This window comes from Lactuca saligna, chromosome 9 (assembly GCF_052625555.1).
Source record: "Lactuca saligna cultivar CGN05327 chromosome 9, ASM5262555v1, whole genome shotgun sequence".
NCBI classification, from domain to species: Eukaryota; Viridiplantae; Streptophyta; class Magnoliopsida; order Asterales; family Asteraceae; genus Lactuca; species Lactuca saligna.
Window position 1 is genome coordinate 2,880,537 of NC_136425.1, and position 72,089 is coordinate 2,952,625.

The 72,089-nt window shown below is 35.7% G+C and overlaps 4 protein-coding genes and 1 non-coding gene across 5 annotated transcripts; 2 read left to right on the forward strand and 3 right to left on the reverse strand.

Annotated features, from left to right (window-relative positions):
* Positions 1–18,731: 18,731 nt before the first annotated feature.
* Positions 18,732–18,838, reverse strand: LOC145019139 (small nucleolar RNA R71). Its single transcript, XR_013667457.1, has one exon. It is a non-coding gene; the product is annotated as a small nucleolar RNA R71 (small nucleolar RNA).
* A 945-nt stretch (positions 18,839–19,783) lies between these two features.
* LOC145014825 (uncharacterized) lies at positions 19,784–20,368 on the forward strand. The gene has a single exon (XM_078973260.1). The coding sequence runs from the start codon at positions 19,784–19,786 to the stop codon at positions 20,366–20,368; it is 585 nt and encodes a 194-aa protein (XP_078829386.1).
* A 14,423-nt stretch (positions 20,369–34,791) lies between these two features.
* Positions 34,792–36,388, forward strand: LOC145015920 (stress-related protein-like). The gene is made up of 3 exons (XM_078974392.1): positions 34,792–34,942; positions 35,312–35,542; positions 35,760–36,388. Exons 1-3 carry the CDS (start codon positions 34,904–34,906, stop codon positions 36,219–36,221), a joined length of 732 nt encoding a protein of 243 aa, XP_078830518.1. The 5' UTR covers positions 34,792–34,903; the 3' UTR covers positions 36,222–36,388.
* A 24,111-nt stretch (positions 36,389–60,499) lies between these two features.
* Positions 60,500–64,907, reverse strand: LOC145015091 (translocase of chloroplast 159, chloroplastic-like). The gene has a single exon (XM_078973542.1). It carries the CDS (start codon positions 64,712–64,714, stop codon positions 60,698–60,700), a length of 4,017 nt encoding a protein of 1,338 aa, XP_078829668.1. The 5' UTR covers positions 64,715–64,907; the 3' UTR covers positions 60,500–60,697.
* A 590-nt stretch (positions 64,908–65,497) lies between these two features.
* On the reverse strand, positions 65,498–66,365 carry LOC145014834 (uncharacterized). Its single transcript, XM_078973265.1, has 4 exons — positions 66,284–66,365; positions 66,096–66,180; positions 65,869–66,004; positions 65,498–65,713 (listed from the first exon to the last, which is right to left on the reverse strand). Exons 1-4 carry the CDS (start codon positions 66,363–66,365, stop codon positions 65,498–65,500), a joined length of 519 nt encoding a protein of 172 aa, XP_078829391.1.
* Between the last annotated feature and the right edge of the window lie 5,724 nt (positions 66,366–72,089).

Genomic DNA, 72,089 nt, shown 5'->3' on the forward strand with positions numbered 1-72,089 from the left:
AAGCTACGGGGAGCTGTAGTATTCACCAGTCAGAGGGTGTTGTGATGCTACGGGGAGCCGTAGTACTTACAAGTCAGAGAGAGAGAGAGAGAGAGTCGTGATGCCACGGGGAGCCGTAGTATTCGCCAGTCAGAGAGTGTTGTGATGCTACGAGGAGCCGTAGTACTCACAAGTCTGAGGGAGGGAGTCGTGGTACTACGGGGAGCCATAGTACTCACTAGTTAGTTGGCGTTGTGATACTACGAGGAGTCGTTGTTGGATTAATGTCTAAGTCCATAACTATAATTGGTAAAACTTGACCCGACCCGGCATGGTCCATTTGGGTTGCATACCATCATGCACTTGGATAGACTAAATGAGAGAAATAAGACACTTATGGTTATTAATATATTATAAGTTCTAGTATATTAATAATAAGAATAATGAGATTATTTAATTAGTATTGATCAAGAATTAATCTAGCATTAATTGAGTGATCAAAAGAAGACTAATTAAATATGTGGGTTGATTGTGTAAATCATCCATACTTGTATAGTGGGCTAATGCTCCATGGATTATCTAGTTGGGCCAAAACCCATATGATGCTCCATGGATGCTCCATGGTGTATTTTAACCGATGGATCCAAGGAAATGGAAAGTCATGACAATTAGGGTTTACCCTAATTGTATAACTATATAAGCATCTTATTCTTGAGGAAAAGCGACCACTAGTGAGAGTAAGAAAGGGCTAGCCGATTTTCATGAAGTGTAGAATTCTCTCTAAGTTATTCTAAGTGTTTTGATGATTGTGAACCATTTGAGGTGTCACACTTGGGGCACTAGGCACTCAAGCTTAATGAAGACAAGCTCCATCAAAGAGGTATGTATTCTATCTTGTTATATTGATAGTTTTGTATGCTAGTTTAGGATAATACCTTGGATATTCATATTTGCATGTATAATAGAGAAAACATAGATCCAAGGTATTTAGGGTTGCATGTACACTTAGGAGTGTTAGAATGCTCATAACCCAACAGTGGTATCAGAGCCTAGGCTTGTTTTCTTGTTATACCTGCAATAGAAGCTGAAAAATCGAAATTGGTGCTGTCAGCCCAGCAGACTCGCCGAGTCCATGAAGGGACTCGACGAGTCCATGAAGGGACTCGACGAGTCCAAGGCAAAATGCATCCAACTCGCCGAGTTATGTTCATGCACTCGACGAGTTGGACCCCATACAACATATTTTCGAGGTTTTTGGCTAGAAATGGACTAGGAACATTACCCTAAGTTGTTTTTGAACTTATAAACTTGTTTTTTTAATGTGGTAATGTTCATGCTAATCCATTTTCAAAGATAATTGTCAATAGATTCATGTTTTGTATTAGTTTAAAGATTAATTACATGAAAAAGTTTGATTTGAATTATCTTGTTCTTATGAGTTGCTTAAATTAATAGAAAAGTTAATTGAAATAGTTGTTTTCAATCCATTTTAATCTAAGAGTTGAGTATAAAATGTGTTTGTGTAACTTATCCTCAAGTTACATGAAGAGTCACATTAAAGACTCATAAAACTCATAAAATTGGCAAAGGTTACAAAAAAAGAAGAGTCTAGTTCTAATTAATTGGAGTTATGACTCCATAATTTGTCCTCAAGTTATGGAGGACCAAGAGTCTCTTCATTAAATAAATAAATAAAAAATAAAAAATTGTAACCTTAATTAATTCCATAAGTTATAAAAATAAAGAAAAGTTAATTCTTTTATTAGTTTAAAAGTCTTCCATAAGTTATGGAACTTGAAGAGTTTTTGGATTAAAATTACTTTAAACACATAAGTTATGGAATTAATTAGTTTTGAATAGTTTCAAAACTTGCCCTCAAGTTTTGGAATTTGTAAAGTTTTCTCTTATGAATACTTTAATTCCAAGTTAGCCCTTAGAATTTTAAAAGTTAAAATTCAACCCTTATACTTTATAATATTATAAGTTAATAATATATATATATATATATATATATATATATATATATATATATATATATATATGTATAAGAGTAAAGTCAGTCTTACCGCTAGTACGCCTCATTCACGAAGTCGGTCTATAAGGTGGGTATAAGGTTGTTGCCTATAAAATTGAAACTTAATGGGTGTCCACTCTCACCCACCGCTTGCTTGACTGGTGGAGGGTCGTTAGCCGAACGGGTTTGACAGGACTAGAATTCTCCCTTCATTAAAAGTATTAATGATAAATACTAAGTAACTAAACTCTTAAAAATACCCAATCTTAGTTACTTAGGAAAATGTGAATAAGGTGCTAATCCATGAAATTACACTTTACACTTTGTCTAAGTCGTTAGTGGAGCGTGTGTGGTTAACCGGCACACTAACTTGGACTTAACAAGGTAGGTAAAGGGTGACTTAATATTTATCATAGTATCGATGGAGCGTGTGTGGTTAACCGGCACATCGATTGAGGGGTAATTTATTAAGGGTACCAAGTAATTTGCATGGTAACTTCACACCTTGTTTTGTGATCCTCGGCATCCCAGTCACAAAAACCTGAAGGGCACACTCGAGATTGAAACATGCCATTGAACAGTTCAATGAATCTCAAAAGATCTAGGAGTTTCAAAACCAATTAAAACCTAATAATACATTTCGTTTATCTTGGTGGAAATTGGTGAATCGTCATTCACCTACCTTCAAATTGTTTTTTAGCTTGGATTACGGCATACCTCCTCTACGTTATAAAATAGTTTGTTGGGTCCTAGCCTTAATATTTCATATTGGGTGTCATATTAAGGACTTTAAAATCAACTATCTTGAATATCTCCCAAAAAGATGTCTGGTTTAGACATTTATGATCCTCCCAAATCTCTTGAAACAAGCTTTCCTAAATGAAGATGATGTCCCATGGAAATCATACTTCTGTCACCTCCTCCAATTATTCTCCCTAACCCACAAGTTCTTGAAAAGTTTAAGGTCGCTCAAGCCCTATTGGCAAGGCAAGGTCTAGGTGTGATCACATCTTGGAGATGTAGTCACATATTGACAAGCCGGGAGAGTTGGGTGTCAAAGTCTTGAGAAAGTTGGTGGTTCAATCACTTTCTAAGTCACATAGTGAGTTCTTTTGGAATACCTATGAAACAGACTATGACAAGACCCTTAATGATCTTATCTATTTGCTAAGATCAACTTCCTGAAACTTTATGGACATTGACAATGGTGACACTGGAAATACAGAAAAAAAACATTCTCTTCCCAAGGAAAGGGATTGACCATAGTCAACTAGGTTGACCAAATGGTAAAGAGAAAAAAGGCTAAGTCTGTAATAGTCCTGTGTACCATTATCAAAGGGTCCATATGTTTATATTGCCAAAGTAAGGGTCATTGGTTGCGAAGCTGCCAAATTTACCTAAGGAGGTTAAAGTCAACAAGTTTGACTCTACTTTAGGTAAAGTCCACTATCCAACTCTGTTAAGTTTCTATTATGAGATTCCTGATACATGATGTGACTGGTCACATGGTAATGTTTTAAGAATCAAAGAAAAGTGAAGAAACTTAAAGAAAGAATACGTTGAATCTGATCGCATGGATGGATTTCTATCGCGTCGTTTGAAGATCGGATTCTTGAGCTACTTCTTAGGAGTTATGAGATATTGCTTAGGAATAGATAACAACAAGTTTTCATATGGATTGTAAGGATAAGTTTTTCCGCATAGTTTTTAAATAAAAGAAATTTTTTGATTTTATTTATTTTAAAATATCCTTACAATGACATTTGAGAAAAAATTGTTGCTTATATGATTCCATTAATAGCAAGAGTGGAAATATGAAATTGATTCCTTCATTTGTGGTAATATCTAAATTTACCAAATAAGGAAAGATTCCCATCACCCAAGTCTCAATTGGACCGGAATTTGGAATCGTGCAAGTTGTATAGCATGATGAATGAGAACTTTCAAGTATTGGAAAATTAAGACTAATTACTTGTTCACATGGATGTGTGAGTCAAGTAAAGGACTAAGGGGTCGAGTACACATTCTTATGCATTGGTCAATTCCACCACAAAAGATCAATAAGATTATTCGTCATAATTTACTAAAGTTCAGTAAATATGGTTATACTTACAAGCTTAAGTGTAATTCTGAGACATTGGAAAAAGGTTCCAATGTAAGGCAGAGCGAATAAGAAGAATCAAATTAGGCAGAATGATAGAAGTTTCTCAAATCTGAAAAGATGGGAGAGTACTTTTGTATCAGTTTTTATGATCATCTTAATGATTTAGAGACCTTATCACAATTCATCCTCTAAGTGCTTTCTTATAGCTAAGAAGAGGAACTATGAATTGTTGAAGTGGTTAAATCAAGAAGATGATTCATACTTCGTTCCAAAAACAATTCTTAGAGTCATACTCCAAGATTGTAACTTGAGTGACATGTCTCAAAGAAGGTTTAAAACACTTGTCAAATGTAAGAGTAAAACTTTTCTACTCTTGTACATTTGAAATTGGTAAGTTGTGATGTTTTGGATAAAACAAAGACCAACTTAGGCCAATTGTGTGAAGTGTTTGTCTTGGTTAGAATCCACACTATCTCTTGGATGTTTGACAAGGGAGTCTTATAGGTCAAGAGGACAGTGGGAGTCTTAAAGGTCTTGAAAGTCTCAAGAACTAATCAAGAATAGAACCTGAAGTTCTTCACTAGCACACGACTTGAGGTTTATAACCTCTTGTGTTGACATATTCTGTGCCCATTCCAGTTAAAGTTGGCTTTGCATATGAGTTCTTAGAGTTCTCAATGTGTTGCACAACAACTTGGAAGCAATGGCAGACCCTTGAGCTGCCAGGTGGCAAGAAATTAAGATTGAGTTCAATCCATAAGGTTTGGATTTGTCATTATCCTTGTCTTGTGACTATGGTTTTGACAATTCACATGGATAAGAACTCATACACCATTAAATCTAAGTGTCATAAGGTTTCTCTCCGATTCATGAAAATGATGGTGAGGAAACACTTTCACTAAGTAGATTTTAGCTAGATAGCAATTGTGATATTTGCATTCTCAAAGTCGTTAGTGGAGCGTGTGTGGTTTACCGGCATACTAACCTGGACTTGTGAGAAGTGGCAAAAAGGTCTAACCATTATGATTACAGCATCCCTCTTCATAATTGTTTAGACACACAAGTGTGCTATCTAAGGGAAGGTGTATGATTTTGATAAAGTTCTATCAAAAAAATCCAGTATCAGAAATCTGAACTTTGGTAAGAAAGTCAATAAAGTATTGATTTCTAGAAGTCCAGCTGATTTCTGAGTACATGTCAAAGCTAGTGGGAGCATAAGTGTTATGCTAATAATCATCATGTTAGTGGGAGCATGATAATTATGATAAAGATTGCAAGTTAGCAATGTTAATTATAGAAAACAAAAGGTTTCAATTGGGAAAAAGTTGTTTTGCTATAATTAAGGGAGAGGAAATTATACTTCATCTCAAATCTATAAGCTTAGATCGTGAGGTTTTAATCATTTAGTCAAGGATATATATGAATTCATGTTGGAATGGCTCAACATAAGGAAATTCTGTATATGGGTCCATTATTTGCGTTCTAAAATTCGATTATGATTACGGCATCCCTTTTTATAATCTGAATTATGAGAACTTGGCAAATAGAAATGGAAATGTTATAGCAAAAGACTGGTTTAGTCTTTATGTGAGACATCATGAATCGTGTCCCATATGCTTCGGATATAGGATCGATTACATGTGCTATATTCATCATTTCTAAAATTTTCCAAATGCCTAGGGCATTAAGAAGGGAAAAGGTTTAGAACTGGATATGACTAAAAGGATTAAACAATTGTCGAGGACAATCTAAGGTTTACCAAAGATTGGTTGCTCAAGGACAGTTGGAAGTGTAGTGATAATTCTGGAAGGACCATATTGACATAATCTGTAAGGAGGCAACTCTTGTTCAGAAGTGATAGTCAAAATGGAATCTGGAAATGTTTCAAAGTTAGAATTTTTCCAATCTGTTTAAGATTAGAAAACTTAATGCAAGAAGGATGTTTCTAAGGAGCTGATCTCCTTTGGAATACTCTGTAATGATTGTTGCCAAGTCTTTCTGACTTTGTGCATAATCATTACAAGAGGATCAATGCATATAAGTTTAGAATCTAACAGATTTCAGTAAATGACATGAATTTGGAATTCTTGCATTTGCAGTAAGGATTTGGGAGTGTGGGAAAAGAATCATTGAAGTTATGTTGAATTGATCTAGTTCACAAAGTAAAGATCATAGACAAACATAGTATGCATACTTGGTGTATGGCATGACTAGTGTTTAGAAAAACATAGTGTACATGCTTGGAGCATGGGACAACTATTGTTTTAAATCCAAGAATAATGTTGATAGCTGAAACAGTATACAATGAATAATGTGTAATCATATGGTGATAAATAAAAGGTGTTTTATTTATATTCATAAGTTCTGAGACCATATTGGATTCAATTATTATTGTGTTGCACTTTGCATGTTTTGACTTCCCGAATAAACTAGGTTATTCTTCCGGAATGACTAAGTTATTCAAACCATCCACAGTCGGTCATATGTTGGAAGTAGATATGAATTAAGACTGTCATGGGTTGGCTTGTAGAGGTCTAAGGTGTTGGACAAATGGCTACAACACTCATGAGTGCTCATAAGTTCTGAGTATTGGATTCAACCCGCGCTCATTGGAATCACTTCATGGATTTTATCACGAGTGATCATGAGACGATAATATCTTATATTCTTCAAACCTAGAGATATGAGTTGTTACTATGAGTTGGTTGTACATTGATTGCACGAAACTGCATTTGGTAACTCGGTGCTATAAAACGTGCCTTTGTGTATGATTCAACAAGTAGTAGAACAAGCCATATGAGTCGAAGTTTATCCATTCCTTTTACCTTTGGGATAAAAGCGATATCTGTGGGCCCCTCGATGATTTGATGATGACAAATGGAAGTGCTTGGCCGGGCCAGGACTGATTTGATTTGTTCAATTAGTCAGTCGTCATAAATCGTAAATCGGGAAACAACTAATGGACAGAGAGAATGATTATAATCCATGTCTCAGTCCATATGATATCTAGAATGGAGGAACATATGATCCCTTATCTAATGGACAAGTCATTGACAAGATCAGAGTTTATCTACAAGGTCAGAGTTCGACAGAAGCTTTTGAGAGCTACGATTGCCAGTTGGTTCCTGAAGTCATACGCAATAATAGTTTTAGACTTATCCAAGTGCGAGACTGTTGGATTAATGTCTAAGTCCATAACTATAATTGGTAAAACTTGACCCGACCCGGCATGGTCCATTTGGGTTGCATACCATCATGCACTTGGATAGACTAAATGAGAGAAATAAGACACTTATGGTTATTAATATATTATAAGTTCTAGTATATTAATAATAAGAATAATGAGATTATTTAATTAGTATTGATCAAGAATTAATCTAGCGTTAATTGAGTGATCAAAAGAAGACTAATTAAATATGTGGGTTGATTGTGTAAATCATCCATACTTGTATAGTGGGCTAATGCTCCATGGATTATCTAGTTGGGCCAAAACCCATATGATGCTCCATGGTGTATTTTAACCCATGGATCCAAGGAAATGGAAAGTCATGACAATTAGGGTTTACCCTAATTGTATAACTATATAAGCATCTTATTCTTGAGGAAAAGCAGCCACTAGTGAGAGTAAGAAAGGGCTAGCCGATTTTCATGAAGTGTAGAATTCTCTCTAAGTTATTCTAAGTGTTTTGATGATTGTGAACCATTTGAGGTGTCACACTTGGGGCACTAGGCACTCAAGCTTCATGAAGACAAGCTCCATCAAAGAGGTATGTATTCTATCTTGTTATATTGATAGTTTTGTATGCTAGTTTAGGATAATACCTTGGATATTCATATTTGCATGTATAATAGAGAAAAATTAGATCCAATGTATTTAGGGTTGCATGTACACTTAGGAGTGTTAGAATGCTCATAACCCAACAGTCGTATTATCACTAGTCAGAGGTTGTTGTAATGTTGCGGGAAGCCATAGTACCCACTAGATGGCAAGAGAGTATAATGATGGAGTGTTCTCCGATAAGTGCATGATGCAGAAGAGTTTTAGGCTTGAGCAGCCCTAGTGTTGAGCTTATGGAGCCTAGTGGTTAAATCGGGGCGAGACTGGGGTCTCCGTCTCTGTCAGGAGGGTCAGCGAGGCGCGCGGGAGAATATGCGCAGCAGACGCCAAAGGTTAGAGCTAAGTCGATCTTCGATTGGATTGTATTTTTTTGATGAGGGAAAGGGAATTTCGTGACTTGCGTGTCACTGGGCCGTGATAGTGGTCACGGGGAGGAAGTTAGTGAGATATTTTGGATCATATTATGTAGGGGTTCAGCTGTGGGGCCGAAAGCTGACCTGGTGCTCGGTATCGAATATGAATATAAGAAATGGGCGAGAGTTTGCCATGGTGATGTCTGTGGACACTTCAAAGCGAGCGAACGATTCAGACGCTCGAGGATATGCTTCAGGCATGTGTATTAGATTTCGGGGGGGGGGGGGAATTATGGCCCGTAATTTCCCTTGACAGAGTTTTCCTACAACAACAGCCATCATTAGTGCATCAGTATGCCACCATTTGAGCTGATGTAGGGAAGGAGGTATCGGACCCCATTTGCTAGGGAGAGGTAGGGCAACGTGTGATGGGAAGTACAGAGATCGTGCTTTAGACGTCAGAGCAGAGACAACATGTTAGACAGAGGTTGTTGACCGCTCAGAGTCGCTAGAAGAGTTATGCGGATAGGAGACGATCCGAGCTCGAGTTCCAGGTTGGTGGTTATGTTCTCCTGAAGGTATCTCCTTGGAAAGGAGTGATTCTATTCAGGAAGAGGGGCAAGATAGGGCCCCGGTATATTGGGCCATTCAGAGTGATCGCGAGGGTGGGCAAGGTAGCATATCGCTTGGAGCTACCTGCGGAATTAGAGCGGATTCATAATACCTTCCATGTGTCTCAACTGAGGAAGTGTATAGTCGACGAGTCGGCGATAGTTCCGTTAGAGGACATTCAGGTGGATGCGAGCCTGAACTACACGGAGAGACCAATTGCGATTGTGGATCGGAAGATCAAGGTTCTGAGGAACACGGAGGTGCCTCTGGTACAGGTTCAGTGGCAACATCGGAAAGGATCCGAGTTGACCTGGGAGCCAGAACGTGAGATGCAGGAACAACATCCGGAGCTATTTCAGGGATGAGACTTCGAGGGCGAAGTCAGATTCAAGTGGGGGAGAATTGTAACATTCGGAATTTCAGGTATTATATTTATTCATTTATTTTGAGTTTTGTGGAAGAACTCGGCGAGTTGGTGCGTAGACTCGCCGAGTAGAGACGCGATTTCTCATCCGGATTAATGACTGGACTCGACGAGTCGCATTGGTGGACTCGGCGAGTCCGCGCTGTTTAATGAAACCCTAATTTCTCGGGTTTGGGGCCTATTTAAAGGGCCTTATGGCCGTCATTTGTGCTCACCAGCCCCCAGAGCGAAACCCTAGTGCACTTGAGCGTTTGGAGTGAGAGAAGGAGCCATTATCAACCTTGGAGGTGTTGGCTAGCAAGGGAAAGGAAGCTTTAGCCAAGAAGAAGCAAGAGGGTTAACTTCCTGAAGATCTGAGGTCTAGAGCATCACATTTGAGGTACCATTTTCGAACCCTTTTTCTGTTGAGGTGATGTTCATGTTGATTTAGGGCTTATTGAGCCCTTTTGTGGCTAGATCTAGTGCTCCTTTGGTCCCTTAAGGGAGTTAGGTTCTGGATCTGGACCCTTAGAGGTCCAGAGTGTCCCTTTGTCCAAGCTTTTTATGAGTTCATGGAGGTTTTGGTTTGAGATCTTTGTGCTTGAGGTCAAAACACCATTTATGAGTCATTAGGTGTGATATGAGCGCCAAGACATGAACTTTACGTGATAAATAAGCTTGGAAGGACTGGATCTATGAGTTAGTGGAATAGAACTGACCTCAGAAGGTCGTTTGGGGTTGTGCATGGGATGCACTTGCCGAGTCCATTGGCAGACTCGACAACTTGGTGCGGTTTGTTCAGGGATTTCGAACCAGGGGTTGAGTAACCGAGTTGGGTGAGTGAGTTGGTGAGTCGGAAGGGACTCAGAGGAATTGGGTCCCCATAGAGACTCGGCGAGTCCACGCCAGACTCGGCGAGTTGGGTTGACTGTTGACTATTGACCAGAGTTGACCGGTGTTGACTTGATAGGGTTAGTCAACCTTAGTTGTGAAAGTGTTAATTAGAGATGTATTGTGTTATAGGAGGACTATAGCTCGGGAGATCGAGCACTAGTGATTTCAGGAATTTACGAATTACTGAGATACGCAAGGTGAGTCTTCTCACTATACTTTACCTTGAGTAGGTAGAAAGAGTTATGTGATACAGTGTTTTATATCTATTGTTGTTATATTGCATTCTTCTATGTGATTTATGTTGTGCATGCTTGTAGAGTTAGAACCTGAGGGTTCACAGAGTTTGGGTGCACGGACCCACATAGTTATAGCCTCGAGTGTCTAATATGTGTTATATGTGGTATTTTGGGGAACTCACTAAGCTTCGTGCTTATAGTGTTTTGTGTTATGTGTTTCAGGTTTCTCTCAAGATCACGGGACGGAACCGGCTTGATTGTACACATCAGAGAAAGAGTCATATTTTGAGGATCCTGGTTTATTATGCAAGTGAAAATGGAGTTATGTTTTGTAATTGATTATGAATGAGATTTTAAGAAAAGTGTTTTTAAGAATTAAACCATTATATTTAAATGAAAATTTGTTTTGAAAATTTACGGTGTTACATAATATATGAGTTGTAGTCGTTCAAAGTTTTTAAAATTTATCTCCTAACTTGATTTATTTTTATGGTTTTTAGAAATTTATCATTATCTTCATCTTATATAATTTTCAAAGGCAATATATATATATATATATATATATATATATATATATATATATATATATATATATATATATATATATATATATAGCCTGTTAAGTGTTCGGTAGAAATAAATAATCTTAAAAATCTTTAAATATATATGTTAATAATTTTTATTTTTAGTATCACTATAAATTCAACTCATTTTCACTAAAATTTATTTTCCATTAAATTTTAATTATGTATATTTTATTACTTTAAATTTATATTTTTAATGATAGACCAATTTCTAACTTTTCTAATTCGGTTTTAGAAAAGATAAAGTTGGTTCATTTGGTTAAAATAGAGGTTCTTAATCTAATAACTAATTAGAAGATCCTTGGTTCAATTCCAGAAAGAAGATCCTACATCTGGAGTTGGTGTGGGCTTACTAATGTGCATGATTCTATCAAAACCATTAGTGACATGATACACTTTGCTAGCAATTGGGGTGGGAACATAAAGAAACGGCAACGATTCATTGTGATTTGCTATGGCATGCTATGGAATTTATGGAGATTTAGAAACAAAAGATTATTTCACACGGAGGGTATTTCTGTCCATAGGGGTTTGGAATATATCAAGGTTATGACTTTCTATTGGATTAAACATAGAGGCGATAGGGGTATTTATAGTTGGGAGGATTGGGCTACATCTCCATTTTATGATTTGTAATTTTGAATTCACTTGTATGCCTTTCTATTTTTGGTCCCTCTTCTAGTTCCTTGCTGGGGGTTCCTTTTTCTATAATATATTTGCCGTTTCCAAAAAAAAAAAAATTCAAAAAAGAAGGGATATTTAATTATTTATCGTTTAAAAAAATGTGCTATTACTTGGGACATTGATGTTAATTTATTTATGTATGGTTATTGGTTTAATTTTTTCACTTTATGTTATCTTATTTTCATATATGTTTTTCTACAGTTATTTATGATTGATAATACTTTTTTTATGACCGTTTAACAAATACTTTTTATGTTTATCTATACTTATCATGTGTCATGTGTATTTGTATAAAATATGCATTTTTTCAAAATTTGTTACACGCAAACATATTTTTGCAATATTGAAATTTTTTTATACACACAAAAAGTTGAAATAAAAACAAGATTAATTCGTGTTATGCAAAAATTCAACATGCTGCAACATTACATCCAATCTGTTTTAATTTGTTAATTTGTTTAGTTAATATATATATATATATATATATATATATATATATATATATATATATATATATATATATATATATATATATATATATATATATTCAATAAAAGTGTTATCTATGTATTCAAAGATACAATATATATTAATTACTAAAAGTTATAAGTTAAATTATATTAACATGTTCAAATAAATAAATTTAAATTAAAAAAATCAAAATAAATGATTTATAACATACATGCATATTTAAAATGGTATAAATAAAATGGTCGCATAAAAATGTTATATCTTGGAATAAAAGGTTTACTCCACCTTCATTGAATAATATAAACAGTAAAAATTAAAAGAAAAAAAGTAATTATTATAAGATAAATAATAAAATGTCAGATGCATCACTTCATGTGAAAATACTGGCAATAATAAAAAAATAGACACAAAAAATTGGAATTCCGGATATAGACATGGATTCCGCAAATGTAGCTCCGCGAAATCTTCTGTAGCTCTGTGGAATGGCAAAATCGTAAATAAATCAATATATTAAAAAAAAATTCAAGATTCATTCCGCTAAACTAGCTCCGAGTAATGAATTCATTCCGCGGAAGTAGCTCCGAGTAATGTATCTTCAGTTTTTTTTTTTTTTTTCACATCGATTATTCGGGGTTTATATTCAATCATCAACTATTTATTTTCAAAAAAAAAAATTATCATACTATCATAATCTTGTCTTGAAAATAATTATTTTGGGAATTAATATAAACCCGGAAGAATCAATATGAAAAAAAAAAAAATCTGAAAATTCATTCTTCTGAGCTACCTTTGTGGAATGAGTTCATTTCTCGGATGTAGCTCCGCGGAATGGATCTTGATTTTTTTTAATACTAATTTATTTACGATTTTACCATTCCGCAGAGATACAGTAGATTTCGCGGAACCCCGCAGAATGCATGTTTATACCGAAAATATCCATTTTTATGTATAAATTTTAAAAATACCTTATTTTTTAACTATAAGCCGGTATTTTCCCTCGCTTCATTCGTGTTAATGGAAATTTTTTAGTGGGGTTAGAATCACCCTTTTATAGGTGTTTATGTAGGTGTTTATTTGTTTCATATGCAAGTGGGAAGAAAAAGACGTGATAAGTAGCTAACCTAGAAGAGTGTGCCGTAATCGTGAAGCTCGAGTGGGTGCAATATACTTAAATGGACCCCACAACGTATCACGGATTCACATGTCAAGATTGATGTCACACAGCATTTGTATTTGAGTAAATTACATTAATAGTCCCTATGGTTTAGCGTAATTTATGCATTTGGTTCTTAACTTATTGTTTTAATTCGTAAGGTTATTACTGATTGTTTTTGTTACGAGCTTGATCACTGTCTTACCTAAAAAAACTATTTTGTCGTTGATTTTTTAATTTATTTAAATAAAGAGAAATTAAATTGCATCCTACCTTTTATTCCTATAATTATTCATACCCACTAAAATTATGACAAATCATCATTCAATTTAATTGTATTTGATATATTCCTAATATAGTCTTAATGATTTAGTATAAAAAATATGGAAATATGACACTTGTCATAATTTTATTGGGTAGTAACATTTGTAGGCATAAAAAGTAGGAATCAATTTAATTTCTCTTAAATAAATACACCATTAACCATACCCTCCTCACATTACCTTACATTGAATATCATTTTTTTCTATTTAAATAATAGTACTTTTAGATAAGACAAGGACCAAACACATAACAAAAACAAACAGTGAGAATCAAACGCGTAACAAAAACAAATAATAAATATTTTCCGAATTAAAAAATAAATTAGGAACCAATAGTACAAATTACCACAAACCATAAGGATTATTCGTATAATTTACTCTTTATATTTTTTTAGTGAGCTTTATTAAATATTATCATATTTGGCTTTTTAAAGTTTAAACTATAATAACAACCCCATTGTTTAATAAACTAAATAAAAAGTATATCAATCTTTTAACTAGTAGTATAATATTATCCTAAGTATTGAAGATACGAGGCATTACTTTATCATTTTATTCTACCATATGAACGAATCCTCTTTATTGTTAAAAAGAAACACTTTCGTCACTTCTTATAAAAACATTTGCCGACATCGACATGTACCTTTTTAAGGCACATAGATTTTTTTTTTTTTTTTTTTTTTTTAAATAAAAGAGTGATGCTAAATGAGTATATAAACTATCTAGTGTTTCATGTAAATTATATTGAAGTGGATAGCTACACATGATTTTTTTGTTTAATTATATATATATATATATATATATATATATATATATATATATATATATATATATATATATATATATATATATATATATATATATATATATATATATATATATATATATATATATATATATATAACTCATTATGATAAGGGTTTTTTATTTTTCTGATTCCTCTTAAAAATTTAAAGATATTCAAATCCTTAATACCAATATGTATATATTTAAACTAGGTGTTTATTTGTTTCATATTAATATCGTGAATGCAATAAAAGATGTCACAGTGGGTATTGGGAGAGGGCACTATTGCACCATGAAACCAATTCGACTAACAATAAGCAAAATATAAATTTTTTTTGGTGGGCCACCAGTTGACCCAGTGAATTTATTAACAACCGGATTATGATCCGTATAAAATATGGAGAATATATATATATATATATATATATATATATATATATATATATATATATATATATATATATATATATATATATATAATAATATAATAAAAGTAAGATAAAGTAATAAAGAGATTTTGGGTTATTGATTATATTGAAATCTATAAAATAAAATAAAAATTAAAATCCAAAAATATAGTACCATGCTTTTGTCCTGGTTTACTAAGCTCCACAAGGTTCTTTTATATGGTTTGCTTATTGATTATTGTTATTTATGTTTGTTGTGATAATGATTGTCAATTTTTATATCCATTTCAGTTAAACAAGTTTTATTTTACAATGTTCTTAACTAGTTAATGTATTAACACATCTTATATTTTCATTTTCCAAAAATTATTAAGAACCAACGTACTTTGAATTTTTCATGGATTATAGAAGCCTACTTTCTATTATAGCATGTTACTTTAAAATTTCTTACAACATGTTTTCTTGATTATTAGATATTAATCACACACAATGTGTGTGAGGCTTATGCTATCGATTTTTAGAGAAAACATTGTTTTGTGCATTATGGAATATGACTTAAAGTTTTAAAGACTTATAAAAAAACATTACACTTTGAAATTTAAGTGAGATATAACTTTCTACTTTGTCCCCTTTAAAGTAAAAGGAATAAGAACGACAAGAATAAGATGACAGATATGATAGAGCTGCACTCTCAGATTGTCACCCATATTATGGAGGATCTGTATCTGCCTCATGAGCCGGATGATTGCTTCTGCGTGATTTCAAATGTTATTTTGTAAATTGAGTTATGTAGTTCTCTTTGGATTAAAGGGTGAGTGTTTCCACGGCATGTGGTCGTTGGTCAGAAACCATATGGTGGTTAGAAATTCTTCGAGGTTGGAATGGTAAATTCAAGGTGGTTGGCTTGAAAGGATAGTTTCGGCAGAGGAGAACTTCGAGCTTAATGTATGGGTTTTGAGCAATAGAGGAGAGATAGTTTCGGATGGCCGTCAACGTGTTTTGAGTCATTAACGATTCCTCCATGTTCCAATTGAGAGTTAGGACACTCCAAAGTTGCGAGTTGTGTGAAGGGAGGATCAATTGTGAGATTTTGAAAGGATGTGTGTCTATATCTAAGTATGACGTTGTAAGTAAGAGGTCAGTGACTGAGGCAAGACATCGTGAGGTTTTGTGATGGTGTATTGAGGTATCCGAGTATAATGTTCTAAACTTCGGATTATTTTAAGATTGAGTTATGAGATGGTAAAGGGTGTATCAGGTGTTTACGGTTCCAGTGAGAGCCCTTTTAGCTAATTGACATCGAGCGAGATTATCTGAGAATGTGAATGGCAGCGAAAAAAAGTGTTCCGATGGTGGTCGCCAAGAGTAGTGATGCTTGGTCGGGTGGGTATGCATACATATCTATGTTTGGCCGTGAAGCATGAGTTAGTGATCGCAGTGAAGTAATGACATGAGGATGTGATTGTGGGGTGATAAGAGAGGGTGTTGTGATGCTACGGGGAACCGTAGTACTCACTAGTCAGCGAGAGGGTGTTGTGATGCTACGGGGAGCTGATATGTGCATATTTAGTTTATATTAAGTATAGATTTTTATTCATTTATTAGCTAAATTATTGTATTTCATGGACAAAAGGTACTTAAAAGTGTTTGAATTGTATTTTCAGTCAAAAAATGAAGCTCGGAAGCAAAAGGAAGCAGGAGAAGCGGTCAGGAGCTCAGGAATTGAATAAAGAAGAAAAACACTAAAAACAACACCTACTCGGCGAGTAGGGTCGACTACTCGGCGAGTCAAAGCGAAGATTCGAGAAGATAACGACTCAGAAACCCAGATACTTATCGCATACGGGGATTGTGAGATGGACTCGATGAGTCGTTGCGTGTATATAAAGATAACTTCTCAGATTGATAAAAAAAACTTCTGGAACGATTCTGGAGAGTATAGTTGCGATTAAGAGGCCAGAGAAACCCTAGAAGACGAAGATACAAGCTAGAATCCAATTTCGAAGGAGAATTGAGGCAAATTTCATCATTCTACTTAATCTTTTGTTTTCCATTATGGCTAGACAATTAGAATTCGTTTGTTTGCTGTTATTTACTTCAATCATGAGCTAAAACTCTTAAACTTCTGTTTGGGGATACAAAATTGAGACTATGGTTTGATTATTGGTAGGATTAATTCAATGTTGGTGATTTTTGTTATTTTAGCTTGCTAAAGAAACTTGTGTGTGAATGATAATTAATTTTCTGTTAATAGGAAGGTAATTAAATAGCATGAAAATCGTTTGATTATCAACCTCATATGACATGTGACCACTTTGTTATATGTCTAGGATTAATGAACATGAAACTAAAATTAATAAGAAAATTAAGTAAATCCATGTGCGAGCTTGTGTGATGACCATCAACAAGAAGTTAATTAAAGGCCAAATTAGTTAACTATTGTAAGTCTAAAGTAATCTGAATAATTAACCTAGTGAATTGAATTAAATTAAACAACTGATCACTGTTTGAGTTAGTTTATTCACTAAGGATTAATGTAGTGAATGCAAATCTAGTCACTTGAATTGGTAACCAACAAAAGAGTTAATCCATTGCACTATTACCTTGAAATCAACCATAGGATCAATTGAGTTGAACTAATCAGAAGCTCCTTCTTATTATTAATCTAGTTAATTCTTTGTTTTTCTAGTTCTAGATTAAGTATTAGTTAGTAAGTTTATAGTCTTGTAAAACGAGAGAAAACCCTCTACTTATTAATTAATTTAGATAGAATTAGTTTTTAGTTTTAATTTGCCGTTCCCTGTGTTCGATACCCTACTTATTTGACTATACCACAATTGATAGGTCCACTGCCTTTGTGTGTTTATTTTACAACTAAAAGTAGGTTTAAAACTAAGTGAGTTTCCACACAACAAGTTTTTGACACCGTTGTCGGGAAAATGTTCTAAAATTAACATTAAATTCTAATTTAATCGATCCTTTGTGTGGGATTTATCTTACACAAAGTTAATTACAAGGTAATTTAGTAAGTAGTATAAGTTTCAATAAAAAAAACGTTTTTTTTTTAAAGTAACTAGAATTTTTTCTGATTTTACCTTGGACTCGCCGAGTGCACTCGTGCCGACTCGGCGAGTACATCGCTGTTTGCAGTTTTAATTTATTTTATTTTATTTTTGTTCTTTTTACGCGTTTTGTTTTGCTTTGGTTACATTTGTTTCATGACCTGAGGATCTGATACACCTCTGGTCCCTCCTCTTGAAGATCCAGAATCCGCACTAAGAAGGAGCAAAGGCAAAATCGTTGGAGAATCTGCTTCTTCAAAGAACTCACCACTCAAAAACCTCAAGTCCGTTTTCAGCAAGAAGAGGAGCAGCAAATCAGGAGCATCCAGTGCCTCTTTGACAATCGGAGATCCAATTCAAGAAGACACCGAGTACGAGACCGAGGAAAAGGAAGAACCTACATACGAGCATGAATTCAAGTTTGAAGACGATTTAGCTACCGCTATGGCGAATATCGATGAAGTCCCTATGGGGGAATGGAAGAAGAGGATGCGCGATGACACCGGCTCGGGACTTGTGCAACCTGCAATTCCCGCAACCGCTACTTTCGAGCTAAATGGCCATATTCTCGCTCAACTCAAAGAGATTCCTTTTTATGGGAAAGACCACGAAGACCCCTACAAGCACTTGGATGAAGTAAATAATGTGGATGACTACTTCAATGTACCAAATGTGCCTCGCGAGACCCAGCTACTTCGCATGCTCCCAGTCACGTTCAAGGGTGCTGCGAAGGATTGGCTCAAGTCACTTCTTCCCGGATCGGTCACCACATGGGCCAAGATGAAAAAAGAATTCATAGACCACTTTTTCCCGCCTTCCAAGATAGCTAAGTTGAAGAAAGCCATCGCCAACTTCGAGCAACAACCCGGAGAATCTCTTTATGAAGCTTGGGAAAGGTACAAAGGTTTGCTTAGAAATTGCCCATACCATGACCTTAATAGCCAACAAGAGGTCTCCATTTTCTATGATGGAGTCAATGTCACCACAAGACAATTGCTCGATTCATAAGGCCCGCTCACCAGAAAGCCGCCTCCGGTAATCAAGGAGTTAATTGAGGAATTCTCTAAGTATTCTAGAGAATACCACAATCCGAGAAATGAAGTAAGTCGTGGAGCAGTGAACTCGGTAAATGATAGCATGGCGGCGGTAATAGCTAAGCTCGATAGTCTAGATAGAAGGATGAAAAAAATGGATCAAACAATCCATGCTATTCGAGTTGGATGCGAGAATTGTAGAGGGCCCCACTTCACCAAGGATTGTGATTTGGATGAAAATGGAAACAAGAAGGCTCAAGTGTTTTACTCAAGTGGCGATAGATACGACGAGAATTGGCGGAACCGAAGAAGGAATGGCTCCCATACGAAGAATATAAGAAGGCTAAGGAGGAGAAATACAAGCAGAAGAAAAGGGGATTCTATCAAAAGGAAGAACCGGTAATGGAAAAGAAAGTCGATTTAGAAGAAATGCTCACAAGATTCATAGCCACGTCCGAAAAGAGACACAATGATCATGATGTTGCAATGCAAAAGACCAGAAATATGTTGAGGAATCAGCAGGCATCCATTCTCAACATTGAGAAACAACTGGGACAACTTGCACATCAAGTGAATGAAAGAAGACCGGGTTAACTTCCAAGTAACACCGAAAATAATCCAAGAATGGAGAATGTGAGCGCAGTGACCTCCATCAATGAAGAAATATTCACACATGCACAGAGGATCTCCAAGAGGAGGACATAAAAGGTAGAAGAGTCGGCTCCAGCTAAACCCGACCAGACTTGCCGAGTCCCTCAAATGGACTCGACGAGTACATGCGTAAATGATAAAACTGTCATCCCCTTAAAGCCATATAATCCCCCTCTGCCATTCCCAATCAAAGCTATGCCTGTGAAAAAAGTTGAAGCTTATAGAGCTTTTATGGAGCATGTTAGAGCCCTCCAAGTCAATGTGCCATTTGTAGAAACGATGCTCACAACACCCAAGTACTTCAACTTACTAAAAGGTCTCTTTGCTGCTAGGAAAGACTTGGCTGAAGTCGCGGAAATAATGTTGAGTGAGTTACCCGAAAAGAAGGGCGATCCGGGGAGTATCATAATTCCGTGCCAATTTGGAAATGCACTTGTCACTCAAGCATTGACCGATTCGGGTGCAAGCATCAACCTGATGCCTCTCTCTTTATTCAAGAAGCTGATTTTACCGGAGCCAAGGCCAGTAAACATGAAGATCCATTTGGCTGACAAGACGACAATTCATCCAAGAGGCGTTTGCGAGGATCTTCTCATTAAAGTTTACAAGTTCATCTTTCCAGTAGACTTTATGGTGCTTGATATGGAAGAAGACCCCGAAGTTCCGATTATTTTGGGGAGGTCATTTTTAAATACCGCATGTGCTTTAATTGATGTATGTGAGTATACACTAACATTAAGGGTAGGAGATGAGTCAGCGGTATTTAGAGCTTTACCATAAGACAAGCAAGAAGAGAAAGGGAAAGAAGAGATCTCATTTATCGGTTTAGATGATGAGATACTACAAAAAGAACTTGCACTTTTGCAAGAAAAAGATCCAAGCAAGTTTTTGCTACCTTCTGGAGAGGATGGAGATGTTAACAAGGACTTGGAAGAGATAGAAAAGCTACTGGAAGGAGCCGACTCGGAAAACACAAAAGAAATGGTGAAATACGATCCGACTCGCCGAGTCACTTTACTGGACTCGACGAGTCCAGTCGAAATTACCAACAACTTGGATGACTTAGATCTACTTGTTGCTAATTCTTTGCATATTCTGGACTTGGATATTTTTCATGATTCTTTAGAAGAACAAACAACAGAAGGAGAAATGGATACGGAAGTCCAACTTGTCCATATAGCATATCTTGATGCAATTCTGCTTGAAGATGGGGTAAACACAGAAAAAGAGGAGAAGACAATGGATAGGAGAGTGGAGGCTGATCAACCGTTCATTACCAAACCTAGAGCACGAACTTTCACAAAATATGAAGTAATTAAGTTTGATGAACAGGAGGTGCAAGAGAAGGTGAAAAAGAATGGGGTGAAGAAGAAAAAGAGGAGAATAGAAGCCCAAGCAGCTGAGGATGATGCTGTAAAAAAGAAGAAAGAGGAATTAAAACGGGCTTACAAAAAGAAGATTCACGCTTACAAGACAAAGTACAAACCACAAAAGATTAGGCGTGCCTTTCCGATGCTGTAAGATGACGAGACGTAGACGGGAAGGAGTCCAGCTAACGACTCCTTAAAAAGAAGCGCTTGGCGGGAGGCAACCCGTTATTTAGAGTTTGCTTTCTTTTACCTTTTTAGTTTTGTTTGAATTTTTTTCGTTTTTAGAATTTTAATCTTCCAATTCATCGGACATGTCTGCTTGAGAATGCGTATGGACTAAGTGTGCGGTGGAAAAAAAATTCTTTTCTAAATAAATGGCAAATTTTTATAATTGTTGGCAAGAGACTCGCTGAGTCCGAGTCTGACTCGACGAGTCGGTTTTATTTACAGAAAAAAATAATAATAATTTTTACAACCGGTAATTAGGGTTTTAACCCTAATGAAATCAGTTTTTTTTCACAACTCACTTGCCGTGCGCCTCCCTCCCAACTCTTTCTCTCAAGCATTCATCATCTTCTTCAATTGTTCTTCAAGTTTTCAATTTCTATCACGAAAGGAAACTAATTTCTTCCTATTTTCTGTTAAAAGCATGGTTTTTAGATAATCTAGGGTAGTAATTTCATATAATACCCGATTTTGAAGAATAGTGAATTTCTAGGGTTTTGATTTTTCATAAATTATGTTGTTTTGGATGCTTATTCTTGCCCTAATACCTTATAGAAACATCCCAGGACAAAACCCTTGAGTTAATTTTGAGATTTTGAGGTTGAATTTTGACGGACTCGCCGACTGACTTGCGCAGTTCTTGCGACTCGACGAGTCGAGTCGGGGACACAGGTGTGACTTATTTTAATGATTTTCTATGTTTTTCTGGGTTTTGTGTCTTTTTTTACAGGAAAATGTTTCACAGGAGACAAAGTTCCAGTGGACGCCAAGGAGATTTTCCTTGGTTAAATTTCCCTCAAATCGAATCCGCTTCTACCATGACGAGATGGAAGAAGAAATTAGCTGACATCAGAAAGAAAGAGATTTATGTGCCCAACATAATTGATTGGGGTTGGTTGCAAAGTGTGCGTTATGAAGAGGAGTTGGCTCCTTATCTTTTAAAGGAGTTTACTTACGAGGGGAGACGATGGTTTGCGATGGGTGGAGCCGGGTCTTCCGTATTCAAGAACCGGTGTACCGGGAGCTTTGCCTAAAATTTTTCTCCACGGTATCTTTTAGTGGGGGAGATGACTGCTATCACCCGACGAGTGTCAATTTCTGTCTTGGGGGCGAGTTTCATCAGTGCTCCGTGGTTGATCTCGCTTGTCGGATGGGTATTTATGACTGGTCATTGGTCTCGACCGCTATTTTCCGTGCATTTATGGAACGCTCTTACAAGGTGTTCCCCAATGAAGTGACGAGCACGGGTTGGTGGAATACGATTGCCAACAAAGTGTACATTCCGAAGTCTGCACAGGAGGGAAGCATTCGGTCGCCTACACACCGCCTTATTCATCGCCTTATTTCCACCATCATTAACCAAAGAAAAGATGATGACAAGGTTTCTAACCTTGATGTCTTTTACTTATGGAGCATTATTACACCCGACACTTTCTGCAATATTCCTTAGTGTTTGGCTTCATATTTGGCTGAGGGTGCGGTCAAAGACCGCAAGACATCGAAGATTAATGGTGGTATGTTTGTCACACGACTCACCAATTCGTTTGGGTTGATGACCCATGGCGCGTGGAATTTGATGACTATGATTCCTACCCCTCCATTCAATCCCATTCTTTTTAGGAGGGATAGTATCATTGAGGACTATGGTGGTGGTCATTATGCTATCCCGCATGATGATCCTGTTGTTGGTCCCGAGGCGCCAGGAAGGAGGGTCCGATCGAGGCGAGAGCGAGATATAGAGGAGGAACCACCGGTGATTCCGGTAGACAATGATGAAGTACCAATAGATTGGTACAATGTTGAGATGAGGCGGTTGCAAGATCAAATGGCGCGGGGTATCAACTTTAGCAATCAATCCCACATTCGATTATTTGACCACTTCGACATTCCGCATATCGATGGTGGTAACTTCCCGTATATTCCGCCATGGGATGAAGTGATCAATGCGAGAAGGAGCGATGTGATTGAAAGTGGAGCGGCGCAGGATCATGACGATGATGAGGAGGATTAGTTTCTTTATGTTTTTATTAAACAATTTTCAATTTTTATTTTTTGTTCTTATTTGGTGTGTTTGGAATTTGTTAAGACTTTTACTGTTTTGCTTGATGTTTGATTGCCTTGATGATTTTTAGAATTGGATTAGGAGTGCTTGCATAGAAGGGTTTAGAGTTGTAGAGAAAAGAGGGTTATAACGAGTGAAAGAGAGTCAAGAAAGGGAAGCGTTAGAGTCAAAGTGTCGAGTCCGGTCCCTAGGGACATGAGCAATTGAGTCTAGAAGTGAGGAGGAATTTAGAAGATTTATTAGAGGCTGGAACAATTGCAGAATACCATTTTTTTCGTCCAGCGGCCTACTCGTCGAGTGCACTAAACTGACTTGACGAGTCCCCTTGTATTCTCACAAATTCGAAGATGTCCGCGCTTATACTCGACGAGTCGCATATATGACTCGACGAGTCTTTCATTTTTATACCAAAAGGACTGCTGATTTGATGCTGCTGAGTGTACCATTTGACCACTTATTCCTCCATATCGATTCTTGAAGATATTACACTGTTTTCCTTGCATATTTGGAGCTGCCACATGAGATTTTGATGCCCAAGTCATGGATGAGTTGTTTCCATGGCTAAAGTCAAGTGAAGTTGGAGCTGGAAAGAAGAGTATCAACCTATCGACTGCTACCCCAGGAGAGTTTGTTCCAATTCTCTCTATATTTGCATTTTTATTTTTGCATAGTATGCAATGAGGGCATTGGATAAAATAAGTGTGGGGTAGGTGGTTGGTCACATATTAGAAAATTTAGAATCTTAATTTAGGCTAATTTTAAAAAATTGTTGCATACCAAAAAAATATTACTTAGGGACTTAATTTAGAAAATTTTGGTAAAAGCAAATTAGGATTCCATGTTAGAATTGTGTTGATAATTGCATGAAAACACAAATGTTTAGTTGAGCCTATACACGTTCTAGTGCATTTGTGGCTTCCTTATTCCAGTGAAATCATGGGACAAAAACACGACCCCGGTCAGCCTGAGGGATGCAATATGTTTAGCAGCCTAAACCTAAAATGTATCCAGGAAAATTATTATCGTTAGCCAATAAAGGTTAAGGTTGAGCGCCCCTGCTTAAGCATGTAGGGTTTTGAGTGAAAAGTGATAAATACATGTTAAAAAAGAGAGAATTGCAAGAAAAGTTGTAAGATTTTTGGAGCAAATAAAGTGAAGATCAAAAGATCAAAATTCCAAGAAATTCAAAAAGTGAAGATACCAAAAAATCAAACAACTAGGTGGTGAATTCAAAGAGATCAAAGATCAAATTATCAAGGAAGTGAAGAATTCAAAAGAGCTCCATAGTGGTATCATAAATTGTAATTGTCTAGATTATGTATGCTTGGGTTGCTCAACTAAAAATACCTTGAGGGTAAGAGGTTTTCTGCGGATGGATTCGGAGGGTTGCATAAAATGAGCGTAGTTCGGGGTAAGTGGGCGAATGATTATGAGGATTGTGAGTATTTGGAGTATGGGGGTTATTAGGAAAAATTTAGACACAAATGTATGTGTTGTGGTCTTGGCATAATGGTTGGGTTAGATTGGAGTTGTCATATATGATTCTAATGTTTTAAAATTCAGTTTTGCTTGGGGGCAAGCAAAAGGCAAGTGTGGTGTATTTTGATATGTGCATATTTATTTTATATTAAGTATAGATTTTTATTCATTTATTAGCTAAATTATTGCATTTCATGGACAAAAGGTACTTAAAAGTATTTGAATTGTATTTTCAGTCAAAAAATGAAGCTCGGAAGCAAAAGGAAGCAGGAGAAGCGGTTAGGAGCTCGGGAATTGAATAAAGAAGAAAAACACCAAAAACAACACCTACTCGGGAGTAGTGTCGACTACTCGGCGAGTCAAAGCGAAGATTCGAGAAGATAACGACTCGGAAACCCAGATACTTATCGCATACGGGGATTGTGAGATGGACTCGACGAGTCGGTACCTGACTCGACGAGTCGTTGCGTGTATATAAAGATAACTTCTCAGATCGATAAAAAAACTTCTGGAACGATTCTGGAGAGTTTAGCTGCGATTAAGAGGCCAGAGAAACCGTAGAAGATGAAGATACAAGCTAGAATCCAATTCCGAAGGAGAATTGAGGCAAATTTCATCATTCTACTTAATCTTTTGTTTTCCATTATGGCTAGACAATTAGAATTCGTTTGTTTGCTGCTATTTACTTCAATCATGAGCTAAAACTCTTAAACTTCTGTTTGGGGATACAAAATTGAGACTATGGTTTGATTATTGGTAGGATTAATTCAATGTTTGTGATTTTTGTTATTTTAGCTTGCTAAAGAACCTTGTGTGTGAATGATAATTAATTTTCTGTTAATAGGAAGGTAATTAAATAGCATGAACATCGTTTGATTATCAACCTCATATGCCATGTGATCACTTTGTTATATGTCTAGGATTAATAAACATGAAACTAGAATTAATAAGAAAATTAAGTAAATCCATGTGCGAGCTTGTGTGATGACCATCAACAAGAAGTTAATTAAAAGCCAAATTAGTTAACTATTGTAAGTCTAAAGTAATCCGAATAATTAACCTATTAAATTGAATTAAATTAGACAACTGATGACTGTTTGAGTTAGTTTATTCACTAAGGATTAGTGTAGTGAATGTGAATCTATTCACTTTGTTTATTCACTAAGGATTAGTGTAGTGAATGCGAATCTAGTCACTTGAATCGGTAACCAACAAAAAAGTTAATCCATTGCACTATTACCTTGAAATCAACCATAGGATCAATTGAGTTGAACTAAACAGAAGCTCCTTCTTATTATTAAATCTAGTCAATTCTTTGTTTTTCTAGTTCTAGATTAAGTATTAGTTAGTAAGTTTCTAGTCTTGTAAAACTAGAGAAAACCCTCTACTTATTAATTAATTTAGATAGAATTAGTTTTTAGTTTTAATTTGTCATTCCCTGTGTTCGATACCCTACTTATTTGACTATACCACAATTGATAGGTCCACTGCCTTTGTGTGTTTATTTTACAACTAAAAGTAGGTTTAAAACTAAGTGAGTTTCCACACATCAGGAGCCGTAGTATTTACTAGTTGGCGATATGGTATTGTGATGCTACGGAGAGTCGTAGTACTCACTAGTCAGCGAGAGGGTGTTGTGATACTGCGGGGAGCCGTATAACCAAATAGTCAGTGAGAAAGTGTCGTGGAGCTGTGGGGAGCCGTGCTAGTTGTTAGTCAGAGCATAACGCAGGAGAGTTCTTAGGCTTGAGTAACCTTATTGGACTGACTCTTCAGGAACCCGATGGCCAGACCAGGAAAGAGTCGGAGGTCTCCATAAGGGTCGGGAATCATTATATTATGAGTTAGGCTATGGAGACCGCAATCGGATGGAATCAGAGAAATGATGTATGCATGGGTTGCGGTTCATGGGTCGTGAGTTGAGTGTTTCGTTGGGACGAGTGGTTCCAATTCTATGCCAGACCAGACTCTCGAGTTGAGTTTGATTCTAGTGGTATATTGAGTAGGCGGAATAAGATTCCGGATTCAGAGATGGATTTCATTTTGGAGGGGGTATTGTTTTTCATCTGGTGTCTTAGACCTGAGTGGTTCGGTTCGATGGTATGGGAAAAACCACGATACACATGGAACTAATGGGTAGTTAACGACAAAGGTCGAGGGTGAGACGATTTCAGTTGGGAGTATAGTAATTGTTCGGGGTAAAGCAAGCTTCGTGACTTGTGTGTCACAGTGGGCTGAGATAGTTATTATGAGAAGGAAGCTAGTGAGACGTTTTGAGTATGCAATGGGTAACCTTTGGAGTTTCAACTGCTGGGTCAGGAGACGACCCGGTGCTCAGTCTTTAAAGGGATATTGAGAAGTGAGCTGGATTTTATGATTGTTAGATGTCTGATGTGACATCCCCAAAATCTCGACCATAAAAGACCGATTTTCATTTATGCTTTTAAAATAATTTCAGAGTAAACCTTTTGATTTGAAAGAGTTGCGGAATTTGTTCCCAAAAACAAAACGTGATAAAATAATATTTACCAAAGCATTTCATAAAAGAAATGTATTTTCATTATATAATCAAAACTCGGGATGTCATGTTCCGATACAAACCATAAAGCATAAACGATAACATTACAAGTCATTCAACAAATATATACATATACAGACTTGTAAACAAAACAACTTGATGATTCATCCATCTTAGGCCCTTGCGCCACTTCCTGTAATACAAATAAAACTGAGTGGGTCAGGCTTGAGAGCCTGGTGAGCATATAGGGTTTTCAACCCACAATAAATAATTATATTTAATTCCACCATCCAACAATAACCCAATTACCCATTCCCGTTATTCTCACTTTACGTCCCTAAAATAACTAACACAAGGGACCTAGTCTAAGAATATTTCATCGGGGCGACAACACATGCATTCGGGGTTTCCCGACAATATATGTCAAATAAGGCAACCGTGAGGGGGATGGAGTACAACGAATGAACACCCAAGTTCATTAACACATACAGGTGGCGAACCTGCTAGCGTTCCATGGGACTATCTAGAAAAGTTTGTGGTCGTCATCTAAACTCTGCTAGATTACTGAATCAAAAACAACATCGAGGCCTCTCATCTGTTTATCACACGTCAACTATTTACCCATGTTCTACCCGACATATTAGTAGATAAAAATATATATTTTTATACATAGTTTAAAACCTGTATAGCATTCTCATTCAATACATATTCCAAAACAACAAATGAGACACATACACATAACACGTATTTCATAGAGAATAAATCATATCTATGAGATAGAAGAAAGTGAATATACATTCACACATATAACAAAATATACACATAACACGTATTTCGTATAAAATACTTCATAATTATGCGTTAGAAGAAAGTAACCACACACTCACTTGATCAGAAGATGATCAGACAACACTACGACTTATAGAAGTAGTATTCTTCAGTAGATCTGGAAGATCTTTAAAAAAACCGGACTCCTCGCGGGCAGAGCTTCGGCTCGGGAATTGCACTGCTTGGGATCTTCGGGGCTTCGGGACTTGATTCGGGGCTCGAGAATGATACCGGGGCTTCAGGATAATTCTTGCACGAAAACGATGCAAAAACGCGAGAAAAAGGGAAGAAATGAGCAAAGAACTCGGTTGCCCTCAACATCCTTTTATAGAGGGATGGAACATCGATTTACGCTGGGTGTAATCTAAAATTACGCTCGGCGTAATGAGGATCAGCTCGCTGACTCCCCCTTTGGATAATATCGGATAATTTATATTTAAATTAAATATCGAAAATATTTAATAAACTTCAAAATTTTATATTTTCCTCATACGAACTCCGTTTTTGACGTTCTTTATATCCACACGTAGGTGAGACTACGTTCTACAACTTTCGTTTAGACTTCGTTGGCTAATTTTGACTTTTTTATTATTATCTAGTTTTACTAGGCCGGGACAGGAAAACTTCGTTATAAAGTCATAATTCTTCATCCGACGTCCGTTTTCGCCTATCTTTTTATCGTTTTACTACTATTAACGAGACCTTCTATTCTCATTTAGATTTTTTCGGCTAGAAACCGCTCGATCTCAAATCGAGTATTCGGGCTGTATACTGCTAAGTCGAAACTTCGAAAAATCATAACTTCCTCATACGAAGTCAGATTTTGGCGTTCTTTTTATGAACGCTCTTGGTTTAACGAATTCTACGACTTTCGTTTAGATCACTAAGGCTAAATATTTCTCTAACGTAAATTTCACTTTTTACGTCATTCAGCGTTGTCGGTTTTATCGCGAAACTTCAACAAGTCATAACTTCTTCGTTATAACTCGGACTTCGACATTCTTTATATCTTCGGAATCCTTGTTTCGACCACTACATCTTTATGCAAAGATATCCGGCTTATCTCATACTTTAATTTTGACGCTTATTTTATTCTTAATTCATTAAATTATAATAATTAAGAAAATAAACACATAATTCACACAATTCACATAATACTCAATATTTCATCATTAATACTCCAAAAAGAGTTAAAAGGGTTAACCTAGACTATCACATCAATGATAATGCCTAGCCTGGAAACGAGGGCGTTACATCTGAGGATACTTTTGAACAAGCATGATCATTTTCTATGTCTAAGGACAGGGTGTTAAGGGTTCGTTGTTCAGATGGGTTTTGATTGCAATACAGTGGATGGGTCCCTGTTTTGATGTGATCCTTCCATTCCTTGGTATATGATCTAGATTGTTTATCATGTCTGGGATGAGTGATTGGTAGCCAATTTTGGGCATTGACTTGTTTTTATCTATCCCAAAGAGAGAATCAGAGGAGCAGTGAGTTATTGGGATTTGTTATTCGAGGAGCGAATAATGTGGTGATATCTTGAGAGGACGGTCTGACTGTGAGACAGGAAACTAGAGTTTCCAGATTCTTGAGAGCTAGAAGGGGTATCGTAGTGGCCGATGGGCCTGTCCTTTTTCCAGGGAGGTGTTCCTATTTGGATTCAGGTGTCAAGAGAAGAAGATAGTTGTGTGGTATGAGAACCTTTCGGTGGTGCTGTTCGGTTATTGGATTCGATCTATATGTTGTTGATGAGCGATTTCTAGGGAGAAATCTAATTTAAGTTGGGGAGAATTGTAACATCCAGATTTTTAGGGTTATTATTGTGTATGTTAATCTTGAGATTTGAGGAGAGACTCAACGAGTTGAGGGTCTAACTCGCTGAGTCGAGTCGAGTTGCTCGCATGGATTTAATGAGTGAACTTGATGAGTTAGAAAACTGACTCGCCAAGTAGGTGCTGGGTAGAGAAACCCTAATTTTTGGGGTTTGGTACCTATTTAAAGGCACTTATAGCCTCATTTGCGGCTACCTATACTAAAGAGCAAACCCTAAACGTGTATAGAGAGCCATTAGAGTTTTAGAAGCTAAAACTTGGAGTAGTCTAGTGCATCTCTTGGGGAGAAGAGGAGATTATCCAGCAAGAGAGCTAGAGAATCAGTGGATCTAGTGTAACTTTGTGCAAGGGCTGGAGTAAGAGGTAAAAGCTTGAACATTTCTTGTTATTTTGCTTAGATATTGTAAATATGGAAGATTAGGGTTTCTTTCACCATTGTTGGGACTTTGAATGCATAAGGTCCCTTTTGAGGCCTAGAGTTCCGATCTGGACTTTGTGAGGTCCGAAGAGTCCAAAGATTATAGTTTTATTTAGCCATATAAGAGTTATTGTGGTTAATCATCCTTGTTAGAGTTATATTGCATTTCGAGCCTTATATGCCATGTTTAAACGTAAAGCTTGCAGCTTTACGTGACAACCGACCCTTAGGATGGTAGATCTAGTGTTTGGGGTCATGGATCTGCCTTAAATCGTTTGAATGAAGAATCTGATCGAAGGAACTCGCCGAGTCCATGTCCTGACTCGACGAGTCGGTGAGGGTTTTCCCGATGGGTTGATTGAGTGATAACTCGGTGAGTTGGGGGTCAACTCGGCGAGTTTAGCTAGACTTTTTGAGACTTATGAGGATACGAAGGGACTCGACGAGTCGCAAGAGTGCACTCGACGAGTCGGATCAGTCGCGGACTGTTTGTGACATCCCCAATTTCATGGCCAGAAAAGACCGATTTGTTTATGCTTTGTTTTTAAAATCATAGTACTCTTTTAAAGAAAACAGTTGCAGAATTTGTTCCCAAAACAAAATATGATAAGAATTTATCAAATCATTCCTTTAAAGAAATGTATTTTCATTATATAACAAAATCTCGGGATGTCATGTTCCGATACAGACACATAAGCATAAACAGAACTTACATTTATTTACACTAATGAGTTACATCTCTTTTAATCTCTCGGTGAAATATGTCTTCGTATTGATAACTGTGATACAAAGAAAACTGAGTGGGTCAGGCTTGGGAGCCTGGTGAGCATATAGGGTTTCGACCCACAATAATATAATTATTATATCCAACCATCAAACAATCAACCCAATTAGCCATCCCCATTATCTTCTTTATTTCTCAAGGTTTTACCCTATGAATTCAACTATCATTCATTCATTCATTCATTCATTCCTAAGGATTGACCTAAGGGATTGACACAAAACCCATTGCTACATAAGACGCATCTACCAACATCATCCTTTAAGCGCCTCTACCAGGATTACGTCATACACTATGAAACGCGACTGTCATGTTTATGACATTCTCTTTTAGGCGCATCTAACGACATTTTCCTATAAGTGCATCTTCGAGGATTATCCCATAAGCACATCTGCTAGTATTATGATATTCTCCATTTGGTGCATCTACCAATATTATTCTTAAGCGCATCTGCTAGTATTATGACATTGTCTAATTGGTGCATCTACCAATATTATTCTTAAGCGCATCTGCTAGTATTATGACATTGTCTAATTGGTGCATCTACCGATATTATTCTTTAATCATCTTACATACCTCATCATTTACCTCATCATTTTATCACATACCGACTATCTCATCTACCCATGTTCTACCCAATATATTAGTAGATATAAAATACATATACAATTTAACTCATTTAAAAACCATATAAAACATCCATTCCGTACTTATCTCAAATAAACAACAGTACATAAACACATAGCATGTATTTCAAGCAAATACTTCATATTTATGTGTTAGAAGAAAGTAACTATACACTCACACATATAAACAACAATATATATAAACACATAACACATATTTCATAGAAAATACTTAATATTAATGTGTTAGAAGAAAGTAACTATACACTTACTTGATCTGAAGATGATCGGACAGCACTACGCATTGCAATGGTAGTATTCTTCGGTGAAACCGGGATCACTTCACACACCGGGTTTCTCGCGGGCAGAGCTTCGGCTCGGAAACTCTTTTCTTCTCAGGATCTTCGGACTTCGGGACTTGCTTCAGGTCGCGGGATGATATCGGGGCTTCGGGGGGGGGGGGGGGGGGGGGGTTAAAATAGGCCTTAGAGGGTGTATCGGAAGTAGGAGAGAAGGGATGGAGCAACCATGATCGGTTGGCCCTTCAAATCTATTTATAGGGAAAAATTTGCCATTGTCATGTCGTGGGCTTGGTCGTCACTGCATGCGTCATTGTAAGTTGCGTATGGGGGACTCCAGGAGGTGTCAGAAGACTTGCCACGTCGTGGTATTAGACAGTTTTGGGGTTTCGCGCCATGAACTTCTGAAATTCATAACTTTCGCATACGAACTCCGTTTTCGACGTTTTTTATATCGACGCGAAGGTGAGATTATGATCTACAACTCTCGTTTAGACTCCGTTGGCTATTTTTGACTTTAGTTTTACTATATTATAAATATATTACTTATATATTATTTTTAGTAGGGCGGGACAGGAAAACTCCGTTCGAAATTCATAACTCCTTAATCTGAACTCCGTTTTCTTCTGTCTTTTTATCGTTGGACTACTATCGACGAGATCTTCGATTCCCGTTTAGATTGTTTAGGCTAAAAATCACTTGATCTCGTATTCGAGTATTGGGGCTGCATACCGCTAAGTCGAAACTTCGGAAAATTATAACTTCCTCATACGAGGTCAGATTTGGGCGTTCTTTTTATGCACACTCTCTGTTTAACGTAATTTACGACTTTCGTTTAGATCACTAAGGCTAAATATTTCTCTAATGTAAATTCACTTTTTACGTCATTCAGCGTCATGTCAGTTAGGTCGCGAAACTTCGACAAGTCATAACTTCTTCGTTATAACTTGGATTTTGACATTCTTTATATGTACGGAATCCTTGTAACATATACTAAAACTTAGTTAAGATTACTCATTCTAAATAATATTCCATCAAAAAGTCATTTTTTGACGCTTATCGTCTCTAAATTGACTAGCCCGGGTCTACGGGCGTTACACTGTTGACTCAAGTTTGACTTCTGTTGACTTTGGGGTTTTGGTCAACATAAGTAATAAAGACCATGGAGGGGTAAAATGGTCTTTTATCCACTTCAAAGAGTTAGAAAGAGAAAGAATAGTCTTCGGTTATTTGAATTGTGAAAAGAGTATTAATTAGAGATATTCATCCCTTGTGTTAGGCGGAGGCTAGTTCGAGATTCGGGTGCGGGGTTATTTACTTGCTACTTTTCAGGTGAGTCTTCTCACTATACTTTACCTAGAGTGGTATTTATGTGTCACCGGAAGGTCTTATGTGCTTACTGGAGTTGTGTATTTTGTCTGTGTGATATATATGCTATATTATGTGACCGGACCGGAGGGTCCAACGGGCTATGAGACTGGAGGGTCCCAACCAGACCGGACCAGAGGGTCCAACGAGCTGTAGGACTGGAGGGTCCCACTGAGACACATAGACCCGAGGGTCTTAGCCTTGAGTGGCTAATGTGTTTTATGTGGTATTTTGAGGAACTTATTAAGCTTCGTGCTTACCTTGTTATGTATTATGTATTTCAGGTTTTATCAGGATCGCGGAAAGGTGTCGGCTTGATTGTACACACATCCGAGTTGGAGATATGTCTTTGGAGGATTCTGGATTTGTGATAAACGATTTTTAAAATGTGTTGATAATTTTTTACTTGTGAGTTTTAAGAAAATGCGACTTGTGGTTTATTGTGTTTTAAAAATGAAAATTTTGGTTGAAAATTTACGTCGTTACAAATCTTTTCTTTTCTATGATTGTTTTAATCTTTCAATGCTTGCAAAATGATCATTGGTGGGTAAAATGGTTTTAGTTTATTCAAATATAAAATTGTTTCTATTGTTAATCTCTTAGTTTTGACTTTATATATATATATATATATATATATATATATATATATATATATATATATATATATATATATATATATATATATATATAACCTAACAAATATGTCTAAATTTATAATATTTATAATTCTATAAACATACAATTATATCAATCTATGTTAATGATAATCAGTAAATTCCATTCGCTTTCTGTTTTTATGATTTAATTTAGTTTTTTTTTTTTTTTTTTTTTTTTTGTGCGCGTAGAAAAGTCATTTGATTTTGATTCGTATGATTTTGTTTTAATAAAAAATTCAACCTGAAAAAACTTGAACTAAATCATAAAACCCGAATGATTTTTCAACAAAAATAACTTGAAGTTTGTGGTTTGCGTCAACATATATCCATATAGTTATTTGTTTAGAAAAGACAAGATTATAAACTTTAGTTTTATAACTATCATGTTTAAAATAATAAATTAAATAAAAAATAGTTTTATAAACTATATTATAAAAGAAAAAGATAATTTAATCATTTTATTAAACAAAAATTAAGGACGATATCAAATAATATTGTATTTGATAAAATAAAAAAAACATAATATAATAAAACACAAAAAATATATAAAAAAAAGTTGATTCTTTGATTATCTTTACTGGTTTTTGAATTTTGCAACTTGTTTTTGTTTTATTGTGAAGGTTAAACCAACCGTCATCATATGACACGTGTAACCATCTGAAGATGCGATAGGAGTTGGGTTTTTGATTTTAAACCCGACATTTCTCGAATTTTCCGCACTAGATCCGGTCCGCCCGTATAAAAGCTGTTATCATAGCATTGGTTGCCGTTAGTCCTGTACCTCTTTTCTCGTCATTTTCATTACAGAAATTTCCGTCAAACGCTCTCGAAGCTTCTCTTCTTGAAGATCATGGCGGAATCTGAAGCCAATCAACCGACTGAGCCTCTGGTAAGCCAATTCTTTTGCAACATTTTTTTTACAAAGTGAGTTAATTTGATTTTCCGTATGTTGCTGTTTAAACGACGACGACGATGTTACCTTAAAACTTGTAGTAGATGTCTAGAAATTAGCTTCTTTTGCTGAATGATCAATTGATTTCAGTATGATTTCGTGTGTTCTCTAAAAAGTACAAACACGGATGGTCGTTAATCTGGAATTTTCATATGTTGATTTGCTGTAGAAAACAACTTCTGGTATCGGATGAAAATTTTATTCAGTATGAATTCTCTATATGTTTCTGATCAGATCTGGGTTTTCAACTTGGTAATTTTCTTTAGTTTCGTCTGATTGTGAATTTATTCGATTTTGAAATTGAAGGTACCGAGGGATGGGGGAGAAGAGCATCTGAAGTATCTCGATTTTGTGCAAAGCGCGGTGATCTATTTCGTTGTTTGCTTTTCGACTGTTTACGAATACGCCAAAGAGAACGCCGGTCCATTGAAGCCCGGTGTTCATACTGTCGAAAGCACCGTTAAAACTGTCATCGGACCGGTTTGCGAGAGGTTTCACGACGTTCCTTATGAGCTCCTTAAGTTCATTGATCTAAAGGTATTTGTTTTCCTTTTCAACATTTGCATCTTCATCAGTAAAGCAGGTGTTGATATTCCCCAGCTGAAAGTGATATTTCGTTTTGATTGGTGTAATATAAAGTTAATAAGACAAGCTGCAATATTTTCAAGGGGTCGAAGTGTAATAAACTTAAAGTAGGTAGCTGATATCATAAATAACTCTTAGCTCAGTCGGTTGGCGGTGTCGTGTTGTGCAGGTAGACGAGGCGTTGAAGGAGCTGAATCGGCACGTCCCCGCGTCGATGAAACAGGCGCCGAGCCAAGCCAAGTACGTGGCTAATAATTTCCCAGAGGTGGCTAGAGATTTGGCTTTAGAGGCATTCAAAACGGCGAGAAAGACGGCTAATACACTGTACATAAAATACGAGCCGACAGCCAAGGAGCTCTACAAAAGCTACGAACCAGTAGCCGAGAAGTACGCTGTGTCAGCCTGGAGGTCAATGCATAAACTCCCAATATTCCCACAGGTGGCTCAAGTAGCCGTTCCCACAGCCGCTTTTGTGGCGGAGAAGTACAATTATGTTGTGTGTTTCACGGCGGAGAAAGGTTATCTGGTGGCCCAATATCTACCGTTGATTCCAATTGAGAAAATTGCAAAGGTATTCCAAGAGGGTCACCATGAGCCAACAGTCGGACAGGCTATTCATGTTGATACATGATTAATTATTAAGCTATATGAATATGCTAGACCTGCTAGTGCTGTGTGCTTAGTTTTTTTTTTTTTTTTTCTCAATCTTCCTTGTTTATGTTCTGGATTTATTTTTCTTATTTTATGTAGTCAGGTGGTTTTCTCTTCTAGTGGAATGTAGTTTGGTCTATTTCTGTACTTCACCATCTTCTTCTTGTCTTTGAGTTTTAACATTTTGATTTAGGGAAGTTTTAGTACTAAACAGTCTCGTTTTTGGTAGTTACTGGACAGATTTAGGATATATTATTATTATGGATGGAGATTCAAAATCCAATTCTTGAAAACACTTTTGTTCGCAGTTAAACAACGTTGTATTTGGTTTTACTTATATGATTGTTTATTTATATAAGTGTAGGGGTTCTGTTTCAACCATTAATTAGTGGAGTTGATGGATTTGAAGGGGGTTTGGACATGTTTTCTCAATATGAATGGTTGTGTACAAAACTAAAAAATGTGGTACATCTAACATTTAGTTACAATATAGGCTGTTGAGTGTTGCTGTTTCTTTGTTGATTGGACCTCTTCAAACAAAAATGGCTCTTTAAGGTGAAAAAAAACAAAACATGACCATGTGGATGAAAAGGAAGCCAACCAATTGATAGTTTGAGGTGTGAGACAAAGTACATGGGAAATAAAAGGTATTTCTGGACAGAGTTTATCTGTGAGAATATATTTGTCAATTCAAGTGTGTAGATAGAAAGATAAGTTTATAATTAGGTGAGGCGTTGGTCATTTAAAGAAGGGCGACAATGATGAACTATAAAAAAATGGAGTTGGTGCATAGTAATTTGGCCGGTTTATATTAGAACCGTAGGTGTACGCCGATATGTTGTCCAATAATAATAGTGCATATTAACAAATTTTTGAATTTGGAATTTTATATATGGAAAAAGACAAAGTTAGTTTAATTTCTTTTTGAATAGCCAAAAAACTAAGAAAAGACCCAAAAGTCATTAAAATCGAAGGTAAGCTTCATTGCGATTTCTGAAAATAGGCTGTGATATTGTCTTCGTGAGCTGAGATTTCGTCAAGGGAGCCCGAGCAATTAAGATTTGAGACTAAATTCTAAAAAAGAAAAAAAATCACAAGATTGCAGATATAAACACATCTTCTATTTTCTTTGGTTGAAGAGTTATTCACATAAAAACACAGTAAAGTTTGGGTTTTGTTTTAATTGGCCATTAAAGTTTATTTTGTAACTCTTACCCCATTAAAATTGAAATTACATGTCAATTATACCATTTTGAAAGAAATGAAATGGTATATGATAAAAAATGGTGACATGGACTTTGACATCTAGTTGACCGGCTTAAATGACATGTACCCAATACCATGTGTTTATGGATTAATTAAAAGATTCGATAAAGGTCAATATATATGAGCTACAAATTTCGTCTTCCTCTACAATTGTTGAAGGGCAGAAGTGAAGCTACGGTTTTCTCTCCAAACACAAGTAAGTTTTCTCTGAGCTTAGGTCATTTTGAAGTAACACTTGTAGACATAGGTGAAGCGCATGGATAACGAAAACCCTGATGCTATTTATTTGAAAGTGCATTTGCACTTTAATGCTGTTTTTATAAGATACCGATATACATATGCTAGATGTGATACATTCATGTTTACAAACCATGATTTTGTTGGAATGGATCTAGAAAGGTGTTGCGCTTTTCAGGAACAATTTATTGGAGAAGCTTTTAAGAGACTTTGATCATATTGGGGATGGATTTGAGTACTAGATGGAAGAAGAAAGTGATGAAACTGGTACAATGATCTAGGGGGATGATAAATATGATGGATTTGAGATAACCTCTAAGCCTATCCAGCTTATATGTTTGATGCTGGTTTGGTAGATGAAATAGTACCGAATGATTTTACCCCTCTTAACAAGGTTAAAGATGATGAACTCGTTAACAAGTTATGTCCAGAAGGGAAAGAGAGTGAAGAGATGGATACTAGTGAGGAGAAAGAGAATGAATATGTTGTGGAACATTCTATCTTCAATCCCCAGGTACACTGGAAAAAGCAAGTTCCAATTCTGGGTATGAGATTTGAGAACCCTAAACGGCTTAAGAGCATGCTATCTAATTATGTTGTTAAGCATGGATACAAGCTATGTTTCGAAAAGAATGACGGTAAAAGACTTATAGTATTGTGTTGTAAAGGGGCTTGTACCTTCATGCTGTAGGCAAGTTGATGAGTACAGAACACTCTTTTCATATCAAATCACTAAAACCTGACCATCAATGTGCTAGGAACTACATACTAGGTTCAGTTGTCACTTACTAATGGAAAGGTGGACACTACGCCAAGGAGATTTTACATAGACAAAAACTCATAATTAGGCAATTGAGATTGGAGGTCATAAAGAAATTTTGTAATGATGTTACTTTAAGTTAGTACAGAAGGGCCAAGATGCATGACATGAAATTATTAAATGTACTCTTGTTGATAAGTATGCTAAACTTTGATATGATGGAGAGGAGATTAAAAGAGCAAACCCCAATTCAATAGTCAGGATGGATGTACTTACAATGCCAGATGGTACAAATTACTTTAGTAAGTATTATATTTTTTTGATGGTGTGAAGAAGGGGTGGTAGGGATTGATGGTTGCTTTTTGAAAGGTTACATTTCTTGTGAATTGCTATATGTTGTGGGGAAAGATGCTAGGGGACTAAATATAACAAATTGCTTAGGCAATTGTTTGTGTTAAAACAAGGAAAATTAAAAATGGCTTCTTTCTTTGGTAAGTGTCAATATCAATCTGAGTGTTGGAGAAGGCTTCACTCTTATGTTTGACCAACACAAGGTACGGTAATCATTATTTGATGCCTTCTCATTCACAAAGTTTGTTATTTATATCTAACTAAATTACATCTTGTTACAGGGTCTTATGGATGTTGTGAAGGGATTGCTACCCCAAACTGAGCATAGGCAATATTCAAGGTACATTGTGTCCAACTTTAGTAAAAGGTTTCCAGGGGAAGAATTTGCTAATTTGTTTTGGTCTGCCTATAATTCAACAACAAAACAAGCTTTCAAGGTAGTAATGAAGGACATTGAGGCATTGAGTCCAGCAGTAAGTACTTGATGGACAAGGACCCTAAAACATGGTCAAGAGCATATCATCAACTTTGTAGATGTTGTGATAATGTGGAGAATGGATCATATGAAAATTTCAATGTAATCATAATTGAAGCTAGGAAGAAACCAGTCATCATAATGCTTGAGGAATTAAGGATGTATATGATGGACAAATTGTTCAAATCAAAACTAAAGGGATGGATACGTGATGTTTCACCTGAAGTATGACTGAAGTTGAATGAATTGAAGATCAATCAAAGGTTTTGTGAGGTATTGCCAAGTAGACTCCACCAGTTTAAGACTAGGTCAGGAAGTGAAGCCTATGATGTAGATCTAGAGAAGAGAATATGCCCATACATGCTATGGTAACTTAACGGTTATGGGTGTGCTCATTTTGTGGATGCCATTAGATATCTAAATAAAAATATGGATATGTATGTTGATCCAACAGTAAGTACTTGATGGACAAGGACCCTAAAACATGGTTAATAGCATACTATCAACTTTGTAGATGTTGTGATGATGTGGAGAATGGATCATATGAAAGTTTCAATACAATCATAATTGAAGCCAGGAAGAAACCAGTAATCATAATGCTTGAGGAATTAAGGATGTATATGATGGACAAATTGTTCAAATCAAAACTAAAAGGATGGACGCGTGATGTTTCACCTGAAGTAAGACTGAAGTTGAATGAATTGAAGATTAATCAAAGTTTTTGGGAGGTATTGCCAAGTGGACTCCACCAGTTTGAGACTAGTTCAGGAAGTGAAGCCTATGATGTAGATCTACAGAAGAGAACATGCTCATACAGGCTATGGTAACTTAATGGTTATGGGTGTGTTCATTTTGTGGATTCCATTAACTATCTAAATAAAATTAAAAAATATGGAGATGTATGTGGATCTACTTTTTACTAGGGAAATATGTATGGAAACCTAATAGTTCATTTTTTCCACATGAATGGAAGTAATATGTGGCCTGAAACTACCTATATCTGACCTTTACCCCAAAAATAGAAGGATGTATGGAAGACCCAAAACAAAAAGAGTAAGAGATATGAGTGAAAAAGTGGGAAAATATAGAGCGTCAAAGAAAGGTAAGAATATATTATGTAGTTTGTGCAATGGGGAAGTTCATAAAAAGAAGACATATCCAACACTTGACAGACCAAGACCAGTAAAGTTACCATCAAAGAGGGTTAATAGGACTAAGACAACATATGTATCTACCACTTTAGATTCTTATTTATTAATAGGTATGTGTTAAATAATTATGTATTATGTTTGCATGATATGGTCAAATATGGAAACTGGAATGGTAAGCGGAAGTGGCAGTGGAATAGAAGGTGAGGATACACAAGTTATAATGGAGAGTAGGGCTACATAAGTGACAATGGAGAGTGAGACTACACAAGTGACATTGGAGATGAGTAATGGACAAATTTCACAAGTTATCAGGAGAAAAATAAGTGAAAGGATCATTAAGGGCAAATTGGCAAAACAAGTTATAGGAAAGAATGGAGAGGGGGACACTTAAGAAAAACATGTTAATTTAAATTAATGTATGATGCATGGGAGTGCATGGGGATTAATGTATTGTGGAATTAAATGACAAATTTTTATTGTACTAAGAAACATGTTGGTATGCCAACTTTTGAAATATTCTATTATCCTTATTATATGTAATGGCTTGTAGTGACTTGTATATTATTGTATTGTCCTTTTTATTGTCTGCTTTTGCATGTGCATTATCACAAAGTATGAAGTTGTCTTGTGTAGAAATCTTTGTTTTTTGTCCCTTATGTTTATCTTGGTAGATCACACTATGTAAAAGCATGTCACCTGCATGCATCTTTTGACAAACACCATGAATGTATATGAATAAGTAAATTATGTACATTATGGACCATGCAAAGAATAACAATTCATAAAGTAATGGAATTTGTAACAAAATTACATGCATATACATTAAATAATGGAAATAGTCATTAACAAAACACAATTCCCCAAAAGTACATTGCCTAAATACATCTTGAAATACATAACCTTCCTAGAACCTATACATTCCCAAAAAAGTACATTTCCTAAAAATCATCAATCTGAAAACCAGCTTAAAAGCTTCCTAGAATATATACGAACTTCATCAACAACTACATGGACACCCTAAAACAACTTTATATATAGAAACACAACCAAAAGACAAACCATGCCAATCATCATATTCTTTTACATCTTTTTCTTCAGAGTTTCAACTTCAGTTAGCAATTCTTAGATACGAGCATCAACTTATTTACTCGCAGTAGTTATAAGACATTTGTGCTTCTCCACCTTCTTCTACAGTGTAGTCACTTGACTAGTGCTACACGATAAGTCATTAATCCTCAGTTTATATTCCAGATGGTATCCTTATAGTGTTTAGGTAAAGGTGGGTCTATGCACTTGAAAAACTTGTAACTATCGTCTAATATCTACAAAACAAACACATATTAGGTTTTTTTTAGCTAAATGAGGTTGCAAACTAAATGCAATGATCAATTGATTTATGGGTTTATATACACAAATATGAACATCGAAATATTGTTACCTTCAACAAAATAAATAATCAACCTCATAATCAAGGTTTACTGTTCATAAGTTAGGGCTTTTCGACCAAAATGATGGCTTTCTATACAAAAACCTAGACTATTTGGGCAAAATGCTTTCACAAATCGACTATAAAGAAAGAGTAGCATGTCAGAGTAAGCTAAACATTGATTTTGAACAGTTATAGAATCGGCGAGTTGGATTATTAGCCTTAAATGCTTCTCTTTGCTTTGATATCGGTTTATTCATAAGCATGGAGGATTCTCATTGACACGATAAATGGCAAAGTTTATAGATGATTCAAATAAGTTAGATATTCTTAGAAGAAATTGTAAGAGAGAACAAGGTTGTGAGATGTGATCTCTTCAACCGTTTAGTAGCTTGTGTATGAAGCTGAATAGGCACACACCTAGAATCAATAATACAAGTCAACAACAACTTTTATTGGGTAACCTTAGCAGGTAATTTTCGACTTTGATGGGGCCAGAGTTCCAAAATAAACTTTAATGACCAATTAAAACCTAAATCCGAACTTTACTGTGATTTGTGAGGGTAAATTTGTTATTTTAGTTTTTTTTATTTCTGATAGTTGACTGTTATTTTAGATATATCTTTTCCGATTCGTTAAATAGTTGACTGTGAGAGTATACCCTTTAAAAGTATAAGGTACAAGCTTTTCAAACATAAAGTTAAGTCTAATACATAAGATGAGATGAAATAACAAATGACATACCAATATGCGATTATACAAGTCGTTGATGCATGATGTATGCATTGGAGGCTTGTATAATGCAAATGGATAATAACATTTGCTATTTCCTAATTTTTGGATGCGATGGACAACCTTTTAAAGAATGAGGTATAACTTCAAAGCATAGACTACAAAATTTTGTAAGAACGATTATGTGATCTATTTTTTAAGCATAACTTATACAAATCAAATCAAAATAAGGAAAGACTAGATAACTTGTAAAATTTGAAGAAGATAAATTTTATTCTGTCATCTAAGAGAAATACTATAGTTAGGAAATGTGAAAATGAGATTGAAAATTTTCTTAAGGTTTAATTACTCCTAAAACTATTAAATGTGAAAATGAGGTTTAAAAATTTTCTTAAGGTTTAAACACACGGGGCTTGGTCGGGGCCATACAAAATGCAGCCCATAAAGGTTAAATCACAACCCATTTATGGAAATCTCAACAAAATAATGGTTAGACAAAACTGCAAGAATGGTCCTTGTGGTTAGCTTAAAATTGTCATTTTGGTCCAAACAAGATTGGAGGAGTAGCAACAGAGGTCCAAAATTTTCATTTTGTTGTGAGTTTGGTCCAAAATGTTTTAAATTTTTTTATAATGACAAATTTTCCTCTTATTATTTTATTTTTCATTTTTCTTTATTACAACAATTAAAACTAAACCAAAAATAAAATACTTCTATGTATCTCCCTCTCGATGAATGAAAAATGCTTGACTGAAAAAGTCAACATTGGAGACAAGCATTTCTCCTTCCTATCTTCTTCGTCCCCTCCAAACACATATACACACAATTTCTTTTATCCCCTTTAGCATGTGCAAACAAAAACTTTCTTCCTTGTTTAATGCATCTGTTTCTATACCATGTTCTTCGTTTTCAGGGTGGATATCAGAGACGTGACTCGATTTTGGAGATAAGCATTACTTTGGTGACGATATGGCTTGCTTTAATAGGCATCTTCATCTCCATCATGTGCGACTCGTCATAGTAACTCGTCGTCTGAGGAGGAGATTGGAGACGTGAGCTCGCGATTGGTCAAAAAATAGAGACTGGTGCTTGGCGTCGGTGGTGGGGATGAAGAATGTTGTCGAAGAGACGACATAGTCTCACAACTAGTATTTTAAGGCTAGGAAAATTTGTCCATATGTAATTACTTTTGATGTATCTTGTAGCCTTATGTATGATGTTATACATGTTACTCATTCAACAGCAACAATTCGAATCAAAACTCACACGTAAAGCCCTAAACCTAATTCAATGTACTACATTCACTTAACTTAGGGCTTGTAACACTAACTTCCTGGTTGAAACTCTTATTAGACCAGGTTCCTCTTATTGGGCCTAATGGACCAATAAACCCTCAATTTGATTATTTTGGGATAAGAAACCTCATTTCGGCCCTTGTGGACCCAAATTCATTAAGCAATAGTATTTTGGGCCATAAAACTCTTCATGGGCCTTATTAGGCTGAAAACCATTCAATTGTTTTTCATGGGCCGAAAACCCATTCCTTTTACTCATTTGGGCCGAAAAAGAGTATGAGAGCCCAATGGGCTGCAAAACTTATTTTTAGGCTACACAAATTCGGTTGATAAGCAAATATGTGCCAAACATCCAAATTTCTTTCCTTTCCTCACCTAATTCTCGATTTTAATTAAAAAAAAATTAAAATTAGTGACCCCTCCTTATTGCATGGACGATATCCATGCAATTAACCTCCCGCACATCTAGAAAATCCCATACTTCTATGAAAGCTCTCCTCTTTCTTTTCTCTTCTTAATCTCGACAGAGAACACCCACCATCACCCTCATTTTTCCACTTCAAACTCACAAAAATCTTCTCATATCTCTCTCAAGAATACAAAGCAATCTTTCGCTTTTCCTCTTCTAAAACCGTGGGTAAGTGGGTTAGCTCAAGAAGATCACTTCAAGCTTCACATTCTTGGTAAGTTACTTCATATTCAATTTGTTAAACTTCATCTTTATGCTAAGATATTTCCTCAAAACAACACTATTCTCATGTTTATGCTCATAGCGTCAACTTATCTTCAAAGATCTTCTCAAAGGAACACTCCAAGGCCGAAAACACATTCATCCTCTTTCATTTCTTCATCAAAACCAAATCCATCACTAATGTGAGCTTCATACCCCCCTTGTTTTCCGTTTACTATGTTTTGGGGGAAAATACAAGTTAGTTTTGTGTTAGATTTAAGTATTTATGCATGCTTGTGTGTATTTTCATGACATGTTGTGCAAATATGTTATGAATATGTGTAAAACCCTCATAAACTCGATATATCCTTCAAGACTTGAAGATCTTAGGAAAAACAAGTTACTATTGTAACTCAATATGTTGTTGAAAGGTAAAACATGTTAAAGGGTACTTGAAAACTAAAGAAAGCCTAATGAGGGGTCATATTTGACAAATAAACAAAAAGTGATCCCTTTATGAGACTCACATTTTTTAAAGGACCACAAGAGTCATTTTTTGTTAAAATGGGTTTTTATAACATTCACGATTTTGTAGGGGTCAAAAGTGTTATTTTTTACAAAGAAATGGGTTTCTTTTGGGCCTTCATGGTTTTAATGGGCTAAATTGCTCATTTTTCATAACAAGGGGTCTTATTTGGAAATTTACGGTTTTATGTGCCTAAAATGTAATTTTTGGCCTTTATGGACTAAATTTGTCATTTCTATAAATGGGCCTAGGATGTCGTTTCTAACAAAAATGGGCTGAAAATGACATTTCTATCAAATATGGACTTAAAATGTAAATTTTGACAAAAAGAGGACCTTTATTGTAAACTTCACTTTTGTTGGGACAAAATTTTCAATTTTTAATAAACATTGACTATTTATGTCATTTTGGAAGTATTTGAGCTAAATCAAGCATTTTGATAACAAACGAACTAATTACATCATTTTTACTCTAATTGGGCCCCGTATACTCTTTACACGATTATTGGGTCCGTTAGACTTTTTACATGATTATTGGGCATGTTATACTCAATTACATGTTTATCGGGCTTCGTATACTCATTTCATGTTTATTGGGCCTTATAGGCCCATTGATTTTCTTATTAGGCCTCACGACACATTTTATGTTAATCGGGCTAATAACAAACAATACTTAACTGTTTGATAAAAACAAATGATATTTAATCACCAATGTTTTGTAATCAAACACATACTCAAAACATTTTTTTAAAGCGGTAAATAATGTGATACACTGTTCGCATGGATTTAGTTATGGCTCCTGTGAGACGCGTTTTCACGCGTACCTACCTAGTGTACAGCCTTAAGTCTTGTAGTTATAATTATAGTCTCTTGGTGGGAGAGCAAGAGTTTGTGTATAGATCTGTACGAGGTTGACAACCCCACACTTAAGTTGTTCGCTACAGCCAGACTAGACCAGTCTAGGATGACAAATGTCTTACCTTAAACAAGCAACGCCTGAAGAACGTCATGGCATGCATATCAGTCACATCAAGTATGGTTATAATGACTCACATAGAGATTAACAACCCAATAAATTTATGGAATACATATACTATACTTTTGATACACGTACGAGCTATTCATTTCTACAACACTCGGGTCTTATGGTTTAAAGACTACAACTCTTTTACAGACAGAAAATATCGGATTTTCTGGGAAACAAACACTGTACATTACATTTTACTTATAACAGAAAATATAAGATTTTCTGGAATTCTCTCTTTATATTTTTTTCAAAAATATGAACACACATGCTATAATACAAGATTTGAAACAAAACTCTCAAACCATTTTTACGGAAAATATCGGATTTTCTGGTGTTTACAAATGATACAAAACTATTCATACAAACATGCTTATGAACTCACCAACATTATATGTGTTGACGTTTTCAGAATAACTTGTATTCTCATGGAATCGTTAAGTAGGTTGGTCATCAAGAATATGTGGACTTTTGCTGTATTTTTGTTGCATCATACATTTAATATTTTGGAATGTAACTTCTGTGAAGAAATACAATGATGTAAAACCTTGGATGTTGTATTACTGAATGTGTGATGATGATGTTGTATTTGATTCATTTATATACATTGTGATGATATTACAAGATGAAGTCACCCGCCCCTAGACGTTTCCGTCGTTCTGGTTCAGGGGTGCGACAGATTGGTATCAGAGCGATGTTAATAGTGAACTGGCATATCTAATCATACAAGATATGCAACTATAATACAATGAAACTAAAATACTCTGAACAAAAATAAAATGCATACCTATGTGTGCATTTTAGGGTACTGTCATGAAAAGAACCAATAAAAGTCTTTGGAGGAATTGAACATCGCAGTTAAACCCAGACACTTATGTAGTCGTATTGGGGGTAAATATAGGATCACCTATATTTATTCAAAATATGACCAGTTTGTGTTTGGGAATGACCATGTTGGGAAATGAATCTAGAAACTTACCAACCTCATATCCAAAAAGTTTTAAACTCAAACATAAACAATTAAAATACTATAGGAGCGTTTAGGAATATCATATAACCGTCGCACATACACTTTCTACATGCTTCTCACGCCTCCATGTCTGCACAGGCACCATGGCTAAAATTCCACAAGGCGACCTCTACTACTAGGCCTTAGTGGCCAATAGATGGATTGAAGGAGAACCAAAAATGGCTCAAGAAGGAAATCCAGAAGCAAGACCTGAAGAGTATATGGAGCTGGATTATAAAGATCTGACAAGGAGTCAGAGAAAGGAGAAGGCATTAAGGAAACGCCTAGAGAACTCTACTATTCAGGAATCACACCAGACCAGCACGCAGTGCGGGGGAGCACTACTGACCATATACGCTCTCTAGAGGAGGAACTAGCCAACCTAAAGCAACGACTCGTTGCGGCTAAAGCTAGGGCAGTTCGAGCAGAGCAAAAGGAGGATGAGATCACTCATGAGATGAGTGAATTGGTCGAGCTTCTGGTACGTCACTTTGGCATCTGAGTATCACCACCCCTATCGATAGGACTCTCTCTTTTCATGTACTATTTTATGTAGGATCGACTCTACGATTAAGTGACTACACTACTTATAGAGTCATTATGCTAGCTGATTTTCTACTTTCTATGTATTGTACGCCTTCATAAGGCGAATTTTCATGTATTGTACTATGAAGTTTATCACTAATGAAATGCTATACATTTTATTTGTGATGTTGTTATCTGCTATGTGTTCTATTTTCCTTGTTTCGTGATATTGTATGTGTTGGATTAGTGTCTAAGTCCATAACTATTTTGGTATGTACTTGACCCGATGGTGCATGGTCCTTTTGGGTTGCCTTCACCAAAGCAACTTGATAGGATGAATTATGGAGAGTAAGGATTAAATATGATTTATTAATATATTATGGGAATAATATATTAAAGGAGAAATCATATTGTTTAATTAATATTAGTCAATAATTAATTGGTAATTAGTTTTGTGACTAAAAGAGATTAATTAAACTTAAGGGACTGGAATTGTAATTATAAGATAATTGCAATTTGGGCCATGGATTGCCTTGTATTAAGGGATGGACGAATTCTAATGGGAAACCCATAAGGAAATCGTCCATGGGCTTAATAAAAGGAGTCTATGGGTTGCTTAGGGCTTAAGCATCCAAATTAGGGTTTCCTTGTTAGATAACCCTAATAGCCCAACTATATAAAGACCCCTTAAGGCTCAAAAACGTGGCTAAGCTTCTTGTGAGGGTTTACACACGTTTTTGGCAGCCTCCAACCTCTCTCCTCTTCATCCTCTTGCTTATGGTGTTTGTGAGCCATTAGAGGAGTGACACTTGTGACTCTAAGCCTTCCAAAGTTAATACAAGGAGATTTGGGGTTGTTATTGCTACATAACAATCAAGGTATGATCTTAAACCCAATTACATATTAATATGATTACTTGTATGCTAGAATTAGGGTTTATAGTCTTGGATTCAAAGCATGTACAATAGAGAAACCTAGATCCAAGCATTAGGGTTTGTATGAGCACATAGGATGTCTTATGACCAAAACCCATCAGTATGAACTCACTTATATGCACAACCGAACCACCGAAACCATCATATGCCGAGGTAACCCAAAACCACAGACTACTATGTACTCACCATCTTTCTGTTCCATGACAGAAGATTCCTCAAAGACTGATACGCAGAAACAACAACACGGCACAACCATCATTACCGCCTCCGCCGGAGGTATAGTCTGTTGCATTCCAGGCAATAATATCGGTTGCGGTCACCGCATCATTGGCTCATATTCATAATGGAAACAATGGAGGTGGAAATGGTCAAGGAACTGGAAACTCAAACAAAGGAATGAACCAAGGGCCTGCAAAATTTTGCATATACAAAGATTTCTCAAATGCCAAACCTCGAATATTTAATGGAACTAGTGGCGTGATAACCTTGAAGCGCTAGATTCAAAACACCGAGTCTATCTTTTAAATATGCGAATATCTGGAAGAAAACAAAGTGAAGTTCGCAGCCTGCACATTTGTTGACCAAGCCCTATCCTGGTGGAATGGTCATGACCTTGTCGGTTGCAAACGCTATGCCTTGGGGAGAACTTAAAGAGATGTTGATGGCAGAATATTGTCCCCGTGGGAAGTACAGAAACTAGAACAAGAATTATGGAACCTCACAGTGCAAAACTCATACATCAAGGATTACATCTCAAGGTTAAGTGAATTATCCCTTCTGTGTCCAGGTATGATCACTTCAGAGAGAAAAAAGATTGAGCGGCTTATTTGGGGATTAACTTCCCCAATCCAAGGAAACATGATTGTAGCAAACTATGAGACTTTTGACAATGCAAAAAGGCAAGCTCAGAAGCTTTATGATCACGGCAACAAGAAAGGTGCCAAAACTGCTGAGACTGAGGCCAAGAAGGAAGGGAATAACAAGAAGAATGTGGATAATAAACAAAAGGGGAGATAGAACCAGGGATCCTCTAAAAAGCAGCAAACCGTAGCAGTCCATGCTACTACCGCCCAAGTTGCACCGGCACCAGCTCCTCCAACCTCATCTGCGCAAACTACTACCAGGCCATACTCGGGAACCTTACCAAAATGTAACAAATGCAACTACCGTAACAATGGCGAGTGTAGAGAAATGCAGTGTACCAATTGCAACTGTAAGGGGCACACCGCCTGGTACTGCAGATCTCAACCCCAACAGAACCAACAACAACAACAACAACAACAATAACAACGCCGAGGCCAGTCATACTTGCTATGGATGTGGAGGAACTGGCCATTTTAGGCGAAACTAACCTAAAGCCAACACTCAGGGTGCAGGAGGATCAGGAAGGATCATAACTTTGGGACAAGGGGAGGCAGTTCAAGACCCAACGGTTGTTACTGGTACGTTTCCCCTCAACAACACTTACGCATGCATTTTATTCGATAGTGGGGCTGAGCGGAATTTTGTGAGTAATTAATTCAAACACCTACTAAACCAACAACCCCAAAAGCTAATCGAAACCTTCACGTTAGAAGATATGCTTCGAGCTTGAGTAATAGATTTTGGCAAGGCATGGGATACCCACGTGCCCCTAATCGAGTTCTCGTACAACAACAGCTATCACACGAACATTAAGGTGGCTCCTTTCGAAGCTTTGTATGGTCGGAAATGCAGATCACCTCTTTGTTGGTCTGAGGTGGGAGACACTCAGCTAGCAAGAGGACAAACACCGAACAACACTCAAATCAGGGCACGACTCCAAGCATCGCGAGACCGACAAAAGAGTTATGTTGATAAACGACGCAAGCCTCTAGAACTTCAATTCGGAGATAGAGTGTTATTAAAGGTCTCTCTCTGGAAAAGGATGATCTGATTTGGGAAGCGGGGAAAACCAAAACCCACAATACAACGGGCCATTCGAGGTCCTTGCCAGGATCGGTCCGGTAGCCTACAAACTACAACTACCCTCAGAACTTATGTTTCTGTATTGACGATGACATCCCAAATATTTTAAAATGAATATATAAATACTTTTCTTCGGAAATGCTTTGATAACGTATTTATCATCTTTTACTGGGAACAAATTCCGCAATATTTGTATTAAAAGAGGTACTCTGATTTTTATAAAGCATAAACAAAATCGGTCTTTTCTGGTCGTGAAAATGGGGATGTCACACTTTGCAACATCCTTCAAGTCTTTGAGATCTAAAGCAAATGTGGATAGCTAATTTTTCACCCTTTTCTCGTTATTTCTATCAACGTCTTGAATAGCATCATGAAGACGGTCTTCTTGACGTTTGAGCATAAGATCAACTTCCAAACTCAATAACTAATGTGTCCCTCCTCCATCAGCTTGAATTTGTAAGAGAGAATTAAGCTTTCGATTCAGGATCTTAAACCGTTTGCATGTAAGAATCATATTATCTGGAATTTCCTCGTCTTCTTGATCAAAATGAATATCTTCAAAAGTCCCACCGAAGATATTCTCATCATCATCGGATGGAGTTGGAGGGTTTTCATAAGTAACAGGTGGATCGGTAGTTTTTAAAGAGAATAAGGAAGTAATTGGTTGATTAAGAATAGTATCAAAAGTAGGTGAGTTGGGATCAACAGAAGTAGTGACAAATGAAGGTAATTTGGTGGAAGTGTCAATGTTTGAAGTCCCGAAGATAGAAGAAATAATAATAGGAGTACCTTGAGGGTGTGAAGTTTCGACATTAGACACCAAAGGTAGAGAAACAAAAATTGGTGCTATTGTTGACAATTGCTAAGAAACAACAATCATTTCGACAGATGATTTTTCTAGAGAGTTTGCCACCGGAGGATCCATAACAACTTATTCTTTCGTAGATTCGTCATTAATCACCAACTTGTGAAGTTTCTTTTTCTGCTTATTTGAAATATGTTTAGCCATATCTTCAGCCTTTCTTTTCTTTGTAGATGGAGAAACGGGAACAGGAACTTCACGAAGCACCACACCTTTTCGTGTAACATGTGGCTTGCGAATCATCAAAGGAGAAAAACTAGGAGACCTTTCCGAAGAACTTCTTGACTTATGAGCTATCTTCTTGATTCGCTTGAACACCCATGTTTTCGAAGGAACCACTTCATTTGTAGGATCAACAGACACTGGTTCAGTTAGTCCACAGGCTTCGAAACAACAACACCTTCAGTTTGTGTCTTATTTGGAGACTTAGAGCTTTTCTTCTCCTGAATTGGTTTCGAAGGACAATCCTCAACCTTCTTTGATCTCTGGGATCGTTTGGAAGAACCCTCATCAGATCGAGATAATAGAACACCAGTCTCGATTGATGGATTGATAGTTTGCAAGTAAGCTTTTAATACATAATTCTAAGGTTCCACCTTTTTGAGCATTCCATCAGGAATCCTAGCAACATTAGGAAATTCCTCTGCATTATCTTCAACTTATTTTGGAAAATTGTACTTCAGAAACTCTGCTTTTTCCTCATCATTGGGTACCAAAATCACTTCCTTCTCATATGCAAAATGAAGAATCAGACTCCAGTATCTTGCACAAGAAATCCCATTAACAACATTAGTGTTTTCAACACTCTTCAGAAATTCCTTCCACATATGTGTAGCATAATCAACTACAATATCATAATATATGCCAGCTACCATAGCATAGACCTCCAATCTTCCTTTATCGAGACCAACACTTCTACCTGTAAGACATTTAAGATAAATGCCAAACAAGAAGTTCCAAATACATGGTAGGTTTGATTTCTTGAAGTCACTTATCTTGGTGAGAGTAGGTTGATAACCCATCTTGTTGAAGATATGCAGAACTTGATCACTCATAACTTTGTAGAAGGGTGGAGAATTAGGTATTTCCAGAATTTGACAGACAGTTTCTTAAACAAACGAACATCTTTCCATTCACCAGATTGAAGGTAATAACATCCAATGTTTTGCTATAGGTGGCAGTAGAACCTGCAAATGATAGCGAAGTCATTGGAACTACAAAGGAACTGAACATTGCAGTTTTCAGAACAGAAAGTTGTAACGCCACAATCACCATCTATAATTCTTCTGGATAAACTAAGACATCACTATCAACTTGATAATATGTACTTTGAATCTTCATGATCAGTTGAGAATAAACGTCTTTGGTGGTTTGAGATGGATCAGCAACACTAGCAGGAGTAGCCATGATTAGGGTTTGTAGAAGTATGAAAAAGATAAAGAGTTCTTTTAGCAATTTAGGGATTTCACAAAGCGTAACCGTGTAATGAACCCTTGAAAACCTTTTTATAGGTGACCCTTGGATTTGAATTTGAAGCGGGATCAAAATTAAATGATATCTGAAGTGTCACCTAGAAAATCGCACCCATACGCCAATAAAATTGCCATGCATGATAAAGTAAACATCACGTCCCCTTGAAACTCGGACAGAATACAAAACGTCACTTCACCCAGCCTGGTAATTTGCCCCAATGGAATGAGACTATCAAAAACCTTCGGAATGGAGGCAAGTCTCTTTCACTTTTGGTTTGAAAAGGGAATTCATATGCCATACCTTCGAAATCATCAGTCCGAGTTGGTAATACTCAGAACCTCAAGGATTTCGTGAGTGCAGTGTGCCAAGGAAGAATATAAGAAGAAAATTAAGAAAAATTTGGATTTGTGATGTCAAAAAATTAGATTTTCGACACAAAAGCAGATAAATCTCGAACAAAGATTACTTCATTAATCATGAAGAGAGATGATCAACTGCCTGTTTGGTTTCCCGTATATTACAATCGAATACTTGTTGATAATTATTGACGGGCTTCTTTTTCCATTGCTTTAGAGGTGGCTTAGCATTTCGTTACAATGCACTACAAAACATAAGAGTGTCAATTTGTACTCGAAATTACCTGTTTGACCAGTGTAGTCAGTGACAAGTAGGCTTTGAGAAAAATTTTGAAGTCACAATGAATCAAATAGATACTCAAACTGAAATCGTATTCAAGAAAATAACAAAATGATCGGATCTTGTTGGGTGTAAAATGTTGTGGGATTCGAACATTTTATCAAGATCACTTATATCAAAAGAATATGATTTTGGGTATCAAAATTTGGTACTGGAACAAAGTTCCCCATCAATTCCTTAAAAAGGTTCAGCATTCAGGGTTTCACTTCCATCATGGTCTCATGATGTTAGATCATTAACACAGAGTTTTGATTTGTCTAGATCCTGATTAGTTTATACCAGAAATCTCTTGGATATATGTCATTGTGTGTGAAATTGTAAGGGCTTCTTTTTCCATTGCTTTAGAGGTGGCTTAACATTTCGTTACAATGCACTACAAAACATAAGAGTGTCAATTTGTACTCGAAATTATATGTTTGACCAATGTAGTCGGTGGCAAATAGGCTTTGAGAAAACTTTTGAAGTGACAATGAATCGAATAGATACTCAGACTAAAATCATATTCAAAAAATAACAAAAGGACTGGATCTTGTTGGGTGTAAAATGTCGTGGGATTCGAACATTCTATCAAGATCACTCATATCGAAAGAATACAATTTTGAGTATCAAAAGTTGGTACTAAAACAAAAGTTTCGTGAAAATCTGGAACAAAGTTCCCTTTCAATTCCTTAAAAAGGTTCGACATTCAGGGTTTCACTTCCATCACGATCTCATGATGTTAGATCATTAACACATAGTTTTGATATGTCTAGATCCTAATTGGTTTATACCAGAAATCTCTTGGACATATGTCATTGTGTGTGAAAGTGTAAGAACTTTAGGATGAAAAAGTTTTCACTAAGAATTCGTAAGTACCTCTGCTTTGTATGGACCAAGCAGTAAACTGTGACAACCCGATATTTCGAGACAATGTAATGTAAAACCAATCAAATTTAGGTCAAAATATAACTTTTCTAAAATCTTATTTGGGTTAAATAAAGTAGTAGGAATCGTATCAAGGTTTTCGTACATATAAAGAACCCTAAAATCTGAGTTATAACGAAGAAGTTATGACCAACCGAAGATTCTCGGCAAAACCGGCAACACCGATTAAACGAAAAACGCGAAGTTTTAATACAATAGTTTTTAGCCTTAAGTATCTAAATGAAAGTTATAGATAACCTCAAACCGTGAGCGTACATAAAAAAACGTCCAAATCTGACTTCGTATGAGAAAGTTATGATTTGTCCAAGATTCGGGTATAGCAGTAGACAGCTAAAAACTCGAAATAGAGCTCGAGATACTTTTGACCAAAACAACCTAAATGAGAATCTAATGTCTCAACATTAGTAGCGCAACGGCGAAAAGTCTGACGAAAACGGACATCGGATGAAGAAGTTATGGATTTTTAACGGAATTTTCGTGTCCCGGCCCGTTAAAAATAAATAATTAAAAATAAAGCCAAAATTATCCAATGAAGTCTAAACGAGAGTTGTAGATCATGTTTTTAGCTACGCGTGCATATAAAGAACGTCGAAAACGGAGGTCGTACGCGAAAGGTATGGATTTTACAAGTTCGGGATCCAAAATCTGAGGCTGTCAGGCCTCCCACGACGTGGCACAAGCTTGCCGCGACCCGGCAAGTGACTGAGGGTGTCCAATCAATGGAAGAGGGCCCCTATAAATAGATTTCAAGGGCTCCAAGTTCCATTGCTCAATTCCCTTCTTTCTCGCGCCAAAACTCTACGTTTAAGCCCCCGAGACCCTCCCAAAGCCCCGGTTTTCACCTTCAAGTCCCGAAGGAAGGTTTTGTGTTCCCGAGATTCCTGAGATTCCCGAGAATCCCAAGATTTCCCGCGTTTTTAACTCTTCCTGTCGAAGTTCTGCTCGATTCCTCTCTCGACTACTTCAAATCAACCACTTCAATCAAGTGAGTTCATACCCCTTAACTAATGTTTTAAACTACTTTTAAATGTTTAATGGGGGGGAATACAAGTAGAATCATGCTAGTATTATATCAATCACATGCGATTAATAAGTAGAATTATGCTAGTTATTACATCAATCACATGTGATTAATATACAACATTCAAAAGATTTGGCTACTCATTAGCCGTTTTACCAAACAGTTTCCTTCAAATGATTTTTATAAACATTTTATATGTTTTAAACTACTTAATACACTGTACATCTTACTCGGTACATTACCTTTCAAACTTATTTACAACTGTGTTTCAATCAAATGTTTCCTTATACTCAAAACTGTTTTATCATACTTATGCCTTCAAATTGTTTTATAAATCGACATCAAGTCGATCTTTTCTTAAAATAATATTTATGTTTCAAATGTCTTACAAAATTTATTTATGCTTTTATATTATAAATTGCATGCCTCTATATGTATAGTTATATAAGAAATGTTTAAAAGACTTGGGAAGGCTATCCACCCTATTTCCTTTTCGCGCCTTCAAATGTGGTCTGGTGGGATATTGGGTATTCGTCCGAAAGTCGTTTAAATATTAGTTATATATCATGTGTACATATATAGTCATAAAAGGTCTTTCCAGTTCATCCCATGCCCTTAGTTAGTAAGGGTATACATCCATGACCATACGTACCAGTTAGACTGCTAGTAAACTACCATATGGGTAGTTTAGGAAGATACTAGAACCGTTACTAGAACGCGATATCATACAATGAGTCAGTTCATTCATGAGTCAATACTTTCTAGAACATTACATATACAACTATACTAGGACGAGAACATATACAACTATACTAGGACGAGAACATATACAACTATACTAGGAAGAGAACATATACAACTATACTAGAACAAGAAACATTACCCTTACATTAATACGTTAACAACTGTGATCCACTGTATCGGAGCATGCCTTAAATGTCATGGCCCGAGTTGTAGCCAGAATTCTCTTGGAGGGAGAGCGTTGAGTTTGCGTATAGATCTATACTGGATTGACAATCCTACACCTTGCTGCTAGCTACAGCCAGACCTGCAGGTCTGCAGGTGCCAAAGGTCATTCCGTTATTACGACCGTTCTTTGTGTCGTTGTTATCAGTTGATAGTATGGTGCAATTATCACATTATACCTTAATATAAATCCGGTTTAAGGTAGTTAGTACAGCAGTAGTTCCTATAATACAAAACTACAGTACTACAATGATTTACCCATTACATTTTTAGCGATAACCTCACTTAAACTTTAATGTACAAACTATATTTTGTTAAAAGATAGTTACACTTGGGAAATTACACACTTTTACATCAAACGAGCATACAAAACAGTTAAGCCTTGGTAGAAGGCTACTTTAATAGAAAATATAGGTTTTTCTGAGAGATTCAAACTTTTTCAAATTCTTACAATACATAGACTTACAAATTCTTACATACAAATTAAGACACTAAATACTTATGATCTCACCAGCTTCAAAGCTGATACTCGATTTCAAAATTACTTGTATCCTCAGGTCATCATAGACAGGTACCGATGCAAGGAGAAAGGAAGATGGAGCTTGTTCAAGACTTATCTTTCATTTTGATTTATGCTTTAGTGTTTATCAAAATTTGACAGAATACAATTGTATAATAATTATTTTATTAATGCAATGGATGATGTTGTTGCTTGTTTACTACTTTACATTGTTGTTGATATTATACATGACGTCCTCCGCCCCAGAACGTTTCCGCCGTTCTCGGTTTTGGGGTGTGACATAAACTCTTAACTCAAATGAGAAGAGTAAGGTAGCTCATGGAATAATGTGAATATAGCCTGATTGGGTAGAAATTTTTGTGATGAAAACTTCATTAAGGCTTCGAAATCACACATTGAGTTAAAAGAAGCTTGGGTCGACATGTTGCAGCATGCTTCTAGGGACATCCTAACTAGTACAAAGATTATCGAAAATAGACCAGACCCTAGAACTGCAAGCATGAAGCATCAATGATCTTTGTCAAACTTTGCAATAAGAAAAAAAATACAAACACCAAAAACAAGAAAATCTTTTTTGTAGTTTTTGATTTTTCAAAAATGAAAAATGAAACAAAAATAAAATCTTTTCGATCTTTTTTATTTTTCGAAAATTGAAAAATGGAACAAACAACACACAATTCTCAAATTTTCATACTAGCATGCATTTCTATCATTTCATATATCACCAAACATAAAAATATAAATATTTTGGGAATCACTTTCCTTTCTGAGTTATGGCTGAGTGTACGCATTGTATTCTTTCCTTATTGAATTATTCTATTTATAAAAATATTTATTAATTACTCAGATCCTTAGTTTGAGTCTAGAATCACACGAGTGTTCTTCCAGTTCGCTCAAACCAGTGCTCTGGTACCAACTTGTTACGTCCCGATTTTCAACCTAAAATGTTCATTTTTCTTTATTTAAAATATTTATTTACATTAGGGTATTTATTACATTATATGGAAACATGATTGCGCATACGCGTATGTACAGTCGAATTTTGCCCTTTTTATGAACCATTGAAGCTCCTAAAAAACATTAATAAACAACTGGGTAAGCGTTAGGCTTAGTAAGTTCCTCCAATATTCTATATACCACAATAGTTATACATGCATCCAAATAATGGCTCCTTGTAACATACTAACTCTCAGGTATTAATTTGAAGTTTAAATTTCACATTTTTAGAACCTACTCGACGAGTTGGTTACCCCCAACTCGTCATGTAGAGACAAATATGGTTGTGTGGTTTATGGAACCTACTCGACGAGTTGGAGGACCCCAACTCGACGAGTAGAGGTTATGCATGAAAACCCTAATTTTTAGGGTTTGCACCCTATTTAAAGGCTCATTAGCCACTCTCTGACTCTCTTATCATCCCCATTAGCCTCAGAAAACCCTACTCGTGTGTTACCTCTCATTTTTTAGTGTGTAAAGGCTTGGAAGGTGGTTATTGTGCTCTTGAGGGGGGGGGGGGGGGGGGGGGGGAAGCTAGAAGGATCAAGAGTTTGGAACGTGAAGGAGCTTGTAGATCCAACAACTACTTTGTCTTGGCTTCCACTTGAAGGTAAAAAGTCATTTCCTTGTCTATTCTCTTAATAGATCTCTTCAATCGGCATAGTAGGTTCCTCTTGATTCTGTTGGAGCGATCGTCTTGTCTCCTCCATCTGAGGATCCAGCATCATTTGGATCATTGCTTGTACTCCGGCCATTGTGATTGGATCTGGAGCATCTGCTACAACCGGTATTTGCTCAATCATTGGGGGTTGATTCCTATTTCCATTTGCATTCCCGACTCCACTTTGAGTTTTTGCCATTTTGATCTATACACCGAATAGGGTGAATTTAGATCTTTATTTTCGAAGGATGTTTAAATCATCCTTATCACTCCGAAACGTTTACATGTTAGTTCTAATATCGTAGTCGTACGTTTAGAATCCTGAACACATAAGGTTTCCAGATCCGGTCGGCAACCGACCATAGATCCAAACAAATAACAGCATATAGCACATAAAAGCATTTTAGACATCTCTCCTAAAATAAACTAGTGCTTGTGTCTAAAATATACTAGACACTCATCTCACAATCATCGCTTAATATTCTAAGTTTAAGTCTAGAAATCCTACAAATTCCTAATTCGCTTAAACTAATGCTTTGATACCAACTGTGACATCCACATTTTTACGGCCAGAAAAGACCGATTTTGTTTATGCTTGTTTAAAAATCAGAGTAACATTTTAAAGAAAAGTGTTGCGGAATTTGTTCCCAAAAGAAAATATGATAAAGATTTATCAAAGCGTTTCCGAAGAAATGTATTTCATTAAAAACATCAAGATGTCATGTTCGATACAGATCAAAAGCATAAATAGTACAATATAAGCCTTACTACATTAAGGATTTATGTATATTCTCTATACTTGGTGTATATAGTTGTATTTCTTCTGATTCTTTAAGGATGTATCATGTAAATTATTCATATATAAATCTAATGTCTCTCCACCTTATTAGGTGTGATAACTTACATTTTCATATAAATCTAACGTCTCTCCAACTTATCAGGTGTAATGACTTACATTTTCACAAGTGACGTAAAACATCACACATGCACCAGCATGTCTAATGTAACTAAGTCAAGACAACTCTTCATATAAATCTAACGTCTCTCCAACTTATCAGGTGTAATGACTTACATTTTCACAAGTGACGTAAAACATCACACATGCACCAGCATGTCTAATGTAACTAAGTCAAGACAACTCGTGAGATACTCAGAATATGTATGACAAGCATAGGAAAGACTGTATGATATAATATCATGCCTAATGTTAGCAACCATTAATGACACCATATCTTCAAACTGTCATGACAATAACAAAATATGGAGGAAATGTTCCAAATCATATTAGACAAGAAATATGTGAAAACACTCTTATCGTCGATGGGTGAAGGTAGTTGACAATCGAACACAACACATAAAAGAATTTGTGTTAGATTTGGTATGTAAAATCTTAAGAGCATCAAAAAAACTAGTACATCATTGTTACTAGATTCGTGTATCAGCAGTTACCCATCAAATGGATATGGTCATATGGATGATTAATGAATGTAAAGTTTTATGGACATTCAAATTGACTGTTAAGCTGCTGACAGATGAGCTTTGGAACTAACCAAGCCATCTTTATCTTTTCTAAAGAATATTTTATGAGATTATATGATACGCAGGCTTTCAAGGCCAAGTTATTTAATTTTTTAATTCCCAAGGCCCAAGGGGTTGTGTTTATGTGGGTGGCGTCTGAACTAAAAAATATGTAGTAATTTATTTCTAGCCGCTGGAAAACTCCTTCCTGATGGGAAGAAAAAATCAATTGTGCAAGTTAGATACTTTAAATTAGGAAGAAATTGCATAAATAGGCTAAAAAAACAGAAGAGTAACCAAAAATATAGTATTCCCTCTCTTGATTTCATTTCAACTCATCGTAGTGTACCAACCGAGTTCATAGCACAAAAATTAAACAGCAAACAGAAGTTTTAAACATATCATTATTCAATAAGAACATAGCAATGAAAGCAAATAATCCAAAATACCGAATACGAGAAGAGAACATACATACGCACGCGTATGCATGCTTAATAGGCAGAGTATCTATCAGCAGCAGCACCCGCCCAGATCTTCTTGTAAGCAGAAATGAAAGAAGGAATGAGCGCCACAAGTGCAAGGGAAAGATGCTCTGAGCTGCTTGTCTTGACGGTGATCTGACCGCTCATCTTATTGTTGATTCCGGCCCGCACCGCCACTTTTGAATTCCGGCCAGCAGAGAATTGAGCCAAACTGTTGAATCCCAACGCCAGATCCCCTCTCCATTTTATGATTGAAAGCCCGAATGTTGACTGCACCTGACCGATCGGGTAATCCAGCTCCCGCCGTTGTACCTCGATGTTCGCCCCGTAAGCGGAATCCGTCTGGAACCGAACCGTCCCCGCGCTTCCGATCACCGAATACTGCTTTCCAAACGCCACCTGGTCCTCCACTTTGAATCCGGTCACCACGTTTTCACCAAGAAACGTGACCGACATTCCAGCAGCCGTCTTGTTTCTTTTCAGATTCTTGAATTTGGTTTCCCCCCGCACGATGTACGCGAGTTGTTTCCCGATCGGTTGAATGTCGAATCCGGCCATAGTCGACCCGTTCTCCCCATGCTTAGTGGAAACCGACGAATCCATGTTGATGCTGAAGTCTTTCTTGTCTTTAGTGACTTGGACGGAAACAGACGTCGGAAAGCGATTCATGATTGCCAGAGTTTGTTCCAGGTTGACTCCATCATAACCGCAGTCATGGTCCCAACCATGGGTGTCAAGTACCGGTCGTGCCAGGAATTGGGACGTCGGCTCCAGGAATCGGAATCGGTACGCCGGATTATCGCTGTCAAAAGACGGTGGCAGTGCCATGTCCGGCAACGGAACCGCCACCGGCGCCGGCGTGTCACCTTCGCCTTCCTCCTCTTGAAAACCTCCATCGGTCACACCATCTTTACCTCTCTTTTTCATTTCCTTCATTCTTTTCAATTCCTCTTTCCATTGCTTCTTCTGTAAAAGCTTGACTCGGTAATCGTACTCATCAAAGTAAGCTTTCTTCTGTTCTTTGCTAAGCTTTGCAAGTTGGGTCTTCTTCAATGGTTTGAAAGGTGGGAGCTGATCGTATTCATCTTCATCTTCTTCATTTTCCGATTCCGACAGATCCGCCAGGTCAACATCGGAATCACCACCATCACCGCCCTGCTCCGACGAAAGCTTCGGGTGTGCACGGGACTGCAACATCGAGGACAACATGTACGGGAGTGGTGGTGACCGGACACGGAAACCGAAAAGCTTGCGGTTGTCATAAGGATCTTGCGGTTTCGATAGCGCGTTTGCTTCTGCTAAAATCTTCATGGAGTAACAAAGCATAAGAAGCTGCGGCCTCCAAGTTTGACCGTTCGGAAGCACCTTCTGACCTTCACGATTCTTCCGACACGACTGATGGTTTTCAACTAAAGAAACCGGGTTCATTAAGCTAGGGCTCATCATCCGCAGATCACCAACCGCATGCCCAATTGCTTGTTGGACAACATGCGATCGCTGCGTAACAAACATTTCATAACTCAACGGGATTCCATTAGAACCTTCCGGAGGCGCGGAAGCAGCATGTGTGAAAGTGACTATGGCACTTCGCCAGATGGCGGGACCCAGGGAATTCGTAATGTTTTTCAGTAATGGAATGTCGTTATGGTCTCTGGTTTGGGCATCCAGACGATCAACATAAAGAACGATATCTGCGGGGTTTTTCTTTGTGAACTTTTTTGCTGATGAGAGTACACTTCTGTTAAAACCTTGATCCATCACAGAGGATCGAAGCCCAGGTGTATCAAAAACACGAACCGCAACTCCACCTACCATACCACGTATCTCCTTCACTGAATCAGTCGCAGGTTGAAAAGCACTGATTCCGGTCTTGTCTTCCCCGAAAATGGAATTGATGGTGGCACTTTTTCCGACCCCTGCTTTACCGATTACCAGGATGTTGACCGAAAAGTCAAGATCATCATTCCCTTCAGCTTCAAGCTCCATGGCTTTTCTTTTAGCAGCATCAAGGCTAAAAGATTGACCGGTTTGTCTCCCTGCGATTAGAGCTAGCCTGTAAAGAACCTGTGCTGCTACAGACTCGTCTGGAGAAAGGCCTAACCTCTGCACAAGTCTCAAAAACTTCACCCTGATGGACTGTAACTTCTCCAGCTTTTTCCTTTCTTCATCGCTCAAGTTGCTTTCTGTTTCACTGACACTCATGATGCTTGAAGGGTTGTTGTAAAGATTGGAGCGTGTTGGTGTTGGTCGGGTGGCGGCTCTCATGGGCTGGAGTGAGGGGCCCAGTCCAGCGGGGCGTTCAACTGTGAAAAGTCTAGAACCATCTTGTGAAGAAAACGTGATGTTGCCACCTTCTGAGCTACCATCAGCTGCTGCTTTTAGAAGTGCAGCTAATGCAGCTGAATCAAACAGCTCTTTCCCGTCTTCTTCTTCTTCATCATCATCATCATCTTCATCAGAATCTGTGACAATCTGACCATCAACCATCTGGGAACGATCTTGAGAACTCTCCCCACCTTCACCTGATCCTCCTTCCAACTCCTCCATGAACTGCTTTGCAGCTTCTGAACTTCCAAAGATCACACCATCAGTATCTTCATCTGAAGGGGAACCATCCATGTAGCCTTCTTCATTATCATCATCCTTTTCAGCAGAATCCTCTACAACAAATTTGTCTGCTGGGCCGTTTTCTAGACCATTATCAGCATCAATGTCGATATGTTTTGCCTTGGCATCTGCATCTGCATCATCGGATAAATCTTTGCCCAAAACTTCTGTTCCCTGAGCTATCTCATCAGGAACAGCTTTGTCCAATACTTCTGTTGCCTGAGCTGTTTCATCAGGGGTATCTTTGTCCAAACTTTCTGTTTCCTGAACTGTATCACCATCCAAACCAACTATGGACACATCTTCTACATCATCTAAAGCAGTCATCACCACTGAACCATTTTCTTTACCCTCATAATCAACCTCTTTCTCTACTTCTGCCTCTGGGTTCTTTTCATTCTTCTCTACATCATCACCAACAGAATCTTCCACCAAAGGTGAAAATTTGCCATCGGTCACTTCAACAACCTCCTTATCCACAACTTCTTCTAAAACACGGTCTATCTTCTCAGATGAAAAACCAGCCTCATCGGCCACAGCACCACCATAATCTTCTTCTGTCTTGGTAACCACTGCCACTCCAGGGACTCCCGCCACTGGCAAATCAACATCTATGGCTTCCACCACAGAATCACCTTCAGAAGTGATCTTCACATCATCTGCACCAACAGATTCTAAATCAGGTTCTTCAACAGCAGAACTAGTGTCATCGGGTCCACCAACTAGCAGCACCTCCTCATCCTCATCATCGTCCTCAACATCTTCCATATTAGAAACCACAGCCACACCTGGTACAGGCGCATCAACTTTTATTTCTTCCACAACAGAATCCCCTTCTGTGGTAAGCTTCACACCATTGGCTACAACCACCTCCTTTTCTCCTTCTTTAGGACTATCCGATTTCACTTCATCCCTATTCACAACCTTTGATACAGTTTCATCAACTACATCTCCCTTACTTTCACTCACCTTATCTCCTTCAACCCCTTCCACAACCTCCTGTTTCACCACTTCACTCGAATTCAAATTCTCATCCGATTCAAGCTTCTCGTCTGCTCTCTTATCCACCAAACCTAAATTATCCTTTTCGGCATCATCAACAACCTCATCACTCACGGTCGCTAAATCAACCTTCGGCAAAAGAACTTCAAAAGCCTCGGAAAACTTCTCACCGTTATCCACACCTTCGTCTACATTTAGTATGGCTTTTGAATTCTCATCTAAGTTTGTCTCAAAAGCCTCCTCCTCACCACTAGCAAAACCCTCGTTCTCGTCATCGGAACTAGCATTCAGACTACTAGTTTTATTATTATCAACTTTGTTAACGGATTTCAAACCATTCGTTTCGTTAACCGAATCGATTTTATCGGAAGAAACAGAAGAAAAACCTGAGAGAGACGTATCTTCCTTCGAGTCCATGGATTCTGAACTTCACCAACACTCGTGCTACGTGAAACCAATACAAGAAACGATTGGGTAACTAGGGTTTATGATAGTGTACGAAATTGGGGATAAGGATTTAGATAAAGAGAGAGGTGATAAGGTTCTCGTAGAGAACGATAGAAAGAGGGATGAAATCCTTCGCAGCCGCTACACAGAAGTAGTTGCTTGGGGGGTTGGGGCTTTTTTTTCTGGGCTTCCGCCGGGAGTGAAATTACGAAAATCACCCTTGGATAGCACGTGACTAGGAGGGATATTTTACGGTTGAGGACAACATTTTCTTATTTATAACTAACTTTGGTTAAAATTTTAATTTAATCAGTGGACTCTGATAAAACACGAGAGGATACTTAAATTTCACATTTGGCAAACATACATATTCTCTCAAATATTAGTTTTTTACAAAATTTTGAAGGAATACTTGAATTTCACATATAGCAATCATACATATTCTCTCAAATATAGCTTTTTACAAAAATTTAGGTTTTTAACTTCAAAAAATATTTATAATTTCCAAATTTTGCTAAACATATTAGAAGTTACACCAAATTTGGTTCGTGCTCTTTGCAATTCATCTTTTCCGTCGTTAGTTATTCTGTCGTTAGATTTAAATATATATATATATATATATATATATATATATATATATATATATATATATATATATATATATATATATATATATATATATATATATATATATATACTAGGTTTAAACCCGTGGAAATCCACGGGTGATAAATTGAAATATAATTATAGTTTCTAATACCTTGGAATAACCGAAATTTTGATATTTTTGCATTTAAGATTAGCACATTCATAAGTAACGATTCCGGCCACTTCATGAGAACCATCAACCTTATCAGTTGAAGACTCTTTTTCTTTTGCTGACTTTTTGCAGTTGCTACAAGCAAGGTAATACCAACGTATATTTTGACGTATTCCCTTAACAGTACCAACAATAATGACTGTCTTTTCCTGGATATTAAAATAATGCTCATTGTTAATAAATGTTATTTTGCGAAAGTGTATTTTAGTTTAGTTATAACAATATACTCTAAATATGAAAAAACATTTAAAATTTAAAAACATAAGTGCATTAAACTAACAATTTTAAAAATAATGTAAAGTACCTCCAAAGGTTCAAACAAGTCTTCAATGTTAGAAAACAAATGATTTTTCAGAAAGTCATCATGTTCTGTGTCTTGTTTTGATGCAATCATTTTAATTCCACTTGATGACAGTTGTTGTCCATTTTCAGAGACCAATCTGTTCATTTACAACAAAGAAATGATTTAAATTTATTATAGTATGAAATAAATAAATCTGATAATACATAGGAAATTCTAAATGAAAATACTTGTTTTTGTAGATTGTAATTTCATCGATATCATTGTTTATGAAAACCCTACTAACATCAAAGTGGGTGGATGAAAAAGGACGACCTGCCAAAATAAATTTGATTATTCAATAATATATATATATATATATATATATATATATATATATATATATATTAGATTATGTTTGTTAAAAATAGTTACAAACCATTAATAAACTTCACCCTGGCAAATTGAACAATAACAATAACTGGAGCAAGGCTGTTATTGTTAGCAAGAAAATCATGCATGTAGTATGCATTATGACCCCACAAAATTATCTTAAGCTTAGTATCCCTGAAATAATAAACAAATATTGTAAATAATATAAATGAAGCTATATTACTTGTTTGTAATAATGATGAATACTCTATATCTTGAAGATGCAAGAGCATCTTGTGTTTTGATTTATCTTGTTCTGAGGTATCCATATGCCCATACTCAAAAATGTGTCCAATAATATCTACAAAAGCAAGAAAATATAATTTAATATAAAATATCAAATTGTAATACGAAGAAAGAATTTAGGATATTATATAGCAAAAGTTAATATTAAATAAACCAACCAAAAGAGTTTGACTCCAGGATGTTGTTAGAAACGATAGTATTGAAGTCAACAAAATGAAAGCCATGTGCAGATCCAGAAAAGTTTTCACAATCTTTTACAATTGTATCGTGATAAAAAATTAGTTTTGATTCCGGATGAGCAAACTTAAATTTTGAAGTATTTGGTGCGACGTTAGGTTTCTTGACGTAAATTGAACTATCCTCTTTTAAATAGCGCTTGAATTTAGGAAACCATTTCTTCACACATGATGCATGAATTTTCCTTCCCTAAAATAAATGAAATAATAAATATTTAAATATAATTGCTTATGAGTATGAATAATATAATTGCTTATGAGTATGAATAATTTTTTATAAAAATAATAATTGAATACATCCATCTTATACCTCCTCATCCATCAAAATCATTTCTATCGAGTATGTGTCGTTCGCATCAAATCTTGACTTTTGAGTCCAAAGACGTATGATCCGAACTTTAATTGTGAAATCGTCCTTGATTGAGTCAATTTCCTTTATAGGAGTAATATGTTCCAGTGTACCTTGCAAGTTAAAAAAAAAAAATTACATTAAATTAGACAATTATAATCAGCACACAGAAAAAAACAATCAAACAGTCAAGAAGAAAGTACATTGGTAGGCTGTTACGATTAAATTAGACAATTATAATATGCGTTTTTCCAGGTGAGTATTCATATAAAATATTTATTTCCTTAATTAAAACAACAAAAGACATATTTTTATTTATTTTTCCAATTTGCATAACTTTTTTTATTGATTTAATAAAGTTGCATACCAAATTGTTAGGCTGTTACGATTTCACCACCTAAAATATGTATATTTGTATTATAATATATTATCTTGTTAGTATTTCATGAATGCAATCAATAACATTTGTGTGCTTTGAATGCGAAGTTGGATTTAGCTTTGCTATAAGTTTCAATCGATTTTGAAATTGAGTATTGTTCGCATTTGTATGAGTGTAGTCAATGAATCGATAAAGCAAGAACATATGAGTTTTGATTCGCAATTGGATTGATGATTGAGGGATGATTCGTGAAGAAAAACGCGAAGTCAAGGACTGTGAAATTGTTGTTTGCAAGAATTTAAAAACTCGATTGTGGAGTTGTTGATGCTCATTTTGCGAAAGTAAAACAATCGAGTGTTTGCATCTGTGAATCAATTTGAAGTCAATTGGGTTAATATTCGCATATGGGTTCAACATATGAATTTTTGATTTCACAAGTTTAGAGTTCAAGAACTAAACTGTGTTCGCATCTGGAATGAAAATTTTGTGGTTCGCATTTGATTAATTAGGTTAAAATGCGAAGGTGATTAATGCGAAGGGATGCGAAGGGTGTAAGAATGAAGATGCGAAGTATTTCACAGTAGAATGCGAATTGGGGAAGAAAACAGAAATTTTCAAATATTGTCCCTGGAGTTTCGCATTTTTGGAAATAAATACTCAACTTCGCAAATGGGGGTCATAAAATGATGAAATTGCAGAATTTTTAAAGAGATTCACACACATAGACAACCACACATATATTTAGAAAATTAAACTAAAAGATGATAAATTACAGATTATAGCATTGTTCTTTGAGAATAAATTACTAAAAATGGGATATAGTGTAACAGGAACTTCAAAAAGAAATTGATACTTTTTTGTTTATTATATAAACGGTTTGATAAATCAGACGAAATAATCAATTCTTTTGTTTATCATTTAAGTGTAGATGTTACCAAGAAAACAATGAGAAAATTACATATTTACTGATATACCCTTAAGGGTATATAATGAGAAAAAAACTAAAAATCGAAAACTAAACAGAAAAAACCTGTATATTTAACAAAAAAATTAGGATATAAACAGGAAAATCGTAAAGCACTGATTGATTTATATATTTAATTGTATCACTTGCAAACATACTTTTCAAAAACAGATATAAACATATACGTACATATAGACAATAAAACATATATTTAGAAAAATAAACTAAAAGATGATCAATTCCAAAATATAGTATTGTACTTTGAGAGTAGATTCCTAAACATAGGATATAGTGTAACATGAAGTTTAAAATGAAATTTGTAATTTTTTTGTTTATTATTTAAACGGGTTTGATAAATCACATGAATTGATAATTTGAGTTACTTTTTCAACAGGTTTGTAGTTTATATGAATATGATGTTAAAAGAAACCACCAACTGATAAAAGTATTTTCAAGTTTTCAAAAAACGTGTCATGTAAGAAAAATCATTATGGAAGAATTATTGGTCTAACCATCCAAATACCCTAATTACGATTAAGTATTTAGATGGACCAAATCATTGGAGGAAGCAAATAGGTGTAGAAGAAATTGAATGGTCCTATGACTCTAATGTATCACATACAGTTATATAAGATACACATATTAAGAAAACCAAAAATCGACATACACAGATCGTGACTATATGTACCAGAATATACATAAAGAAATACCAATGTATCAAACTCTTATACATAACAGGTAAAAAAAATAGAGGGAAAAGTGATGAAATCGATTAAGAATGTAGATGAAATAGAACATCTAAAAGGTAAAGAGCAATGTAGTTTTGCTGACTTGATGATGAATACGTGACCCTTAAAATCGTATTGACTTCTGAAATTGTATTGAAATATATCATCTCTTCCTAAACTGATTTCCTGATTTTTTGGGATTGATATAAAATGGAATTTAAATTGATTACCTGATTTATTGGGATTGATTTGATCTTCAATATTCCACCGAATTAAATTTGAAATTTCCTGATTTATATATTTACTGATTGACGATTTATGTTTTCTGATGTGTACAGTTTTATTTTTGAGAATAGAAGGGCGAAGTGGGAACTTCACTTATAATTTTTGAGCGGGAAAATGCAAGGGTGAGTGGCTAAGGGAATGTCAGGTGGCGTTTCTAGTACTGTTTTATTAGTAGAGAAGATATATATATATATATATATATATATATATATATATATATATATATATATATATATATATATATATGACATGAGTATTTTTTTTATTTTATAATATCTAATATGACATTTTTCTATTTTAGGTTAAGAAAATATATAAAATTTCACAAAAAAAATGTCGGTATTATTAATATTTTACTATGACTGCAAATAAAATATATGTACAACTTATATTAAAAACAATCATACGTAATTATTTTGAAATTTTCGTATTTCATTTCTCCCTTTGGTCCAAACAAGGCATTTCCCACCTAAAAGCCAACTTTGTTCCATGACAAACTTGTTTGTAACAATAAATGAGGGACGGCGATATATATATATATATATATATATATATATATATATATATATATATATATATATATATATATATATATATATATATATATATATATATATATATATATATATATATATATATATATATATATATATATGGGAAAAGTGAATATACCCTTAACGGTATATAAGCTTAGGTACCCAAACTCATCATAATACGTCGGTTTTTTTTATATATTCATTATAATGTTCTTTGACTTCGATTTCTAACTTGATTTACAATAAACATTTTCGAAATTTCACTATTATGTTCCTCTTACATTACATTTTTTTTCGAACACCTACTAGGCTATATATATTATAGGTGAAAATGAAAATTACTAAAGAGGGAGATAAATGTGAAATTTATAAAAATCTTGGAAGTAAATCAAGTTATAAGTTGAATTATAAGAACATTGGACAATTATAATATATATATATATATATATATATATATATATATATATATATATATATATATATATATATATAAAATACAAAATGACATAGTATTGTAAGTTTGGGTATCTAAGCTTATGTACCCTTAAGGGTATATTCACTTTTCCTTATATATATATATATATATATATATATATATATATATATATATATATATATATATATATATATATATATATATATAGAGAGAGAGAGAGAGAAAGAGAGATTTAGGTTCTATTGAAAAGAAAAAACTCTAAAAATCACAAAAATACATAAAAAAAATACTTAGAGATTACAACATTTTTTTGAATTTTTTTTATGAAAAAATCGCATGTTTTTAAATAAATTCATTGATTTTTTTATTTTGAAAAAAAAATTACTTCTTTTTTTAATTTTGATTTTTTATTTTTTCCAACAAATTTATTAAAAAACCTGCGATTTTTTTTATAAAAAAATTTTGTAATCTCTAAGTGTTTTTTTTATGCATTTTTATGATTTTTAAGGTTTTTTAGGGTTTTTCTGTTTTACAAATAACCCTTATATATATATATATATATATATATATATATATATATATATATATATATATATATATATCATTATTATATAAAAAAACCTTATTTTTTTCAGAGCGCATCCGGCGCGTGAGATCGGTTTAGAGGAACGCACATTTCGTCATGTTGAAGACAAGGGATTAAGGTGAATCAACGCGTTTCTTTCTACCACCACTTCCAAAAAACGATGCATTGAAATGAGGCGACTTCTCATAAACCACCCTTCCCCATTCATCAACCGACTCAGGAGTTCCATTAATTACAACTCCAGCATCTCTTCAAGAAATCTCCGACCACATCATCTACACAAAAAACATAATTGGCCACTACATAAAATGTGTATTCATATGTATCTCTCTTCAATCTATGTGTTGACCCTTCTTCTCCAGTGATTTCAGGGGGTGTTTGGATAAATATAATTTTAGCTTATTAGCTTATTGTTTAAAAAGTGTTCGGATTACCTTACTGTGGTGGGAATAAGCAGTTTTTTAAAAAGTGTTCGGATTACCTTACTGTGGTGGGAATGAGCAATAAGCAATAAACATTTTTAAGTGTTTGGCAAACAAAACAGCTTATAAGTTTAGTGCTTATTGTGGTGAGAATAAGCAGTTTTTTAAAAAGTGTTCGGATTACCTTACTGTGGTGGGAATGAGCAATAAGCAATAAAAATTTTTAAGTGTTTGGCAAACAAAACAGCTTATACTAGTAAAATGATCAAAAAGAGCTTCCTCTTATTAAAACAATTTTTTATCTTATTAAAACAATTTTTTATAAATATTTTTTTAAAACAGTTTTTTAAAAAGTGTTAACATATTTATCTTATTAAAACAATTTTTTATAAATAATAATAATAATATTTTTGTTATTCACAAGAACTAAAAAAAAAAACAATTATCATGCTACTACATATTTTTTTTATTAAAACAAAACATTTTTTTTAAATAATAATAAATTTTTTCTTATTCATAAGAACTAAAAAACAATTATCATGCTACTACATATTTTTCTTATTAAAACAAAACATTTTTTTTAAATAATAATAATAATTTTCTTATTCATAAGAACTAAAAAAAACAATTACCATGCTACTACATA

What these genes read in the sequence shown, in the direction of transcription:
- LOC145014825 (XM_078973260.1), top strand. Translation starts at nt 19,784, where the DNA reads ATGCCTGTGAAAAAAGTTGAAGCTTATAGAGCTTTTATGGAGCATGTT.
- LOC145015920 (XM_078974392.1), top strand. Translation starts at nt 34,904, where the DNA reads ATGGCGGAATCTGAAGCCAATCAACCGACTGAGCCTCTG. An exon ending in ATCAACCGACTGAGCCTCTG is followed by an intron (nt 34,943 to 35,311) that starts GTAAGCCAATTC and finishes TTGAAATTGAAG; the next exon opens with GTACCGAGGGATGGGGGAGA. An exon ending in TTAAGTTCATTGATCTAAAG is followed by an intron (nt 35,543 to 35,759) that starts GTATTTGTTTTC and finishes CGTGTTGTGCAG; the next exon opens with GTAGACGAGGCGTTGAAGGA.
- LOC145015091 (XM_078973542.1), bottom strand. Translation starts at nt 64,714, where the DNA reads ATGGACTCGAAGGAAGATACGTCTCTCTCAGGTTTTTCTTCTGTTTCT.
- LOC145014834 (XM_078973265.1), bottom strand. Translation starts at nt 66,365, where the DNA reads ATGCATGATTTTCTTGCTAACAATAACAGCCTTGCTCCAGTTATTGTT. An exon ending in ATTACAATCTACAAAAACAA is followed by an intron (nt 66,005 to 66,095) that starts GTATTTTCATTT and finishes GTAAATGAACAG; the next exon opens with ATTGGTCTCTGAAAATGGAC. An exon ending in ACTTGTTTGAACCTTTGGAG is followed by an intron (nt 65,714 to 65,868) that starts GTACTTTACATT and finishes TTTAATATCCAG; the next exon opens with GAAAAGACAGTCATTATTGT.